At 41.0% G+C, this 72,089-nt stretch overlaps 1 long non-coding RNA gene across 3 annotated transcripts; it reads left to right on the top strand.

The window, feature by feature from the left end:
• Positions 1–22,862: 22,862 nt before the first annotated feature.
• On the top strand, positions 22,863–61,262 carry LOC310677209. Of its 3 annotated transcripts, none has more exons than XR_014510987.1 (4): positions 22,863–23,148; positions 52,131–52,286; positions 55,344–55,404; positions 60,565–61,262. It is a non-coding gene; the product is annotated as an uncharacterized lncRNA (long non-coding RNA). The 3 variants fall into 3 exon arrangements; XR_014510988.1 differs by lacking the exon at positions 22,863–23,148 and adding an exon at positions 50,688–50,793; XR_014510986.1 differs by lacking the exon at positions 52,131–52,286.
• Positions 61,263–72,089: the final 10,827 nt, after the last annotated feature.

Genomic DNA, 72,089 nt, shown 5'->3' with positions numbered 1-72,089 from the left:
GCACATTTGAGACATGTTTGAAAAGCCCTCTAGTAAAGCCAGGAGTGCAAGAGAACTTCCAGGAAGTTGGCTCCTCATTTAACTGGAAAACACACACACAAACACACAACCCCAAACACTATTGCTCTTTGTTCAAAGCATGTGTTTCAGATGCATTTTCCTTTATGGATTATCTCAGAATGCAGTGCTAAAGGTTATACTGTACAAGAATAAAGCATTCTATTTTGTTCTTTAGGCTTTAAAAAAATATCTAGGAATTTTAAACTGCAGAGTTCTCTAGAGTAGAATTGTCAAAATCCGAGCTTTGGACGCTAAAGTCAATATGCACCATTTTCTGCATGGTCACTAAGTGACCATGCTTTTCCCCCAATCCCAAGGATCAAGAAGGGAAATCATTTACTTGTGGTTGACTGAATCAGTAGGAGAAAAGATTCAAACTGAAGTATTATCATCAGCCATCATCATCATCTGTTGCTACTGCTCAGTAGTCTGAGAATAGGTCACCAGTGTGATCATTGCAGGGGCTTGTAGATAGACACCCCTGAGGTCCAGGCCTCCTCTGTAAATCTTTTGGCCTTAATTGAATTGTTCCACGATGCTTTTGGTTTCATCTGGCCAGATACGTTGCTACAAAGCCAAGCAATGACTACTTCCCTTGTCTTGTTCCGTGTGGGAGATACATGAGGGAAAACCATTCTGAAAACGGTTTTTAAAAATACATTGAATTTTCCATAAGGCTCACCATCGCCATCTAGTGTATACAGCACTTAAAACTTTTTATTTGCAGCTGTATACCTGAGTCCATGGTAGGTGAAAGAGCTTTAGAAGGATACTGTTCAACCCAACCCTATGCATATTTCAATGGGGTTTGCTCATAGCCAATGAGTTTATACCCAGTTCCATTTGAGAATATGCACCTTTGAACTCAGCTGGTCTTACTTTTGAGCAGATGTGTATAAAAGCTGCTATGACAGAAGGAATAATGATGATACACCAAAGATTTGATAGCCATTGTGAACAGCTACAAGCATTATTGAGCCTTATCCTGCAGAAGTGTGTGCCTCTCTTAAAAGCAAACCTACAGACATGCAGCTGCATTTTTAATTCCTAAGGCAAAAACCTTGCTATTCTCTTTGGTGCCAGCTTTTGAGTTTCTTAAATTAATTATTGCACATTTGTGGACTTGCAACTTTCTGCTCATACTTGTGGAGGTAGGCAACTTATTTCCATGCTATTGGATAACTGTTTCACAGTGGTTGAAGGCATCGGCTCCAATACTGGTACAAGCAGATGGGAAACCTGAACACTGATAGATAAAATAAAGTATATGGATTTGTAACTGATTCATTCCTATAAGCGTTGATTCAATCTTCTAATTTTGGGGGTGAAAAAATAAAACTGAATGAGACTTCAAGACAATAAAAGGCTGAAGTCTATGGCAACGGGAAACTCCAAGGTACCTGGACAACCATAGCTTTGAATAAATGGTCCAGAGGCTGCAAATGGTAGAAAACAGGGGGGTGCAATGCCCCAAAGGTTTGCCTCCTATCTGTATCTGTGCTTTAAAAGAACAAAATGAAACAAAAACAAAACCCAACCAGCACTGTGAGCCAATCTCATATAACAGAAGATTTAAAAGAATATGACTGGTTGTCAGTTATTATCTGGGCAGGATTCACGGTGCTTATAGAGACATACAAAGCTCTAAACTGCCAGTGGTCCAAATATTTAAAATAATGCCTCCTTCCATATCAGCCTACCCATTCATTAATACAAGCAGTGCCCTGCAACTGAGCGGTGCCTTCTCTGTGGTGGCCCCACACCTTGTAGGGAATGTTTTCTGCAAATGCAATAGTATAATTTGTTTTCTTTGTTCATCCACTGAACAAGTAGTAGATGGTTTTGAATGCAGTAAATAATAAGCCAGTGCTATTGATGTTGCAGTGCTATGCCATAGTAAGTGTTGGGTAGGGAATCAGAGCAGGGAAGACTCTCTGTGACTTCAAATAACAAGGTGTTTTCTGGGAGAGGGAGAATATAAGAAATTGACTGAAGAAAGTAAGCGACATTATTTTCTAGGGTCTGGTTTCAGCATGTAAAGAACATCACATAAACCCACCACCTCAGAGAGTTACACAATGCCAAAGGGAAAATGGTAAGAGGTTTAATTCCCCCTTCCAAACATTCCTTCTGTCTTGAGATCTCCAACAGAAAGGCATGTCAAAGTTTCATAATGTTAAATCTGGCATAAGGTTCAAACCTCAGAAAAATCAGAAACTTGTTGCAGTTTTCTCAATTATTATTAATTCCTTCTTTGAAGTTCAACATATTTTCACCATATGACAAGCATTTCATTTTCCCTGAATTCTTTTCTAAAGGAGACATAGGCTTTTTAAATTCTTATTTCCAAGAAGTATTTCCAAGAACTTGCATTAAAACTGTACTCAAGATGCTCTAAAGTATAAAATATTAATATAATAATCAGTTAAATAATCAGTAATAGCAAAGTGTATGCTGTGGTGGGGTATATTCTGAGTTTAAACCTCGCTTAAAAGTGTGTGTGTGTGTGGAATTCTCTCCCCCAGGGAGGCTCGCCTGGTGCCTTCTTCACATACAGTGGTACCTCGGGTTACATACGCTTCAGCTTACAGACTCCGCTTACCCAGAAATAGTGCTTCAGGTTAAGAACTTTGCTTCAGGATGAGAACAGAAATTGTGCTCCGGTAGCGCGGCAGCAGCAGGAGGCCCCATTAGCTAAAGTGGTGCTTCAAGTTAAGAACAGTTTCAGGTTAAGTACGGACCTCCGGAACGAATTAAGTACTTAACCCGAGGTACCACGGTACCTCTTTAAGCACCAAGCAAAAACATTTCTCTTCACCCAGGCCTTTGGCTGATTAAAGAAATATACAGATATGATGAATTAGTGGTAAATAGTGTGCCAGTAGTGATGTATGGAAGTGAGAGGACCATAAAGAAGGCTGATCGCCGAAGAATTGACGCTTTTGAATTATGGTGCTGGAGGAAACTCTTGAGAGTCCCATGGACTGCAAGAAGATCAAACGCATCCATTCTTAAGGAAATCAGCCCTGAGTGCTCACTGGAAGGACAGATCGTGAAGCTGAGGCTCCAATACTTTGGCCACCTCATGAGAAGAGAAGACTCCCTGGAAAAGACCCTGATGTTGGGAAAGATGGAGGGCACAAGGAGAAGAGGACGACAGAGGACGAGATGGTTAGACAGTGTTCTCGAAGCTACAAACATGAATCTGACCAAACTGCGGGTGGCAGTGGAAGACAGGAGTGCCTGGCGTGCTCTGGTCCATGGGGTCATGAAGAGTCAGACACGACTGAACGACTAAACAACACCAACAAATTTTTGACAAGCTCTGTAGCTCATTGGTGGAGCATCTGCTTCATGTGTGGAAGGTGCCAAATTCCACCCCTGGCATCTCCAGGTAGGGCTGGGAGAGACCAAAAACCCAGGACAGCTGCTGCCAATCAGTGAAGACAATGCTGAGCTAGATGGACCAATGCTCTGACTCCTTATAAGGCAGCCTCCCTCTCCTAGGTCTCCCTCTTCAGCTCTGGAGAGAAAGATCCAATGCTTCTTTTGGTTTGGGGGACATGCTTCTCAGGGACCATCTTGGGGTTGCCAGGATAAATGGATATATTAAATACTTCATTGCTGTTGTGGGGATTTAATGTAAAATATTTATTCTGTAGCCCAAACTCTGAATGAATGGAGTAAAAGAGTTGGACTTTTGTGAGGAAAAGGCACAGCCGTTGTTACAGAATGGCAAAAAGTAATTAAAATAGGGTACACAATGTTCAGCTCTTTAGCCTGTTCATTTTTTTTAGCATACTCACTGAACTGATCTTGTCTGAGGGAATATAAAAAGAAAGGAAATAATGTAATTTAATGACACAGGAAAGGTCCTGCGCCATTGCTTATCTCTATGTTCAACTGACATTCCCTTAAAAAGAGATTATGCCAATACAAGAAGTACATTCTGCAAACTTGCTATTAAACAAAATATTTTCACCCTCTAGCCCAATGGCTAATTCCCAAACTGTAACCTAATAAGTACTTTATCTCAAGAAGAGGTTCAAATTACCTAGAAAGGAACCTTTTTCCACACTGACAAGATAAACGATGCCTCCTGGATATATTTTTAAAATACCACATCTGGCAACATGGTGTTATTTATTTATTTTCTAAATTAGATGTTCTGAATTCCCCAAAGGCTATTTGCATAGGTGCAGTTATTTTGATTTAAGTAAATTACTATGGTAACCCCGTGCTTGTGTAATTGAAAAACTTTGTTATGTTTTTCTTTGCAGAAAACATTCACAACCCTAAATAACAGGTTCCATGACACGCTTAATCCAATGCTCAAATTAAGATTTTTTTAAAAATCTGATGCAATGTGGGCTATCTCTGCAGAAAGATTAAGGGTCTTTATAATTCATCTGGTTAATGCAATTTGATGACCTAGGTCTAGTTAACCGAGGTCATACTCCACACAGTGCATACCCTGCTAGGACTCCTCAGCTTGTGAGCTGTCAAGTTGTGGAAACAACTAAAACCTCTTCACTTCAACAGGATGCCAGCCCCCTGCAGAACAACCAGTACTTGCAATGACACTACTGTACCAGAAGCATCACTCAAATGGTTCAGATGAACTTATACATCCCCACCTTGTCTTTGCTTTGAAATCCATACAGGCTTCATCTTGATCTCATTTCTACTCAATGCATCTATGACACCTTCAGTGCCGGATTTATGTATAAGCTAAACAAACTATAGCTTAGGGCCCCAATAAATAAAAATAAAAAATTAGGGATGGGCTCATTTCTATACATAGGGTCCCTACATTCTGCATGTAGGCTTTAGATACAGTGGTACCTCAGGTTAAGTACTTAATTCGTTCTGGAGGTCCGTAGTTAACCTGAAACTGTTCTTAACCTGAAGCACCACTTTAGCTAATGGGGCCTCCTGCTGCCGCCGCGCCACCGGAGCACAATTTCTGTTCTCATCCTGAAGCAAAGTTCTTAACCTGAAGCACTATTTCTGGGTTAGCGGAGTCTGTAACCTGAAGCGTATGTAACCCGAGGTACCACTGTACTTACTAGGTCCATAAATTACCGTATAGCATATATTCAGCACAAAAAACAGTGACAATTTGTTGTTGACAAAGGACTGCTGGATATATAAAGGGCCCATTTCCTTCAGTAGCTTAGGGCCTCATCAAACCTAAATCCAGCCCTGAACACATCGGCGCAATGTCACAAGGAGGTATGGTATCTGCTAATACTAACAATACAGAGATCTACCACATTTTTGCCCAGTTCTAGTCCAATCTGCATATGTGCTTGTGTGCATTGGAAACCTATTGGGGAGGTGCAAAGATGTGAACTGAAACATCAGCAAACTGTGCATGCACCAATCCCTGAATTACTTTTAGGGAGCAAAATGTGGAGCAGAGCAAACCCGTAGAACAGTAGTGGGATGGAAGAGAAGAAGACATCCACTCATTCCTTGAATTAAATGATGAGTTGCTCTGTGGTCTCTGCTACTGTTATCTGTTAATGGGCCACAGAACAGACCATCTTCTCAGGCTGTTCTTGCAATGTTATATTTTATACCTGCTTGTTGCCATCAGTTTGTCTCTTGACAAACAAATGGAGTGCGCCTCTGAGGGTGAAGTCAAACGCTGTGTTAGCAGCCCTGAGGTGACCTTCTGAGGGTGAAAGCCTGAGTAAGGTGTATGGAGGTCCTGGGCTGCCTAGATGACAAGACCCCCCACCCCACCCTGATTTCAGGATCAGAGCTTTCCTTCTCCTAGATGGGCTACTTTCCCAGGTTGATGAGCCCCACTTGTCCCTCACTTCCCTCTAAAGCACATGCAGAAACCACCTTCTTGATCATTGGACCCACTATTCACCTTGTTCGCTCATTTATTGAATATAAATTTATTTTAAATAAAATGAAATAAAATAAATCTGCCAGAACCTGTCTTCACATGCAGAGGAAGTCCCTAATTCACTGAGGATTTGAGAACTACTTATTGTCTACAGGAACGTTTTACTCTTTGCATCACTGGACTTTTTTTTATTGTTTAGATATACTTTAATTAGCGATCTGATAAATGCGTTCTCTGTGGGAGTGAGAGGTTGAGGAAGTTAGACCCATCTAAGACCTCTGTTTCTAAATTCAAAGCTCAATTATTACCCCTTGCATTTCAACTCTTAAAAAAACAGCACCCCAACAGCTAAAATAATTGCAAGTGTGATTCACATGCTACTTCCCTACTTTGGAAAAGTCTTTGTTCATTATCCCTTCCACCTGCTGCATTGGTCTCCTTTTACCTTCTTGAAGTGGGGGCCAGGAAAGATGCAGGTAGTAAAATATCTCCTATCTCCCCCTGAAGCACTTCTCAGTATTTCCATAAATTGCATATTCCTTGGCACAGTCACAAAAATGTGAGAATATTCTGATAGAGCTGTAATTGACACTACATCCGTTCCTTGGAAGAAAGATTTAATATAAAGATTAGGGAAATGAACAACAGTCTTTTCTTCAGCTTCATTTTTCATGGCCTAATACAAAAAAACAAACAAAAACCTCCTACAACTAAATCCTAATGGGACCATTCTATTTCAAAAATTACATTAATGCAATACCGGTAGGTTCCTTTCCCATCTGTTTGATATATAAATTTACATTTTTTTTAAAAAAAGGTGAAACAATATAATTCAGTGTCTACTCCTTAATGGTGCTATTTTATATTTTAAGATTTTAAGCCAATTTGGTTTTCTTTCCTTAGCATTAATTGTCTGTATATAAAAACAATCAGATGTATAAAAAGCAGGCCAGCTCTTTCAACTACCACAGTGATAAATGATCAACCTGTAGAATATTGTTTGGATTCTTCTTGGACCCTTAATATTATTGAGTTCAAATAACAATCTCTGAGGTAATCATTGTTTTGAAGAAGTTGGTTTAGGGTCCTGTAGTCAGAGAAATGAGGGAGGAAGGGGATGCCTTACAAGGTTGCCATGTCAGTTCCAAAATGTGTCTCTAAGTAGCTTGCCAATAATATGTTATAAATTTATATCCTTTTCTCTACTATTTAAAGATTGAGTAGTGACAGATGTCATTGCTTATACCAGAGTAATATCAACATTATGTAGTTGCAAACCTATATATTTTGAGCAGCTAATTGGCAGCAGAATCCTCCAACTTGAAACACGAGATAATGAAGAATAATGAAGAATCACACTAGTCTAGCATTGATGTCCAAACATAATCCAGGTGCAAAAGGAGCCAATGGGTGGCTGAATAACAGGTATCATTCTACATAATGCACATACAAAATGCAACTGGCCAGTCACAAGGATACCACAGTGCCCTCCAGACCAGGTTTGAGTGTGTTTTCTTGTGTGAGTTTTTAAAAAACCTTTTCCCCCCCCCCATTGTTTTATGGACAGTTTATGAAAATAACATACATCACGGATGTACCCCAAGGTATGAATCCTGAGAAATAAGTGAAAAAAGGATTGGTTGATTTTATAGTATTGGGGAGAAGACAAAGGCATCCATTTCCCTCCCTGTGGTTTTCTGGACAACAATTTAACGAACTGAGGGGCCTGAGTTATCTGAGGCTTTAAAGGCTAATATGAGCACCTTGAACTGGGCCCAGAAACAAACTAGCAACCAGTGCAGCAGCAGCTGCTGCTGTTTTTTTTAAGAGGTTATGTGAGCGAAAAGAAACCCCACCCAGTAATATGGTATAGTTTGGACCAATTGAAGTTTCTGAGTCAAGTTCAAGGCAGTCACATATAGAGCACATTGGAACAATCCAATCTGGAAGTTGCCAAGTCATCTCTGTCCAACATGGGCCATAACTGGCAAACCAGCTGAAGTTGAAAAAAGCAATTCTAGCCACTGAGGCCACCAGTGACAGTGCTGACGCCAGGAGCACCCAAAACTGTAGACTTGCTCCTTTTAAGGGGGAGCCATCCTGTCCAGAGCAGGTCATCTCCCCACCTCATGGACAAGTCTTTTCAGAATTTACCACATCCAAGCCATCACTGCCTCTATGAATTTGCTTAAAAATCAATATATTAGTGAAAATAACATACAAAACGCATAATATTATGGGAGCGTGCTTGCAAAGTGTGCTCATTACTTAAAATTGGCTTGAAAATGTTTTTATTAGGAGAAATCAAAACTAAAATGCTGCAGAATTTTCATGGGGATTTGGAAACATAATTACAAAAAATTAGGATTTGTAAAATGGAGAGAACCAAAACTGACAGGTTCTCCCTTCTACTGGCTCCCTTCTACTTATCAGCCCAGTTCCACATGTGGGGTTTGCAAATGTCTCACAGTCTTTAGTCATATCAGTAGCTGCTCTCATGGGATAATTGATCAAGTAAAGAAACATGTAGAAGTAGAGCTGGAGAATAAATCGGTTTGGTTCACATTTTAATGCGAACCAACCTAATTCGCACTTTATGAACCAATGTGCGAACCAAAACACAAGTGTCATTCAAAATTCATTCTTATCCATCCCTGCTTCGATGCAAAAGTTATTTACATTGACCTGTCCAATTGCAAAAGGCAAGCAACATTAACATCTCCACTTTGATGTCTTCTCCCACCCCACCCCCTTCCCTGGTGTTACTGCTCAAAAGCAGCAAGTTTGCTTTTCCAAGGCTGACCTGCTTTGCTGGAGTTCTCTCCTTGATTTAGAATCAAGACTTCAGGGAGGCCTACTTCAGAATTCCATTAAGCTCTAGTAATATTAACAGTTCTTTGGTTTAGTAAAGTGAAAAGCCTGTGGTGGTTTTGTTTTCTCCCCTGAGAATATTGCACATGGTTTCTTTGGTTTAATTTTAGGTAGGCTAAATGCTTTTGAGTGTACAAAAGGGCCACTTGCTGAAGTGTTAAGGGAATTTATATTAATCTAACCTCGTCATGTCCCAGAGTTTCTCTGTGGCTATTTAATAAATCTACATATTATTCACTGGAAGTTGCATTTAGAATGTGAAGAAAAATCATTCGTATTTGAAAGAACACACTATTCAATAAACCATGCTGATTTAAAATGAGATTTCTGATTACTTGGTATATGTCTGGAGGAAAACACACACTAAAAATTTGGTGTATCTTGTGAAATAGTTGAGGGGAGGAGTTTTCTCTATTTTTACCTTTATATAAAGCCAGGGGATCTGATAGGAAGAACAACAGCCAAACTGGAGACTAGTATTTCTGTCTACTGGGGCTTATATGTGCTTATTTGTAAAGATAGGGCAAAGTATCAGCTTCCTTCCTACCTCAGGGTTTATCCAGATGTCACAAGATGCTGGAGCCATCTCTCTTACTGTGTAAAAAACTAATAACTGGGAACAGAGAGTGTGTCACATGGCTAAGAAAATCCAACATGGTCACATTTGACTTCAAAAAGGGAAACCACCCTCAAATGAGTAAGATGGAAGTTGAAAGGCAAATTTGAGAGGGTCAAATCACTCCAAAATGCTTGGGGTTTGGACAACTGACTAAGCAGGCTCACAGGTCACCTGGTTACACTTCCCCTCACAATGGTGAGATCTACTGAATTCTCTATTTAAATTATAGTAATTCTTTCAGATTTTGAAAGAAAAATTGGTGCAAATCTGCATCTTCTTTTGTACTCTTCTTTGGTGATGCATTTCCTCTTTTTGACGATTTCATAAGTAGCCTAGTTTCTCCATCTCCTCCTCAGATCATTGCTATTATGGAGAGGAGAACTGCCCTTCGCATACTGAGAAAATCTAGATGTTACTAGGAAGTGAATAAATGAGGCAAATGATGATGATGGGGCCACCTATCTCTTGTATTGCCCAGGATTAGTGGTTCTTTCCAGGCATGACCCGCTGCAGCTGCTAAAACTTATTGAATTCTTTTTTTTGATATTATAATGCATGTGGTCCCCACAAATATGCACAAGGAAGGTGGATTGCTAAGTATGTCCAGGCACACTCTGATGTTTCAGAGAGAGAGAGAGAGAGAGAGAGAGAGATATGCAGGCAGAAGGAAAAGGCTGAAATGGATCTGTCTCTGGAAGTGGCCGTGGGGTGAATGGGGTGGAGGGTCTCTATTCCAGCCTTTTTCTTCTGCCTGCATCTGTCTCTGTCCCAAGGCCCTGTCCCTGTCCAAGCTCCACTGGCCACCTTTGGTGGAGAAAGATCTGTGGGGGTGAGGGGCTGCTTTAGTGGCATGTGAGCAAGTAAGAGGAGTCATCCTGCCCTCGGCCCTCCAGATCTGGTCAACACAGGTCTTATTTTCTGCAGGAAAAAACGGTTTTAGCTTCTTGACCTCTCCTATAGTGGTTGTTTTGTTACCTTCTTTCCTCCTTGTCTCTTCATTGTCTTTATTTGTTTGTCTTGTCATTCTCCTCTTTTGTTGAATTAAAACAAAATTCACGGGTGCACAGCCTAATGAAATGTGCTACACACGTCTATGGTGCCCCCTCCCATTGTAGAAGAATATGAACATCCTGTCTAGGAAGCCTTGCCTGGTAGATACTCAAAGCCTTCCCTAATCCTTTGTGGAGCCAGTTATACCACCGGCTGGAAATTTCTGGGAAAGAGTGGCGGATTTCCCTAAGCTTATGAGCACCCTAATAACACAGATCCTGTCCTGGCCCAGAGTAGGGATGACCTAAAGACAATATACGAGTTTGCTTCAAAACCATCTATTTTCTCTTAACTACAGCACGGACACAGGTGAAACGTGATGGCTTTTTAATGTGTCGCTGAGATGTTTGCCTTTTTAAAAAACCAAAGGCAAAGCAAATTGTTCCAGCGTAAAATATTTGCATTGACCTCTGTAAATATTGCCTCTTCGGATTCTGTCTGTACATACCAACCCTCAGCCCTGAGATTAGATGTACTAATTCCGCAGACCGCCAGACAGAAATGCAAAGGTTTAGGAAATTTGAGGATAGATCCTGGAAGCCAGAAAGCTTTCCCTTCTCAGAAGTGATCTCTTTTGGCAACTGCCGCTCTCCCACAAACTTTGCTTGGTCTCTCTGAAGGCAGCTATAATAACAAGGGCAGCAAAAGGAGCAGGAAAATTGAAAGGGGGGTGGCTAAGTATGTTTTTAGTTTTCCGCACAAATTCCCCCCTTTGCTTTCTGTAGCCTCCCAAGTCATGAATTTGCTATTTCTGCTACCAGAAGTGTTTTCCAAGAGGCTTTAGTGTGCTTTCAAAAAAAATGCTCACGAGTCTTTACAGCCCCACATGTGGCCGCAGAACATGTAACAAAAAACATGCAAGTGGTGTCTATACATTGTCAGATATGGTCATCACATATTGGTCTATCGCGTGGTGCATTCATGAAATGGGAAGCTGTAGCAGATGGAGCCTTTGAAATCTATTTGCATGTATTTATTTTTACCGGGCTCTTCAGCCAAACAGGCTCCTAAAGCAGCTTGCGAAATGTCAGTAACTAACAAGTCCCAGACCTGAAACTTACAATCTAACAGACGCTACGCAAAGGAAAAATGGAAGACAAGATAGATTGTATTTAGGCATCATCATGTCATGATGGATATGTAGGGTTGGATTCAACCAACTGGCAAACTTGAGTCTATTAATTGCAATGGGGCTACTCCGAGTTAATTGAATACAACCTGTAATGTGCATGTTATTCTCTAATAGGAAGTGCTACCTAGGTCTGAAATTCTATCATGTTTGAAGCTCCCTTAGCAGTTTCACAAAAGTGTAGCAGAAAGAAACTGGGACATTATCAGAAACCGTGGAATTGAAATATTCTGTAACAGGCCATGTTATAAATAGATGGTTGTGCCTGGATCAGTACACAGACTCACTAATGCTCTTTATGCAGCTGTGTTGGTTTGTTTCATACCTCAGCATAGGTATGAAGCATGTCACTCCATCCCCTCAGGGAAGAAATGCCTTTAGTGATAAATGCAGATAAAAAAAAGTATTCCTTTTATAGCAACAGATTTCTGCAAGTGTTTTAAAGATGAAGAGGGAAGGAGAAGGGAGAGTAATCAAGTGACTAAGGCTACATTGCAATCCTGTACACCCACTTACCTGGGAGTAGGCTCCACTGAACTCTGTGAAACCTCATCATATAGAATTCTGCTGTAAGTGCATCTACTCAAAAAACATTGACTGATAACGAACTGGGAACATGATAATTTCTTAGGTTTTAAAAATCGCACTAGCCAGCAGCAGGATGGGAGGGAGAGAAAGGATTTCGGATATATGAGGCATTGTTCTCTGCAACATCTTGCTTTTTAGTGCTAATCAGCCCACTTGTCACTTTGCCACTTATAATTTCATTGGCACCAACGCTTAATTTCTGGGAAAAGAATCATGTGGTTCAAGTCTGTCTAGAAGTCTCATCCAACTTTCCCAACTGATGTATAAAGTCTCTCTAAAGATACACAGTGATGAGGGGAAATGGACTCAGCACTTGCTCAGGAACATTTGGCCTCAGACTGTATGTATCCTCATAGAATAACAACAACAACAACAACAACAACAACAACAACAACAACAAAACAACATTATTATTATTATCTGGCAACACCATCCTTACTTGATGTCTTTTAGGGATGAGTGCTGGCATTGAAAACAGATGTCCTGGCACAGTTAGAGCCCTTACTGGCATGTCACTAATGCTGGGGAAATAGCACAATGACAAAAAATAGAATTATGTGTGCACAGACAAGCAACATGGGAAGCAGTTCTGCTTTGCCCACAGGAATCACAGAATTGTAGAGTGGGAAGGGACCATGAGGGTCATCTGGTCCCACCTCCTGCAATGCAGGGATCTTTTACCCAACGTAAGGCTCAAACCCACAACACACAAGGCTACCTGAAATTTCAGTATTTTTGACTATTTCCAGTGCATGGAGTCTCAGCCTCTGCCCCAAAATAATTTACACTTTTGAAAATCTGTTTAAAGATGCATTTCAGCACGGCACCATAATAGCCAAACATCTGTCTCCCATTCATGAGCTGGCCGCAACGTCACTGAAAAGCGGGTCCTAAATGCTACACTGCTCCATTCAGTTCCTGTAGTGAAATGCTTGGAAACAGATGAACAGTAACGGCATCCTTAAGTGGTAGAGAGGGGGAAAATATCTTACAAAACAAAGAAAACTGATATTGGCAAACAGGCTGTTATGTATTATTAAGAGGTACATCGGACTGCCTTTTTCTTTTTTTTCTGAATGTGGGAATGTCCGTAATGATCTTCTACATTAAAGGCTATGTTTTTGAAGCCTCTCTCTCTTACTCCTCTAAATTTGGGTTGAAATCCCCCAAAGGCTGCTCTACGCTTTCAGCAGAAGAAGTGAGAGAGAAAGCATAAAGAGGTTTCACATTTTCTCCCCCTTCCAGAGCTCATGCCGAGGATGTCCAGATGTCCTTTTTTAAAAACCTCTTCCCAAAGACAGAGCGGTGTCCTAACTGGTCCTCTACAAATCCCCTATTCTGAATGTTGTGTGCCGTGCCAGTGATGAAGATTTTTGTGTGAATCATTTTTAATTTTTTTTTACTCTGCTCTGTCAAGCTGATGTGGACATGGCAGGGTGGCTCACGTGGTTAATGGTGGCAGAAGCAGCAGCTGCCCACACCGTAGGGGTTGTGGGTGCTGGTTGGAGGAGGATTATGGGTGGGGTGACCCTTTGGATACTTCCATTCATGTAATTCTATGTTCCTAAGATTCCAGGAGGAACAGAAGAGACGGTCAGAAGGAGCAGGTGCCTCCAGGCACACAGAGAAAAATGCAAAGGAGTCGGGAAATAGAATGTCATCTGCAGCTTTTCTCTGCCACATACTGCACAGCAGCAACAATTTCCTTTGATGGGTTTTCTTCACAAAAATCCAGACCGCCGTGTTAAGAAAGGCAGCAGCAATCAGTGAAAGTACAACTAATCCAGGCCTCCTCTCTTGTCACAGGAAACATGAAAGCATGTTATAGGTTCCACGATAAACACATGCACGCTAATGAATCACCCCAGGAAGTGATTTGTGCACACAAATGCAAACCAAATCCTGCCATGTGTGGGTGTTCCATTTTAATTTAATACGCCTATGTAAATGGATGTAAGTGTAGATTGGGGTAAAATGCTGTCATTTCCCCAAACCATTTCAACAGGAGTAGAAGTGGCTTCCACATGACCTGGAAAAACTGTCTGCGGACAAACGTCAGCTCCCTCGGCCAGTAAAGCAAGATAAGTGCCGCAACCCCAGAGTCGTCTGTGACTGGACTTAACTGTCAGGGGTTCTTTAAGTTTATGTTTTATACATCCCTTTATGCCCTCAGTCACCCTCTCCACTGAAGTTACTGGGGAAACAAAACATAAAAGAATTCTGTGTCTGCCTCATAGTGCATAACAGGACTTTGGATGAGGGCAGATGGCATTTAGTAATTGAAACACTGTGGTACAGGATTATTTTGATAGGTTTACTTGGTTAAAAAAACTTCTCCACATTAAAAAGACTTCCCGCATCTGCCACCCTCAGATAAATTTCCCTATTAACCACAATAATAATGACATTGTGTTATTTATTAAATCAAAGCTCCCCCGGTTTTCTTGCTTTGACACAAATGTGCTGAGTGATTCCCGCTTATGTGTGCATTTGAATTGTGGCAGCCAGTGTTGCATCATAGTCTAGCAGAAAGCTTTTAACTTTGTTTGAAATGCTGGTGCCTCTGCAAGCAAGACTATAAACTAGTTGGTTCTTGTCCTGAATCAGGAGATTTATGACATTGAGGGGTGATGTCATGTTTACCAAAAGGGCTAGCTTCACAAAGACTCTTTCAGTCAGTCCTATTTAGGCAGAAAAGAGATTTGACCCCACCTAGGATCCGTAGAAGTCTTACAAAACACCCCACAAACAAGTAGTTTTGATGTTCAAAATAGGTCTGCATTCCTTCTTACATTTCATCAGATGCCCATAAATGATCCCAGAGGCCAAGTAAGAAACTGCAATGATTACTAAACCAAGCAGTGTGTAAGAAACAGCTTATACAGACCTGTAGAATTATGAGAGAGCTCAACAACAGTTTTGATACTAGTCAAATTTCTCAGGGGGCTTTGCCTAGCCATGCCTGTGACGATGGGGAAGAGAGGGCGAGAGTGAGCTTTTATCCCAGTTCCACTTTTTTTTTTTAATTGCTCCTCTTTCCAAAGAATACAAATTACACAATCTTTGTTTTCTGACAGGAACTGCATTTGTGGAAACTTCATCACCATGTTTTTAAGAGGGTTGCACCAGAACATCTTCCCATGCTGGTTGCACATCACAGGCTTAAAACGCAAATCCCCTTTTAACCTGCCTTTTGCCAAAAGAAAACATCACTTTGCTTCTTTCCATGATCATCTCCCCTCGCTTCCAAAGCTATGTTGTGTGTTAGTCATCCTTTCTGCTACTTATTCCTCTTTCTTCAGGGAGAGAAAACGCTGAGGAGATCCAAAGAGATTGTTTTTGGCTGTGCATCTATTTAAAATGCCAGACAACAGGCTGTGAAGAAGGCTGGCAATAAGCAAAAAATGTATATATAGTAAACATAAGATAAGGCAAAGTAGGAACACTGGTTCCTCTTTCCAGGTCTTAGATGTTGCTGCTGTTGCTACTGCATCTGATGTCACTCCTGCAATGGCTGCTCTTTAAATGTGCAATAGTGACCATATAGAGAATACCTGGCAGCCAGGCAGAATTAGATCTTTTGCTTCCAGTGGGTGTGGTGTAGTTAAATGGGCTCTTTATTTGGAGAGTGGCTGAACGAATTGGGGGACAGTGACGAAAAATGCCTACTTCCCACACCCTAAGGTTTCTATGCTTCTATACCTTCTTCTAGTAACTACTTTCATTGACTTCTTGGTTAATGGTCCAAAGAGTGAAAAAGCATATCAGGTGGAAAATGATGCAAAGGCATAGAAGAGATGCACTAATGGGGGCACGTTACAGATTTTTGTCCAGCAATTTCACTTTTTCTTGCTTCCTAGCCCATTCTTCACACATTATCCATATAATCAGATCTCAGAAACACAGGGCGCTTCTTAATTTTTCCCCTCTGAGCTTTCTATTACAGACTGGAAACATTGATACCTATCTTTTCCAATTATCATTAATCACCACATATTTTCATTTTCCTACATGCGGGCTCGGAAATACAACCCACATGTAAGCGCCGTCATGTACATTCCAGATCAATTCGGCTCACATGACTTCTAGGTCGGGGCCACTGAACCATGTTGCACAAAACAAGCAGGAGAATGAAATCATCGAAAGGTAAACAATGAATCAAGCAAACACAGATACACAGATGCCAGCTGTGTTATGAAGCAGATAAACATGACCTTCAGAGGAGAACTACCTAAGGTAGCCCAGTTGAACAACCTATTTGGAATGGGAACAAATATTCAAAACAAACCTTCTTGAATCTAGTGTCTTTGCCCAGTTTGCAGGTCCTTCCGCAACCACAACTACAACCAGTAGGATAACTTTTCCCAAACTTGAGTCCCCAGATATCTTTGAACTACAATTCCCATCATTTCTGACAATTATTTATTCGTTAAATTGCTATACCACAACCATCCAAGGATCACAGGGCATTTTACAACATAGAAACACAAAATTACACAATATGGTAACAAACAAAAACAATAGTCTCCCTCCCCATTTAAAAGGCCATATTGCCCTGATCCCCTGGCCTACCTGGCAGCAAGTCAGTATGCCAAGTCCCCAGTCTAGGGTCCATCCAAGTGTCCGAAGTCCAAAGTGAAGCACAGTCCCTCAGATCCTGGAGTATCATGGGCAGCTGAGCAGACCCAGCACCTCAGCTCTGCTTCCCTGGCCTACTTTGCCTGCTGATTGCAGCAACTGGGCTTGATGAGGCATGTGACCCTCACCTGTTCGAAGCCCACTCCAGCTAAGGAATCACACATCTCCTCACAGAGCTAGCGAGCCCCACCTGGCCAGCTAGGGAGGTGGGCTGTGGGCTCTTGCCTGCCTCAGCTTGGGGAAACAGAAATGTTTTTGTCTGGTGCCTAAATATATGTGGCAAAGGTGCCAGGCAAGCTTCCCTAGAGAGAGCATTCCTCAATTAAGGAGCCACTGCAGAAAAGGCCTGTACTTGTGTTGCCACCCTCAATACATTTCGTGGAGGAGGCACACAAAGGAGGACCTCAAATGATGATTGCAGGGTCTGGGTCAGTTCATATGGAGAGAGGCGGTCCTTGAGGTATCATGGTCCTGAACTGTTTGTGCTATTAGCTATTCTGGCTGGGGGTTGATGGGAATTGTAGTCCAGCAATAGTTCTCATTTAAAATATATCCTGGAACTTGCCTCCTGTTCTGGAGTCAGTGCCTTCCTGTCTGAGGGTAATGACAGACAATGCTAAAGCAAGGATCATCATCATCATCATCATCATCTTTTTTCCTCTCTCTCTCTCTCTTTTACCAAATGTAACTCAAAGTAGCTTACAACAAAAAAGACAAATACAAATAAATCACACACACATTACAACCAGCATAAAACTAACGAGTATAATCTAAAACTCAGCACAGTGACATCTGGGCACAAGGTAAGTTGATTGACATGTCACAGAGGGTAAGGAGGCCCTGCAGGTTGCTGCCAATAGCATCAACACCACTTTTTGGCAAAACCTAGTTCTAACCAATGTAACTTTCATGTTGAGAAACTTTATCAAATATGGTAGAAGGTGTGTTATAAGGTGCAGCTCTTAATGCACCACACAACTGAACAGAAGCAAAAAAGGAGAAGTTTAATGACATAGGGATTAACTTTTAAAGAAGAAGGAAAGCCAAGGCACTCTTAATCTGAATTCTATACTGTGCAAGCAGGCATTTTTGCACACAGATACGATAATGTAGGCTTGTAGATGCCCTGATCACAGGAACATTTATATCTGTTACCAGAGCCATTGTTCTGGTTAACTCCTGGCAGACTCTAATATAAGGTTAGCCAATGTGGTGCCCTCCAGGTGGGACTACAAATCTCATCTCCCTTGACTATTAGCCATGGTTGGGCCTGATGGGAGTTGTAGTCCCAAACATCTGCAGTTGGGGGGGGGAGGGCTTATTGGTTACCTCTACTTTAATACATGATATAGAAGGAAGCTCTATTTGGACACTAATAGGGGGTCAGTCCTTCAGGGTGCGATGAGGGTGAGGACTCTCCCCATGGGTGACTGGTTGAGGATAGACTTGCTCCTAGGTGAGAGGCTGGAGCATCTGCAGGTTGGAGAGTTGGAGATGTGATTTAACCCGGCTCGCTAGCGAGAGATGGAATGCTGGGGAGCCACATCTGTATTAAAAGTAGGAATACAGTTCACAAAGGTATACCCAGTGGTGGGTTTTGGGTGATTTGCTCTTTTATAGTATAGTCTTCTGTTTCTTCCCTTTTTTGCATTAATATTCTGTTTACTATTTGGGGGCCCTTTCCCCCCCCCCCATGGTATATAAATAAACTAGAACAGAACTAGCAGCTTATTGAATGAACACTGTCTACTCTCTACCATTACCTTTGCATCTGTCTGGGAAAGAATGACTCTGACACAGTATATGCTTTTCAAGGTTACAGGGCTCATTATTTACGGGTGTTGCAAACAGATAAATCAGTGGTCAAGCGGTCCAGAGTGATTCATAGAAACCTCTGGGGTTAGATGCCAGGAACCTCCTGGCACCCATTCTATTGGGGCTGACTACGTAGCTTTGTAATTATAGGGAAGAAGTTGATATTTCAAAATGTCTACGTTTACTCTCTTTTCTTTTTCTTTTTCTTTTTTAGTATTTTTTATTTTCCAATGCAGAATCATAACAAAAATTACAAACATTGAGTCCAAAATAATACTATACAAAAAAAAACAACAACAAAAAACCCGGACATACAAAAAAAAAACAGAAAAGAAAAAGGGAAAGAAAACAAAGGAAACAAAACTAAACTAAACAAAAATGAAAAAGCACACATCTACAGAAAAAAAACCATATCATTACATACATAAACACATATTGACTTCCTTCCTTTGTTCTAAGACCTCAAAAAATTTACTATTACTATATTGTTGTGTCTAATTAGATTACTTCCACCTTTGTACTTTCTTTCTTTTTTTTACACCATTTTTCTTTTTATTTAACCCTGTAAAGCATCATTCATTACATACCAATATACTAACTCCAGAACAATGTTTTTTCATATACTCTTTAGCACAACCCCATTCTTTTAATAATTTCTGGTCCGATTGTCCCCTTATAAATGCTGTGAGTCTTGCCAGATTTATGTATTCACAAAATTTAATTTGCCAATCTTTCACTGATGGAATTTTTCTCCCTTTCCAGTTTTTTGCTATAAGCATCCTGACAGCTGTTGTTGCATAAAGGAATATTTTCCTTTGATTGTCGGGAATATCATTTGTAATTAAACCTAAAAGGAATGCCTCTGGTTTTTTACTGAAAGATATTTTAAACATATTTTTAAGTTCCTCATAGATTTCATTGCAAAATTGTTTAATAGGTCGGCATTCCCACCACATGTGAAACATTGTTCCTATTTCTTTTTTACATCTCCAACAGGTATTCGATTTTAATTTGTAACTTTTAGCCAGTTTTACCGGAGTTAAGTACCATTGGTACATCATTTTCATAAAATTTTCTCTTATTGTATAGCATGCAATGAATTTAATATCATATTTCCATAATCTCTCCCATTGTTCCAGCCGAATTACATATCCTATATCACATGCCCATTTAATCATAACTTCTTTTACTTCTTCATCCTTTAATTCCCATTCTAATAATAAATTATACATTTTAGATATATTCTTTTTTGAGTTTTGTAATAATACTTTTTGTAATTTTGATTCTTCTTTTTCAAATCCAATTACTTTATCCTGGTTGAATATTTGTGCAATTTGGTGATATTGTAGCCATGTGGTACTGTATTGGGTCACCTCTTCGTATGGTCTTAGTTTTAATTGGCCCTGTTCTTCCTTTAGGAGCTGCTGGTATGTTGCCATTCTTCCTATAGTATTTTTCTTTTTAACCGATACTACTTCTAACGGTGAGACCCACCATGGGGTTTTTGGTTCTAACAACCTTCTATGTCTCACCCAGACCTTGTATAATGCATTTTCAATTACGTGGCTTAGAAATTCTTTATGTACTGCCACTTTATTATAAATTAGATAGGCATGCCAACCATATCTGTTGTTCCATCCCTCCAAATCCAAAATGTCGCTGTTATCCAATTTGATCCAATCCTTGATCCAAGTAAAGCATGCCGCATCGTAATATAGTCTCAGGTCTGGGAGTCCAAAACCTCCCCACTCTTTTAAGTTGGTTAATAATTTATGTTTGATCCACGGCTTTTTGCCTTGCCATATAAACTTTGTTAGGTCCATTTTCCATTTTTTAAAACAATCATCTTTACCTATTATGGGAATCATTTGAAAAAGGAACAGAAGTTTTGGTAAAATATTCATTTTAATAGCCGAAATTCTACCCCAGAGTGGTAAATTCAATCTTGTCCAAGTTTCCATTTCTCTTTTTGTTTCTTCCCAATTTTTTTTATAATTATCTTCAAACAAATTTATATTTTTCATTGTTATTTGTATTACTAAATATTTCACTTTTTTTAGAATTTGTAATCCCATTTTTTCTACCAGGTCCTTTTTCTCTTGATCTCCCATGTTTTTTACCATTAGTTTCGTTTTTTCTTTATTCAAAGCAAAACCTGATACCCTTCCAAAGTTTCCCATTTTTTCTAGAGCCTTTGCTATGCTTTCCTTTGGATTTTCCACCATTAAGACTAAATCATCAGCAAATGCCCTTATTTTGTATATTTTCTCTCCTAGGGATATTCCATTTATTTCTTGATCCAATCTGATTTCTTGATTTAATATTTCCAAAACCAAAATGAATAATAAAGGTGAGAGTGGGCACCCTTGTCTGGTGCCCTTCTGTATTTTAAAATAATCAGTCGTGTCATTATTTATTATTATATTTGCTTTTTGTTGTTCATAAATTGCTTTTAGCCCTCTTGTAATTTGGTCTCCCATGTCTATCTGGTCTAATAATATTTTTAGAAATTTCCATGATACTTTGTCAAACGCCTTTTCTGCGTCCACAAAAACAAAGGCTACCTTCTTACTCGGTTTCATTTCTAAATACTTGATCATATCAATCACTGTTCTTATATTATCACTCATTTTCCTGCCCGGCAAGAACCCTGCCTGCTCTTTATTTATACAATCCTGCAAAACTGCCTTTAATCTTGTTGCCAATATTTGTGCATAAATCTTGTAATCATCATTTAGTAATGATATTGGTTTATAATTGGTTATAAACTCTTTATTTCGTCCTTGTTTTTGGATTACTATTATGTGAGCCTGTTTCCAGGTGTTGGGAATCTTCCCGTCTTCTAGTATTCTATTTAAGAGTGTCTTCATAGGTGATAATAGTGGTTCCTCTAATTTTTTGTAATGTATTGACGGTTTCCCATAGGAATGCATTGGCGGTTTTTTTAAAAAGGCGCAAGACGTTTTCGTCTTGCGAAGCAAGCCCATAGGGAAATCCGTCTTGTGAAGCAACTCAGAAAATGAAAAACTCTTTTGTCTTGCGAGTTTTTCGTCTTGCGAGGCATTCGTCTTGCGAGGTACCACTGTATGCTAAATCTCGTCAAGCACCATGGCATGTTGCTTGTAATAACCATTGCCCCAACCAGAATCTGGCATTAGTAGGCTTTGGAAAATGTTATTTTCCATGCAGTTTCCAATATGCAGAGCTTTTTTTGTTGAAGAAAAGAGGTGCCATTACCTGAAACTTACTTTGCACACCTGAAGCCTGAAGAAAGCAGGATTGATGATGGGCAGGGAGTTCGATCCTGCTCACTATCTCCCCCACCCCATCCCATGGGTCAACTTTGGCAGGTGGGTGGGACCCTGCCCTCACCTGTGAATCATGTTTCATAGCATCATTATGATGCATTATTGAATTTATTATTCAGTATCAGGTAAGTGATATATTATTAGGTGGCAACTGGCATTGTGCTTTTGCCTCCCAGAGTGATAATCTGTAATGCTTGTGTTTCAAAGCTGCATAATGCAACTCAGTGTCAGAGACTGAATCAGTACAGAGTAAGGCCCTACCTGGGTGGAAGATGGGCAGGGAGAAGCGATGTCGCTGTTTGTCACTGCATAGTTGTAGATGGCGGTGGGCAAACGAGCTGGTTCTAAATCATGCTTAATGCTACCAGAGATATTTTTGTAGCCTGGACATTTTGTTGACTGGGGATTAGCTGTGTCATCTATGTGGTTGGTGGGAATGCTTGAGAGTGCGGTTTGTATAGGGAAGAGTGCTAAGGATGTATATGGGAAAGGTTACAGGGGGAGCAGAGAAGTGTGGGGTGCAGCTTCTATTTCAGTTATTTTGCTGAGCTGCTAATGATGTAATTATACAATTAATCCTCACTATTACTAGTGCAACACACTGACTGGTCCAAATGCACAAATATGTTATTACACCTCTCCATTTGATAATATCAGTGTGGTGCTACCTTTAAGGGAGACATGAGGTGCAAAGTTGTTCTGTTTATTGCTCCAGGCAGCTGTTTCAGTGATTACTTTCATCTGACCCTTATCAGCGTCAAACCAGAAAGTTTACTTAAACTTAGTTAAACTTACAAACATGCGCCCCCACAGCCATAGACATGCTGATACACAGGCAGACAAATAAACATTTCTAAACATTCCTGGGTGGTGGGCGAAAGCTTTTTCTGAGAAACAGATCTTCAGACAGTGAGAACCCATCACACGCACAGGAAGTAGAGAGTCAATCTAAACATTGCAGTTTCCATAAGAACCAGAAAACCATCAACTGTCGTCAGAAAGAGGGCAATGTGCAGTTTAAGATGTCAATAGAGTAAACCTAGCTGTTTGTCTGCTGGCTGAACCTCATCTTTGCCCACAGCTCCAGCTTACTGACATTTGAATTGTTATTGGAATGGGATGGATGTCCTCTTGAGAGTCGCTGCATTTCTGGGAATTCTCTCAATAGTATTACTGGTGGTGAAGTGGCATGCCCCAACAATTGCAGGTTGGCTTTCCAAAGAACTTACTGTTGCAACTTCCTGAGTTCTTGAGATAGCAGGTGTCTAAAAACTAATTTCCATGCAAATAGTTTGCGCTGGCGTTGCCAAATGTTATTGGGTTGTTGCTGTTTTTAAGCTCTAATTGAAATTTTTGAATGCTTTTGGCCAATATGTGTTTATGATGACAATGTTGCATGGCACTTTACAATGTGAAAAAAAGTCAAAAGGGGCTTAAAATCTAAAAATATGTCATGTGGGAAATGGGAGGTGCGAGGCGGGCTAAATAGACAAGGAGTATGCATTTGTTTCAGTTAAATGATGTACGTAGCTTTGTTATAGCATTATGTATGGACTGATATGATGCGCCAAAGTCTTCGTGGCTTTGCAGAGAAATTTGAAGAGATGGCATCACACGGATCTTGTGCATCAGATAAGGCAGCAAGGGGGAAAGCTGGCATTGTTTTCGGTGGAAATGCAACCTTTTTGGACCAGAGGGCACATTTGAAATCTGAGAGTGTGTTGTGGGTGCCAACAGATAGCGGGGAAACCCATGGGAGGTGGAACTCATTTAGCATCCTCCCATCTAAAAGTGGCTTTGCAGGTGAAGGCTGTTGAGAGGTGGTGAATAGGCTTGAATACCAAAACTCTGGAGACACAACTTAATGTCTTCCATAGACAAAACCCAAGTGTCTTTCATAGACTGTTGAATGTATTTGCTTTAATGCAAGCAGATGCTTCTCTTTGAAAGGGAGGTCAGTCTCTTGATTTAAAGGTCCACTAATCAAGCTGAGGTGAAAGGCCTTCCCACCCACCACCTACTTTGGTCTTTGAAGCATTCTTTGCACACCATCACTGGGAACATTAGGAAGGCCTTTGGTGCGCGATGGCATTTCTCTATGTGCCAGAGGCTCTGGCAGATCAAAGGACACATCGTTTCAAATAGTTTGTGGCTTATCAAATGCTTATCCTAGAACTACTGACCTCTCAATCATTTATTAACAAACCTCCATCCAACAACCTTTTGCCTCATGTTGTCTGGGGAGAAACCGCTTACATGGTTCGAACAGTTTATACAAAAAAGGACCCAGATTCTGACCTTCCTGGGTTCACCCAGTTTCCTTGTATTAAAGAAGATTAATTAAAGAAACAAGCCCAGTTTGCCTAAAATGTGTTTAAGATAGGAAAGCCCCAATTAGTATAATGACATAGAGCAAAAGTAATGATGCGGTTACCGGTTATGCATTCCTGGCGTACTGTGAAGAAAACTGTCTCAGAAATCAAACTTAAGTGAAATATCTGACAGGAAGAGAGTAATTCTAGTAGTTATGCTACCAGGACCCATTCAACCCCAGCATGCAGCAACATCTGAGTGTGCTACCGCTGGCCATGGTACTTTCTTTGTTTTCAAATTGAAGAGAGAGACCTTAGCTTGTGAAAAAGCTAAGGTGGAATCTAGACACACTTTAAAGAAAATGTTGTAAAAATGTTTTTTAATTTTTTTTAGAAAAATATATTGAATTTGCCATAGCTCACCATCGCCATCTAGTGTCACATTTGTACAATGCACTTTACAACACACTTAAAATGTTTTATTTGCAGCTGTATAGCTGAGTCCCAAGTTTTTAAAAGTAACTACTTTAGTGTGCTACTTCATAGCTAGTAGCTGAACTGTACAGTTACATGGCTGCATATGTCTTTTTTGTAAACCTTTTGAGTTTGTTTGTTTTTTGCAATCAAGCTGTGAATAAATATTGTGAGATTAAACAAATAAACAAATTATGTGCAAGTCTTCTCCATATGCTTAGGTCTTCTGAAGAGGCGTACTAGCTTTTTGGAACTGTATGCAAGGAGCAGGGACTTATTGGTGGTGGTGCTGTCATTATGGACTTTGCTTTCCAGGGACGGAATCGGTTTATTAGAGGACCACTTTGCTTGTTCTCTGTGGCCTTCAGACTATTGCATTTAGAAAGGCCTCTGGGGATAATGGGCTGAGACGGCTGGTTGATTGTAGTGCTGCCATTTTGACAGCTATGATTTCAGTGTGTTTCTTCTATTGCTTTGTATTGGTTCTTGTGCCTTTAAATGGACTTTAACTGGTTTTGCAGTACATAATTTTTCTCCTGGTCAAAAGTTGAGAAATAAATTGGAAATAAAAATATATTAGATTAAATTTAAAGGGTTCCTCTCATTGATGGTGGTTAAATGTGTATTAAATTAAGCTGTTGCTATAGGCCTGTATATTTTCAATGCAAAGCACTTAATTAGAAATATGCATGGATGGGCATTGGTCTAATCACATAACTAATGACCTAGTCCGCTCAGAATCTCCAGTCTTTGTTCATGTGGTAGAGTCTGTTTTGGATTGGAGCCATCATTTCCATCTCTGGCTTAACTGGATAATTTATATCTCCATATGAAGTAGGCTGCAAAGACAGACATATCATGTTCTATAGTGCCATTCACATTATCGCTTTTAGTGGACTGTCAGTTGTCATTGCCATTAGAAACCCTAATTTTTCATGGCCATATAATTTGATGTTTTGAATTACACGGGGCTTAGGCTCTTTATTTCCCCAAAGCATGACAGTTCCTGAATTAAGCTACCTCATATTAGGAGGACTTTTTTAAAAAAGAAACAAGCCGTGAAATAGGAGGCTTGTTTTTAAAAGATTATTTTAAATAATCTATGGGTTTTCTCCCCCCTTTCTTTTTTACTTGCAGAGTAGCATAAGGAAGCTGAGCAGGGCAAAATGAAGGCAGGGTTCATGCTTGCTAGTAGAGGTTTAAGGGGTTCAAACTATCCTAAACATCTTTGCAGAAGCTTAAGAAAAGCTTGGCCTTTCACTCAATATGAAAAAAACCCCAAAGTGCTGCACCAACAAGCACAAAACAATCCCTCTGCAGTGCCACAAATCCAACTTAATGATGTAACGTTGGAAAGTGTCGGTCAGTTTTCCTACCTGAACTGTTATCTTTCCACAAGGGCAAACACTGATGCTGAAATCCAGCATCGCCTGAGCTCTGCGAGTGCAGCTTTCTCCTGATTGAATCACAGAGTGTTTGAGGACCAGGACATTCTTAGGGAAACCAAAATGCTTGTTTACAAAGCTATTGCACTATAAACTTTGCTGTATGCTTGTGAAATGTGGATCACTTATAAACGCCATATCCTCGAAAGTCTCTGAAAAGTTTTACATATCACTTGGAAAGACAGGGAAACTAATGTCAGTGTACTGGAAGAAGCAAAGAAAACCAGTATCAAAGTAATGATTCTTCAATATCAACTTTGTTGGACTGGTGATGTTGTTCGGATGCCTGATTATCGTCCTCCAAAGCAACTACTCTATTTCCAACTTAAGAATGGAAAGTGAAATGCTGGTGGACAACAAAAGAGGTTTAAAGACACTCTCAAGGTAAATATTAAAAAATGCAGTATAAGCATGCATAATTGGGAAATGCTGGCCTGCGAGCGTGCCAGTTGGATAATAGTCTCTACCAAAGGCATCATGGACTTTGAAGAAGCACGAAAGGGAGAAATGTGCTAAGAGGAAGGCACGTTTGGCAACTCTCACCCAGAAACCTATGTCCCCACTGTGAAAAGATGTATGGATCCAAAACTGGCCTCCACAGTCACTCACAGACACACCGTTAAGACCATATTCATGAAAGACAATCTTGCTCAGCCAGAAGTGATTGCCAAAGAAGAAGGCGACTGGGGTGGGGATTTTGGGGGGCCCAAGGACTGCATTGACCATTGGCCCATACTCCAGAAACCGCATGTCTGCAGTGAGAGTGGCTAACCCATAGTCTTACACATACAACACACATACAAAGACACACAGTGCTCTCTGCTTATCAAAATGATCAATCTGATAACCAGGAAGGGAGTGGCGTGCCTTCCCACCATGGTCTGCATTAAGTAATGGGTTGACAAAGCAGACGGCACAGAGATTTCTCCAAGTGGTTCTTTATAGTAAGCTTGAACTGAGCTGAACTGAACTGGACAGCTCAGCTGGCTTGCTTTTATAGGCAGCCGGCTGTCAACACTGTAACAACAACACCCCAGGGTTTCCCGCCTAAATTAACTGACGTGGACCTGAGTGAAAACTGGCCAGGGTGAGCACTTCAATACATAACGGTCTGGGCTGCCAGGAGAGGTTTAAACATTCCTATACAAATTTAATTAATTATCCCTGTCCACCTCAGCAGTGCCTATTTAAACCCCCTGCCCCTTTGCCATTGCTGTCAAAAAGATCAGTGGGATCTTGCAGGGAGAAGAAGAAAAATCTGGGATTTGCAGGTAAGTAATCCACCCCTTGGATGGATCCATGAGTTGTATCCGAGGCTTTTTCATTTATGTCAACCATTTACGTTCATGTTTTGCTAACCGCTCCTATCCCCTGTGGCCCCTTGCAACACCTCCCCTCCCAAAGCTGCTGCTGAGAGTTGGGGGACCCTCTGTATAGGAAATGATGCAGAGGGCTCCAATATCTAGGATCTCGAGTAGGGGGTCAGAGAAAACTGGGTGTGAGAGAGCAAAGAGGCCATTAAATACAATCCCCTGTTGCTTTAGCAGCTCTGGGGTTGGATATGGGCATCAGTCCCACCAATGGCAGAAAAGGGGAGAGGTCTTCTGCTGATTCTCCCCACCCCAACTGCCAGCAGGATCACTCCAGCAGGGTTTGTGGCTAGACAAAGCCTTTCCGTCAATGGAAGGTGAAGTCCTTTGTGTTTTTAGCCAGTGTGGTGTAGTGGTTAAGAGCGGTAGTCTCGTAATCTGGGGAACCGGGTTCGTGTCTCCGCTCCTCCACATGCAGCTGCTGGGTGACCTTGGGCCAGTCACACTTCTTTGAAGTCTCTCAGCCCCACTCACCTCACAGAGTGTTGTGGGGTAGGAAGGGAAAGGAGAATGTTAGCCGCTTTGAGACTCCTTAAAGGGAGTGAAAGGCGGGATATCAAATCCAAACTCTTCTTCTTCTTCTTCTTTTAGACATTTTTAAATGATTCTAGAGTCACCACAACAAGCATTCCAGTACTCAAAGGCTGAATCCCCTGGCAAGTTCTCATTATGTAAACCCTATGAAATGAATAGGAATGGCACAAGGGTAAAGTAGCAGGTCTTAGCAAGACCCCATTTACCAAAACTCCCTAGTTTTTGCTCTTGGTGTTTAACAACAAGAAGCATCTCCCAAACTTAATTAGCTAACCACCATCTGTTGGCAGAAGAATAGCCAAACTTTCAAAGCTCAGCCTTTTCTTCAGGCATCTTCTGTCTGGGGAAAAACGCAACACCTCAGATTTAATGACCTAAACATACAGAACGGGTAGATTAATTAACAGTGCAAACACTTCACTCATCTTTCAGGTAGATGACATTGTAATGATGTGCAAAGGACTTGTTAAGGTATTATCAAGACTGCAATATTTTCATTGCTTAATGAACCTGGTTACCTATACAGATTCAGGTTTGCATGAATTTAATTAACCACATGCTATCATTTCCGCCTGAAAAAAGCAGTGGTGTGAAGTTTGCAAGATTACATTCACTCAATATTGCAGATAAAGATGGTGAATGATATATAAAAAACCTCTGGGACAGGAACCAGTCTTCTTATAGTGTGCAAAGTGCCATGCACGTTGAAGGCTTTATATAAGTAAAAAAGAACAATCAAGTGGTATATGGTCCATTCCTGGGCCCTGGTACCAGAACAAAGAAACAATCAAGTTGTATATAAATTTAAACAAACAAACAAACAGGGATTCCCAGATGGACCACCATCCAAACACTGGCCAGATCCAAATCTGCTTAGCTTCAACAAAGTGACGCATCATGTGCCTTTAAACCACACTGACATTTTTGTTGACTTTGTTGAAATCTCCAGCAATTGGTAAATTTGAAAATTAAAGACAGAGGCCAGCAGACCTTTCAAAACTATGATTATTATTATGACTATTATTAGATTAAATTAAACTTGTTAGCCGATTGCCACCCAAAGGTGCTTTGTGAGCTGTTGTGCAAACTGCAATGCTATTGATGGTCTACTACATGCTATCAAATTGCAAAGGCCATAGGCATTTTCACCTGCTTGCCTAGCCAAATGCAAAGGTCCTAGCATTCAGGCAGGGGGGAATTCTGGAGAAAGTATATTTATGATGTGTGTTATGCCAATAGGATCTCTCTCTCTTTAGTGTATGCCAGGGGTAGGCAACCTAAGGCCCGGGGGCCGAATGCAGCCCAACTGCCTTCTCAATCCAGCCCACAGATGGTCCGGGAAACAGCATGTTTTTACATGAGTAGAATGTGTGCTTTTATTTAAAATGCATCTCTGGGTTATTTATGGGGCACAGGAATTTGTTCAATTTTTTTTCCAAAATATAGTCCGGCCCACCACATGGTCTGAGGGATGGAAAAGGTTGCTGACCCCTGGTGTATGCTGATCATGATCTAGAGCCATGTGCACACAGTGGCTCCCTGTTTTCTAAGAAGAGAAACAGTGGGAAATAAAATTACAGTGTGCTCATTTTGAGATGATAATAGGAAGCAAGGCAGCATGGGCCTTTTGGCCAGTGACTAGGCTATGACTATAACTAAGCTGCACAACAGTGAACATTTACCTGGGAGTAAGCCCCATTAACGAACGTGGGGCTTACTTCTGAGTAACCACGCATGGGACTGCATTGCAAGTATAAACAGCCCAGCATGTTTCGATGGGGTTCTTTAACTACTTATTAACTAAAATATATTCCCTGTTGCTCATATTTATTAAGCGCTGCATGACAGATGACATCATCCTCCCTTAGAAACCTGTAATTTAGAAAACACAAAACATAACTGCGAGGGAAGAAAAAGAGAACATGGTTGGGGGTAGAAATTGTAGGAAAAGAAAAAAGACTTCAAGGACAGCCAAAGAATATAATACCATGGTGAATTGTTTGTATTTCATTGACTTTTACACCTGGGACATTGTCTTTGCAGAGTCTCAAAGAACTTTGACACTGTTTGTTTTTATTCAATTTGGGGGGGGGGGGAATTGTACACTGCCATGTACAATGTACAAGAAATTGCCATGTAGTTTTCAAGCAAAGCCTTTTCATCCAATGATTTGACTAATCTACTTTTAATGCTTCCCAAATTGGTGGCCATCAAATAAATAAAAGGTTGTGCCAACAGCTTCCATTATGTACAAAAGGAAGCAATCCTTTGCTCAGATCCGCCGGGGTTGGGGACTTACACTGACATACTAGCCGCCCAGCTGAGGTGGGAACTAACCATTTGAACCAGAGATCCAGTGGGGAACCGGGGATCCAGTAGGTCTCCAGTTCAGATGGTTACTTCTCTGCTTCAGCTGGGCTAGTATGGCACGGTAGGTCCCCAGCCCCAGCCCAGCCAGAGATCTTCTACCACAAGTCCACCATCCTTGCTCAGCTGGGTTTCAGCTAGCTGAGCTGAGAGTGGCAGATCATAAGCCATTGTAAGCCCTGAGAAAAGGATGGGGGCGGGATGCAAGATTCGATGGTCATTTGGTCACATCCAGCACGGCTCTCCTTACATTGTTGTTATGAGAAAGTCCAATTGAACAAACCAAAGTTTACTTCTGAGTGGGCATGTATAGAATTGCACTGCAAATGATATACTGCATTCTTTACCATCCAATATGGAAAGCTGTGGCTTTGCACAGGAATGCTAAGAACAAAAAACATGCCAAAGTTCCCCAGGCACATATGGCAAATATGTTGTTCACGTTCATCTGCACTCAGCTCACCTTTAATCTCTGACAACTGCCTGCAGTCAGAGTGACCTTAAAGCATAGTATTCTGAAAGGTGCCTGTTTGCCTGCCTATAAACAACACCTGGAGAGCAGAGAATCCGAGCAGCTGCCTCTGCCTCTTTATAGCTTTATTATCTTTTATAATACTGAAAACATTACTGCAGAGGCCAGTCTGCAATCTCTGGTGGGTTTTGCAGATGGCTAGCAGTTGCATGTGCAACTTTTACAACTGTCATCAGAGCACAAAGAACAAATGCAATCATAGGCACTTGCTTTTTTTTATGTAACTGTGTTTTGGTTCAGGAATTGTTTCCGTGTTACCATTTCAGTATCAGTTGGATTTGCAATAGGCTCGAGAATTGCTCTCTACAGAAACCCCATCAAGTTTTGCTTTATTGTGAACTCTGTCTTGGTGGTTAGATGAAGGATAACCTCTGTAATCCTCAGTAGCTGGTATTCAGAGCATACCTGTACTGTGCTATTATAGCCATCATGGCTAGTAGCCACTGACAAGAGTTACTCTCCATTAATTTGTCCAACCAAGCTTGTGGCCTTTGATATATCCTGTGGTAGCAATTCCATACAGGGCTGTCTTTTCCATTTGGCTGAGTGGCGCCATGCGTCATGGCGCCCGCCCAGCAGGGGCGCCCAGCAGCGGGTCCGCCGCCCTCAGGAGTCTCCTTGGGTCTCCTCAGAGGAGGAGGAGCGACACCGAAAGCCCCACAGAGCAGAGTCTGGCGCTGACCATAGGCAGGGAGAGGATGGGAAGAAGGCAGGCAAGCGGAGGAGGGACGGAAGGAGAGAAGCAAAAGCTCCCTCAACTCAGGATCCAAACCCTGGAACCTACAGTGTTAAAAAAAGTGATCCCTTGTGTGCTCCTGATTTTGTTCCGCCCCCGGTGCTTTGTCCCATTTCTGCCGCAGGAGCCACTGTGAAAGCCGCTATTCCCTGCGTCTATTCCCTGAGTGTAGTGGATTTCAAATTTCAATGTTTGCACCTTGTTTTAATGTCTCCCTTATTAAAGCAACGGATTAAGGTGTTAGGAGAACCTTAGAATGTGAGGGGGGGAAATACCATACAATGTATTATATCAAACTATTTAACATGAATAACGCAGGTATTCTGAATTTAAAAAGGAATCAACATTGTTAAAAACAAGGTGTTACATAATATGATAATTGTTGAAGTGTGGTGGACACATGGCTACCCTGAGATTAATCCCCACTGAGGCATAGATCTTACAAATAACAAGAGTTCAGGCAATAGCACTGCAGACTGCAATGGGTTGGAGGAGGAGAGGAAGAAGAACCTTCACGTGGAAAACTAGCACATAGCGTGTTCTCCCTAAAAGAGAGCACGTGTTGCGGTTGGGGGAACAGGCCACCTTGCCATGACTTGGCAGTTTTGAAAGGAACCCAGCCGGTAAATGGTTAAATTGGGTTGCTGGGGAGTATTGATTGTTGCCAATTTGGAGGAGGGGTCAGAGTCTATAAATACAGGGGACAGACGTTGGCACGGCCTCTTGGCCGTTTTGCAGCGGATCACCCGCCCTCCCTCCCTTTAATAGGGTGGTTTATGATAGCTTGACCTTGCTATGCCTGTCTAGGTGTCGCCCGCCTTGGTGCGGGGGCATGGTAGGAATTTTGCCATCTGGCTGATTGGCTGGTGCCATTTGGTTTTTGCCTACTGCGTAGCAAATCGTCACAACTTGTAAGGTTGGCGGTTAGGCATTGGTTAAATTGGTGCTTGGAGGGGTAAGTGCCTACCCCTCCAAATGATGTGGAAAGGGAATTCCGTTAAAGGAATCCAGGGGCTTGCCATTATTTTCGTCCTTGTCCCTGGCATCGGACTTGGGCCGTGCAAGCCCCACAGGAACATGAGGGTGAGAAGTGAGGGACTGATGCCCAGCTTCATTTTCTCACCCAATAATTGTTTCCCACGCTGGCTTCCGTTGGAGTCCGGAAGACCAGCTCTGTCCCTGAGGGCAAGGACAGATAGTCATAACCAATGCCTAAGCAACCACTCACATTTTTTGTATTTGAATAAAGTTGTGGCCAAAATTATGCCAAAAACCTAAACAAAAAATTGATGTGTGAAGTGTGAATTTTTTGGGGGGTGGCATTGTGGGACTCAACACGCAACAGAGAAGATATTAGGCTGACAAATATATTGAGGGATGGGGACAAATAGAGCAAATTCATGGACATGGGGGATGGGGAAACAAAGAGAAAACTGATTTTGTGCTTTTGCATTTTAAAGATGTAAATGTTTAAACTGTGCTTTAATACCACTGTTGCCTCCTAAGGAAAGTAAGGTGCGTTTGTAACTGCCCTGTCGTCCTGCATTCTCAGAGTGCCGCAGCCAGATGATGGCTCTGGGGACCCAACTGAAATAGCATCACTTCCACTGTTGACAACGTACTAAGTCATTTTAATGGGTAAAATAGGTCTTTCTCCCATGCTGAGGTCTCACTCTCTTCACCTCAGCCTCTGACTGGCACCTGACTTCATCAATTGGCCATTTTTCTTTGCAAACCACGCATGGAATGCTTACTCTGACTGCAGCATAAAACTTCCCAGAACAAAGTGACCAACAGTGTCAGCACGTTTTTTAATGAGCAAAGCCCCAGAGTCCCTTCTTTGAATAGTTTATGAGCAAGTCAGAGTTTCTAATAAATGATTATCCTTTAAAATACAAAAAGCCGCCCTGTGGTGTAGAAGTCAGGTTACACAGAACTACAAACACCTCAAAAATGGAAAATGTTTATTGCTCCAGAATATGTACCAGTGCAAATCTGTCAACAAAACATCTCCAGTTACTCATTTGCCTCAGTACTAACTCTCTCTCTCTCTCTCGACACACACACACACACACACACACACAAAGTGGTACCTCGGGTTACGAACTTAATTCGTTCCGTAGGTCCGTTCTTAACCTGAAACCATTCTTAACCTGAGGTGCACTTTCGCTAACAGGGCTTCCCGCCACCACCGCACAATTTCCATTCTCATCCTGGAGCAAAGTTCACAACCCAAGGTAACTACTTCCGGGTTAGTGGAGTTTGTAACCCGAAGCGTTTGTAACCCGAGGTACCACTGTGTGTGTGTGTGTGTGTGTGTGTGTGTGTGTGTGTGTGTAATATCTCAGCATATTTCAAGAATATCAACATATCAGGGTGGGGAATCAAAATGACAGCCACAAAAATCCACACAACCACAACTAGCTTTGCCACACTTTTTGAGAATTAGAGTTGTGCCATCATGCGGAGTCAGCATCAATCAGCTGATTGGTGCTGATGGCACTCCTTTAAAGGGGTCATTAGTTGACCAGCGCTGAAAACAAGCCCTTTTGGAGTTGTCACCTGATATCATAATGGCATGAGGTGATCAACAGGTAGGCAGCTCCACCCACCCATCAAAGTTGCCCCATGGAGGGGTAAGGATCTGGCATGTTGGCTGCATCCAGTTTCCTGCTCCTGAGGTAGAACGCAGCCATCATGGCTGGTAGTCATTGATAGCCATATGCTCCATAAATATCCTCTTAAATACCCTCCTTTATCTAACCCTCTTAAAAACTATAAGAATTTAAGTCTATATCCATTTTAAAAGTGAAACAAAAGATGTATTTGTTTTACTTCTTGAAAGAAAAATCAAGCATCTACTCAAGACTCCAAATGGGGACCTGCAATCTCAAACTCAAGTAGTTTTCAGGTGCCCATGTTTGGGTACATAGTAGGTAATGATTGCCCCCACTGTTCTACCAGCATACGTCTCCATGCATTGCTTATTGTATCATTAATTTGAGCTGAAGCATTTCTTTTTCCTTTTTCCTTTTGTGCTTTTTTCCCTTTTGAGGATTCCCCCCCCCCTTTCTTGAATAAATTTTCAATAAAAATCAATTAAAACTTTACCAAAACCCCAAAAAGCAAATATTGCACTTATAATACATTAATGCGTATTCATTTCCCCCAGTATTTACATAATGCCATTGCAGCAGAATTTGCTTCTCGTTATCACACTCGAGTGTTTTTGGCACGGACATCCAGCTCTGCCTATAGCTGTCTATCAAGATTTAATTCCCAGCAACTAATACTAATTTGGAGCACAATGAATGTGCCTATAGGTGCAAAGATGGGATATAAATAGACTTATAATAATAATAAAAAACCTAATTAGCTTCTCAAAACAAAAACCAACTATATCCTACACAGCTGAAAGTGGTGCTTTCATAAGTTGGAATTTTGCTTCAACCTGATTCCTGTAGGAACCTGCCTGAACATAAAAATGGATCCCTTTTAATAACTACTTTGTCTAGGTTTCCTGTCTCCTCTGTCATGAAATGACTAATTGCTAATTTCCAAACTTTTGAATGATTCCCAGTGCATCCCACTCACTAACTATGAGGCTGGTACACTACACATATACACTATGGGCTTCCAACAAACTCTTTACTCACTGTAAAAGACACCTGTGTTAGTTGTGGTTTCTCGTAATCCTGCAATTTCTTCTTTACATGTCATAGAACATTTCTTCTGTACAGTGGGACCCTTGTCAAAAAAACGTTTTTTTTAATCTCTAAGTATCTTCCGCTTCTTTATTGTCTACACCTGTACAGTTTGGAGCCCTCAGGAAAGAAATATGGAACCAGTGTAGTGCAGTGGTTAGTGTTGGACTAGACCTGGGTTCAGGGTTCAATTCTCCCCTCAGCCAAGAGCCAGTGCCATCATGAGGCCAACTAGGCAGCCGCCTAGGCTGCAGGCCTTAGAGGCATCTAAGTTGCCTTTAATGATTAGCCTAGGAATACATGACGTAATAATAAAGTGCCTCATATGATGCATAATTCCTTTACAACACCACATTCAAGGCACGAAAATAGGTCTTTGGGTGGATGGGTGGGTGTGTTTTTTTAAAATTGAAACACTTAAAAATATAAGTGTCCTAATCTTCTAGGCAATAAAATAATATCAGCTGGCATGCTTATGTCTGGTAATCAACCATAGGGATTTAACCTGATATTTACTCAAGAGGCAGTACAGATGTGGCATGGCTGTCTATAAAAAACAGCAGTGCAAATCTATAATATTTGTATAGACATTTGAGTCTTAAACTAAATTATCAGAGTGAATCATGCTAATGGCACATTAAGAAAAATAGATAAGTAACAGGACACAGAATGTTCCTTTAACTGTTTTGTTGTTGTTATTGTTTCAAGTGGCACCAAGTCAGGATTAATGAAAAGAAAGTTTAACCTTGTACTGCGCCAAAGGCAAAATGCTGAAGGGTGAAATTGTTCTCCTGTAGGAACTTGTGAGGATGTGGTGGGGGGGGGGGGAGAGAGAATTTCTTAATTTAATATGCAGAGTTTGCAGATGCTCCTGGCTATGCTGGAGAGCGTCAGTCAACCTTCCAAGACAGCTTGCTGTAAATTGTATAAATACCTCAGAACAAGAGGAAAGGTGTCTCCAGTCAGGCAGCGCCGGATGTGTTTATGAAACCCTGATTTCAAGAGACACATGTTTATTTGACCTGTTCAGCAAAATGGAAGAGGCATTGCTGGGACAAAAAGGAGGGAAGTTTCCATTACTATGATTGCTGAAATGTAGTGCAGTTTAGAGAACACATGTGCTTAACAGTGGGGCCTTCACAAATCTGTATAAAAACTGGATGGCGAAAAAAGGAGGCAAGGGAACTAGGAATGGATGAGCAGGACACCAGGATAAACTCTTAGCATATGTACATGACTGTGGTACTCTGAAATGGGAAGGGGAAAGATCTCCAGATGCTGTTCAATTCCCACCAGCCCCAGTTGTTGGCATCCATCTGTCTCAAGAGGCAATGGAGTGCTTCTCGTCCTGTTTGTGGCCTTCCCGGCCACATCACCATAGATCTGTAAAAGAACAAAAGCTAATGGTCCAAACTGTATTCCTGAGGCAAATCGATCTACGTACCAGCTCTGCTGAGTGAGATGCAATCCGGAACCTAGAGCACTGCATGAGGGGTCACAGATACCGTGTTGGGACTGGATACAAGGAGATCTAGAGTAAGGAGCTTGGCCTCAGCTAATGACAAGTGAAGTGAGTCCAGCAACCAACCATAGCCAAGAACCAGGAAAATACTCTGGTTCAAAGGTTTGGAAATGTTGTGTCAAGCTCTGCCTTTGTTGCCTGATGTGCTTGCTAGAGGAAGGTATATAAATATAATTTTCATCTAAAAGGCCACGTAGATTTTCCATACGGGGTCAGGGCTGATACAGCAGCAAGAGTATGGCTTACCTAATCCAATATAAAGCACAGTAAGCTACAGCCTATAAGTATCATGTTCATAATGTTAATAAGTTCACATGTCTCTCACCCCATAACATCCAGCAATAGCATATTTCAAGCAGACAATGGATAATGGAGATTTCCCTTTGAAAGGACTATCTAGCAGATGGATCCAACGGAAATAAGCCAGCTATGAAATCTTTGGCAAATTCCTCCAGACCACCATTTTCGTTTTCTAAAAATCTGAAACAGCTGGCAGTGGCAGCAGATAATATGCATTTGACATTTCATTAAAACTAAATTGGCAATTACAATAAGATAGTGCAGAAACTTGTTTTTCCCCCTCTTCCATGTGATATTTGAGCACTTCAAGTCCTCTGTGTTCCTTCAGTGGTTCTGAGAAACGATCAAGTTAAAGACTGTCTCGAAAAGAAGAGTTGACTTTGCATGAGCAAAGCAAATATCCGAAGCACGAAAGGTTAATATGTTCTTCTTGCGTGCAATGAATATTTATTCATTATCTCCAGAAGGTGTTTATATTCTGTGAGACTTGGTAAGGTGCCTTTATTTGCCATATGTCTCTTAAATGGAATGCTTAACCTGTATGATATTTAACACATTTGTCGGATGAAGGAAAATACACAGCGAGTTGTGTTTTTGAACAAACAACATTGCAGTTTTAAATATATTTTTTTATGTATAGCACAGCAGCTGGAAAATAGCAGCTGTGAGTTAGGGCATATCAACAGCCACTGCTTGCTAACTGTATGCCCTTTTGAGGGGCTCAGTCTCTAACCCTGTCAGAATGATCTATTGGGCTCGTCTAATAGACTCGCCATTTTTCCAGGGGGAGGAGACTTCAGAGACATAAACCACATTATAATTAAAGAATAGTGACATCTAATAATGAACTAATAAACCAACCAGTTTAATAACCTCAAGAGGAAGGAAGGAACTTGAACTAAATAGGAACCATTCATGAGGAATAAATACTTTTACCGGATATATTTTACTAGAAAAAACAGGAGTGTGTGCTTGAGGGAATATTTTAAAGTACATGATGTAAAACTATATTTAATAAAGTTCAGCCTAATCTTACCCAACAAAAAACAAAATCTGAGGTTGATTTCTTCCCACTGCTGGCGTGCATCCTTCAGTATGTGCCAGATTTCTAAAATTGCAAGGTATCTCAGGGAGGTGTCTTCCTATCCTCGTTTAATTTGCATGCTGCCTTTCCATAGTTTAAAACCATGCTCAAGGGAGCTTACAACATGAAAAGACTACATAATTACAAACATAACAAAAGCAGTAATAAACAATAAAACACATCAAAAAGTACACAACCATAATTGAACAGTTTCCACACAAGTCATTATAAGATCTAGAAATAAAGATACAAATAAATGACATCAACAACAACAACGCCCCCCTCCCAACCTCCTTAAAAACACCCCAGCCCAAGTATCTGTTCAGCAGCGTCAGCTTTTGTAGTTGGAGTCAATCAGGGCCCTGCCCTCTCAGGCCAGGTGGGAAAAGACCTCCAAGGCAGGGAGCAGGTCTTCCAGAACTCACAGCCAATCTAGTTTTCTAGGGCAAGAGAAGGGGTACCAGGTTTGGTGAGTGAGGCGAAGTGCACTATCCACCCAGGAGCAAGAGTTGGCCTTGGTATTATAAGTAGCTAAAGAACTAGGAGCAAGGAATGCTAGTGTGGCACTCCAGGCCTCTCTACCAGACCCTTGAGATTCTGACCAGGCCATGGCCCTCACTGGCCTTGTTACACACGCTCCTAGATTACCTTTGTGCAGAAAAATCAGACCTTTATGTGACTGCAATGAAGCCCACTGTAAAAGGACAAGGCTCACATCCATTACTGCCCCCATGTTGCTCTGTGCTCCGACCTCACATACTACTGGCAAGCTAACCATGGAAGAAGAAGAAGAAGAAGAAGAAGAAGAAGAAGAGGAGGAGGAGGAGGAGTTTGGATTTGATATGCCACTTTATCACTTCCTGAAGGAGTCTCAAAGCGGCTAACAATCTCCTTTCCCCTCCTCCCCAACAACAAACACTCTGTGAGGTGAGTGGGGCTGAGAGACTTCAAAGAAGTGTGACTGGCCCAAGGTCACCCAGCAGCTGCATGTGGAGGACCGGAGACGCGAACCCGGTTCCCCAGATTACGAGTCTACCACTCTTAACCACTACACCACACTGGGTCTCACTGGCTCAGTGGAAGATTGTCTATGAGGAAATACAGACTTTGGTTGCATAAATGCATCCCAGTGCTCAGGTATTCCATTTGTCCAGCTTTAGCAAAAGGGATTTTAAAAAGAAAATATATATGTGTTTACAGTGTTTTTTTCTGGGGGGGGTACGCAGGGGTACACATACCCCTAAACATTTTGTGAATCTAAGTTTGGCCTCATTGAGGGGCAGTATTTCAATATGAGTAGGAAAAAGAGTACCCCTAAACATTTTTTTTAGAAGAAAAGCACTATGTATATATCATAACACTGAACTGAACTACAGGCAGTAATATATGTTGAGAGTTTCATGACTACAGGAAGATTAAAGAAGCCAGCACAAATAGACTAGGTTTTCTTTTTTAATAACTGCTCTAGACAGAAGCGCTGTCTTGCCAGCCCCAGCCCAGGAAGAAAACAAACTGCTCGGTCAGCAATGTGGTACAACAACAACAACAACAACAAAAACCAGCGCCATTTTCGGATGTATCAACAGCAGCATCATTTCCTGGAAAATTATATTATTTGCTCTGTCCATCCATCAGGAAAGGACTTTGTCAAGCTGGAAAATTTCAGGGGAGAAAATAAAAAGATTTTCATAGGCCAGAAGACAAATCCCATGAGAACAGGTTGAAGGAACGGATTACACTAAGTGTAAAGAAGATTAATTAGGAGTATATGTTGACAGTTTAAAATATATAAAGTACAGTTACTCCTTTCCAAGAAGTTCCTCCTTAACTACTGTTTTGGTTCTGCTTGCACAACATTTTGTTTTGGAAAAAAATTATAGGAGAAAAAACATTTGGATATACATTTGAAAAACTTAACACGGATTCTTTCCTCTCAATCACTTGCTACCACTTGGAGTAGTTTTAAGACTGCAAGCTAAGCTTTCAGAACGTGAAGATTTGGAGTCTTCAAATATTAATCTGTTATTGCCCCAATGGAAGGATTACTTCAGTATAAATTACCACCTACCCATATGCTGAAGTAAGTTGAAGCTGCAGTTGTTCATTAACCCAAACTACACAACTGAAAAAACGAACAGCTTCACCCCAAACCTACTGCTCCAAACTAGAAGCTCTTGATTGTTTGAGAAAGAAGAATAAAATGGCCATGTTCCTTGTTTTAAACCAAAGAAATTCCATGCAGTCTTTACAAACAAGTTTACAAGAGTTACTGCAGAGAGTCAGATTCCCAGCATAGCCCACAGACTCCAAAAATGTTGTTTCCTCAAGTTGAATTAATCACTGGAAGAAATCCATCAAAACTGGAACAAGACGCACAGCTTCGTCATTCTTCTGAGATCTTGTGTGTGTGTGCGATTAACCTGCCTCACCCACCGTACTAGTTTATTATATTTTCTCTTCAGGAAAAGTCAAGATGAATCTGCAAGTCTATAATTCTTCGTACATATGAAGTCCTGGTGGCTCTGGATATGAGTAATGGGATACAGCAGCTTTCGCCTCTTGAGTCAGTGCCTCAAATGTAGTCTACATTGGTTATGCATGAAAATCATTATTTTTTAAAATGCCCATTCTGAAGTAGTGTGGAGGCCTCTGTTCCACTGCTAGAGTGGGGGTGTGGAAACCTGTGTCTAACTGGCATTGATAGATTTTCCAGAGGTCTGAAGGCATTAGGGAAATAGAATTTTCTCTCCCCCCCCCCAAGAGGGCCAAGGGGTCTTGGAATGGCATATGAGGAGAAACCTCTTACTTCCTACTGACTATTCCTCAGTAACAAACCTTAATCCCTAGGGCTAGGTTATCGTGATACATTTCCAAAAGTAATGTGTTTGGTTCAGAACTTAAGCCCTCACATTTCTGGATTCTCTCCTAGAGAAAAATGAAAAGAAAAGAAACATATTAAAGGCAGCTATGGGCCATTTAGTTCCTCCAAATAACAACCGCTGCTTTATTGGCAAGATTATAAAGCTACGGTGGGCTTCGGATCTCACAAAATTGAACTGTCAGCATCCGTTCAGTGTAAAGTCCACTCTGGCTAGAGCTGCTTTGCACTGACAAACCTTTGATTCTAAGCTCTTGGGGCAGCGAGCTGTTATTTCTGCTCAGGCTGTGTGTATTCACTGTGCTGCATAAATATAATAACTTTAAAATAACAACTGATCTTTCCCAGGCATTCCTGCAACAATCTCAGCTCAGCACCCAGCACTAATTGCTGTGCTTTTTGCTGTGTATTATACTTGTGTTTATTTAATAGGGTTTGTATTTAGGATGTGTTTCACACGCTGCAGTTTAGCGTGCATTCCATGCACTGTGTGTCCTATTTTTGAAAAAAGCACTGTACATATCTCAACCCTGCTTCAGACCCATCACCTCCCCTTCCCCAAGGTTTTAAAGGGCTTTCCCCCCACTTAGCTGTGATTCCTGCATCGCAGGAGCTAGAGTAGATGACTCGTGGGGTCCCTTCCAGCCCTACAATTCTATGAGTCTACAAACTAGTTTCCACGTGGGAAAAAAAGAGAAGTTAAAACTGATTAAACTCACATTTAAGCCCACCTGTGTATAGATGAAGGCAGATGTGAATACACAGTAGCACCTCTCTTTTTTTGCAGGGGTGGTTTCCCATGACAGTGATGTATCAGTGGGTTTGTACAGCAGCAGAACATCCCATTTACTTCTAGAGCTGATCAGTCACCTTCATCTTAAGAGAGCCAGTATGACATAGTGATTAGATTGTCAGACTAGGAATTGGAAGACCAAGGTCCAAATACCCATTTGGCCACGAAGCTCACTGGGCGGCCAATCAGTGCCTCGGAGCCCAACCTGCCTCACAGGGCTGTTGTGGGGAGAGGGAGAACTATGTACATCACTCTGGGCTTCTTGGGCTATCAAGGCAATTAATTAACATTTTCTTCTGCTTTACCAATGTGGAAATGGCAGTCCTTCAGGTTAGCTATAGATTGTGGTGTTTCGTGGAAGTACAGTGGTACCTTGGGTTACAGACGCTTCAGGTTACAGACTCCGCTAACCCAGAAATAGTACCTCGGGTTAAGAACTTTGCTTCAGGATGAGAACAGAAATGGCACGGTGGCATGGCAGCGGCAGGAGGCCCCATTAGCTAAAGTGGTACCTCAGGTTAAGAACAGTTTCAGGTTACCTCCAGAATGAATTAAGTTCTTAACCCAAGGTACCACTGTATCAGGAAGATTCAGGATCAACTGCGTAAAAAGCCACTGTAACACAGAAACCTTTAATTCTGTTAATTTCTGTGAGGGGACTGGAGGGTTTTTTGGTTGTTAACCCCCCCCCCCCCCGATTGTTATCACCTTGCAAGGCTCAGTTTAATCCAGGGTTCTGCCCTCAGACCTGGGACGAAGGAAACAATAATAAAGAGAAGAGAGAGGGTTTGAACATGTACAGAGTGCCTGTATACACCCCAAGTGGGAGCAAAGGGCTTCACAGAAAGAAGAGAAGACTTCAAAGCAGGTTTGGATTCTGCTGTGTCTCATGAGATGTTCAGCTCTGGTGGCATGCAATGGGGAGCGGTGTGATGTTGATATGAATTCAAAAGAGTGCATGGGGGGAGCAGTTTTGCTGTAACTTAAATCCACAGAGAGGGCTGTCCAAGTTTAGTGAGTGATGGTTCCGTGGAAAGAAATGGCTTGTTAGAAAGAATTAATTGGTATGTGTTAACAATTGGCATAGCAGGGAGGGGATGTTAATCGCCAGCCAATACTCATCCGTTTACTTTGGCACCGGGAGCATGTCGCATTTTGCTTCTGCCATTTCTGGAAACAATAACTCCGGGCTCTGTTGCCAAACAGATGAACAAGGCAGAGATTTAAGGTATTACGTTTCGCCACTGTGTGTAGCTGTGTATTAGGTTTTTAGGCATGAGACACCAAAGATAACACGAGACGGTAAGCGCAGCACAAGGCAAACCTCCAGTTGCTTCCGTACCGTCGACTTTAATCCTGTTAGCATATTGTGACATAAACGTTTGCAAGACCCAGCCTGACACCTGGCAACGGGATGCTTTAATTGCTATTCAACTCGATGCTTCCACTGGGATAGCTGTGGTTACTCAGAGCAAACGCACTTCGTAAATCTGATGACTGAATAACAAAGAGAACGTATTCCTCTTCAGCCATAAATTGCAGTCGTTAGGTGGTAAATATATCTGCATTGTTTTTAACATTCTCCCACATAAGAGAAGAAGTCTAGTGTCATTACAAGGGGCTGAGAGGATTTCCGCTGTTCCTTTTCTTTATCATTTCTCTAGCTTGCCTTACCCTGCTTTCTATGCCTCCTGAATTCCTATGTAAATCAGGAGAATTTCTGAAATAATTCCAGAACTGGAGCATGTGCTGTTTCAACAAGCAGCAGGTGGTCTCCTAACACACACATTAGAAGGGGTGACTCATTACAATGTTTAAAAAATTACTTCTTTTCGCATAAGATTTAAGGAGACTCTTTGTTGTACTCCATGTATAGGAGCCTTAAAGGTAAAGGACCCCTGACAGTTAAGTCCAGTCGCAGATGACTCTGGGGTTGTGGCGCTCATCTTGCTTTACAGGCCAAGGGAGCTGGCATTTGTCTGCAGACAGTTTTTTCAGGTCATGTGGCCAGCATGACTAAGCCGCTTCTGGTGCAATGGAACACCGAAACCAGAGCAGTGCATGGAAACACCGTTTACCTTCCTGCTGGAGCGGTACCCATTTATCTACTAGCACTTTTTGGCATGCTTTTGAAATGCTAGGTTGGCAGGAGCTAGCACCGAGCAACGGGAGCTCACCCCGTCACGGGGATTCAAACTGCCAACCTTCTGATCGGCAAGCCCAAGAGGCTCAGTGGTTTAGATCACAGCGCTACCCACATCCTAATAAGAGCCTTAAAGGTAAAGGTACCCCTGCCCATACGGGCCAGTCTTGACAGACTCTAGGGTTGTGCGCCCATCTCACTCAAGAGGCTGGGGGCCAGCGCTGTCCGGAGACACTTCCGGGTCACATGGCCAGCGTGACATCACTGCTCTGGCGAGCCAGAGCCGCACACAGAAACGCCGTTTACCTTCCCGCTAGTAAGCGGTCCCTATTTATCTACTTGCACCCGAGGGTGCTTTCGAACTGCTAGGTTGGCAGGCGCTGGGACCGAACAACGGGAGCGCACCCTGCCGTGGGGATTCGAACCGCTGACCTTTCGATCGGCAAGCCCTAGGCGCTGAGGCTTTTACCCACAGCGCCACCCGCGTCCCAAATAGGAGCCTTATGTATGCACAAAAGACATGGTCTCTTTTGGTGATGGCACCCTAATCAAGGAATCCCCTCCCCCCCCCAAAAAAAAGCAATATTTGGGGCAGACACTATTTTTTCAGCACCCAGTCAAAACCTGGGTGTTTTAGATTATAATAATTATTTTATTATTTATACCCTGCCCATCTGGCTGGCTTGCCCCAGATTGTACTATTTTCAACTGGTTAAGGGGTTTTGTTCCTCTTCATTTTATTGCATTGTTGTTTTGTATTTAGAATGCGTTTGTAATTTTGAACTCATTCGTATTCAGCCCTGAGATCTATTTGTAAAGGTTGGTTTATACAGTTAAATAAAGAGGGTTCATTAAAAAATATCAAGAGTATAAAGATGTCTTAATCTGGTGCTTAAAACAACAACAGTGCAGGCATCAGATGAATTTCCCTGGGGAGGCAATTCTCTAAATATTGAAAAAGCTCATTTGATGTCCTCCTGTACACTGGCAAAGTACCACACAAAAAGAATCCTGTTGCGAGTGAAGATTTGATCCCATTTATTGCTTTTCTTCTGTGTGCCTGCCAATGCACATATGCTCATTGATAGCACAGACATATAAAATTTTCCCAGAATGCACATAGAACTTCACTTGCTTCATATAAATAATAAATAGAAGCAATTGCTGAGAGATAAGAATTGGTAAGTAGCTTCTGCTCATCTAAATCTGATGAACCTCAGTAGTCTAGCACTGTAGTGTAGAAACTAGAATTATTGTTGCCAATATTAGTTTATACAATGCTTTGATAGCCTAGTCCCAAGCAGGCTTCCTTGCCTCCATGTTGCTGTGCAGCCTGGATGTACAGTGGGCTTGCTTGCGTGTTAGTTAGCTTTTCCCTTCCCAGTAATGCATCCACTGCTGAAATCATGGCCAACATTCACCCCTTCTCGTCTCATTAGAAACAATCATGTGCTAGCTTAGAGTGAAACACCTATTTGGTAATGTTAAGGATAATGTTCTTCAGTACAGAAAAGAGTGGCTATGCCAGCAGTAAGCATCTTGTTTTGGCCTTTGCCAAACCCATGCTTACTCCAGAACCTGCAATTTACAGGAAAAGTCCCACTAAGGACTCTTTATATCATAAAAGGCATGATAGTGGTCCAAAACTCTACACTTCACATTGGTATTTATTCCAATCATGGCTTTCATGTGTTGTAGCTGTTCTGCTTTTATAAGGATTAATTAACTAGTCTGGTATTTTTATAAGGGGCTGATATCACAGACGTACATGTGTTTGGTAAAAGGAAGCTTCAGTGTCTTCAAACTATGGAAGTACTATGGGATCCTAAACCATTGTTGCGAAGCAGCTTGCTCCAACTTCTTTGGGATTTTTCCACGTGAGCCTGAATGTTAAGACGCCCATGGAGAACTGGCTGTACCTTCTCCTTTTTATTTCCCCCCCTGGAACTGTGGTTTCGACATTTTCTACAACAGCCATTCGGTGTTTACTGCTGTTCCACTGGCCATGGCTGGAGGAGTTATGAGACAGGGTGATGTCATCAAGTAAAATGTGGCAAAGGAGGAGGCCAAAATATCGCCTAATCAACATGTATTGTTGTAATGTTTAACTGGTCTGAACAGCTCCTACCTTATGCCAATGTTTCACACCCACTTTCCTTTACAAGGAGCCTGTGAAAAGTGATGTGAAGGGAAGAGAAAGATTATGAGAGGCCCTTAGGTGCAGCAGGGTTTTTTTGGAGTTAAGAGGAAAAGCCTCCACCAGAAATGGTGCAAATAAAGAAAACTTTCTTTTTGTGGCAACTTGTGGGAGGCTTGTCTTATTAATTAGCTCTGACCAACGGAGAGTTAACTCATCCAGTCTTAAGACAGATGTAGGAGAAGAAAGTAGAGGTCCAAGCACAATGTCTCAATGCATATTGGGATTTAATGACAAGAAACATAAATTGCCCAGAATGAAGAGTGCAGAGACAAACGCTTCTATAAAGGTTTCATTTAAATATAACTTGAGGATCTGTGTCAATATCACAACTACCAAGTGTGCAGGTGTAACCTATGCACACAGTGAGAAAATGTGTCGTGTCCGCTGCCAAGGACCAAACAACCTCAGGTGTGTATTTTGTGGTTTGAAAATAAAATCATACAAATGCCCCTTTTTTGAAGGTGAAATATGCATGTCTGGACCCTAATGAGTGTTTCCATTTCCAGATGCATGATGTGGCCAACATTGCCCTCTGCAAGACCTGTGAGGACACTATCATGTTGCAAAACACAAATCGGCCACAGTTCAATAGCACTTATGTCTCAGTAGACACATAAAGGATTTGCACTGACTGCCATATATGAACTCGGAGACATATGGAATTGTAGTAATTTGAGAACTCTGCTGGATTAAACCGGAGGTTTATCTAATCCAGCATTCTGTGGCACTCTGGCTCCCCATGGGAAGCCTACAGGTAGGACATGAGTTCAATAGCAACCTCCTGTTTGTGAACCCCAGCAACTAGTATTCCAAGTCATACCACCTCTGAGAGCCAGTGTGGTGTAGTGGTTTGAATGCTGGACTAGGACCTGGGAGACCAGAGTTCAAATCCCACTAAACTCAATGAGTGACTTGAGCCAGACATAGTCTCTCACTGAGCAGCTAAAAGTCTTTGCAATAGAAGATCCGTTTAGTTGGGTACCAACCCATCACTACAATTTACGCTAGCGAATTCCATAGTTTAGCTATGTATGTACAGTAGAAGTATTGTATTGCCTAGCTTTATTGGATGACCTCAGATTCCAGTATTATGAGCTAGGGCTCTTAAGAGCTATTTTATATTTTCCTTCATGGAACTCACATTGATGTAGGAAATGGCACGAAAGCTGTGTGTGGATTGCCATGTTCCTTCATGAAATTCATTGTATGTACCCAAAGTATGTACACCATTGCATGTACACTGTCAAACAACCTCTCCCACTCAACTTACACAATCAAAATGGCACACGTTAAGTTTTCAAACCATTTTTGACCACTATACTTCCAAAGCGAATTTTCGAAGATTCAGGATTCTGAAACCTCCTGAGTCATCCAGTTTTCTACTTCAGAAGGAATGCCTTTCTACATCTGTTCTAACAACATGGCTCTCCAATTTGAGCTGCTTCCATTTTGTTTAATTTCTCCCCCGTCTTGCTTAGTAATCCCAGTTTTTCTGCATCTGACTCCCCTTTATGCCATAACAGCACACCAGGTACTTTCTTTCATAATGAGTTAAAATAACCATTACCTCTGGTCAGGTTGATACAAGCATAAAGACTATGGCTATGACCTAGTCATTTACACTACCCCAATTACTGGTGCTTATGTGAGCCAACAATATGCATTTATAGGGTGCTAACATGTTGGTTAGATTTGATTGTGCAAGAGTGTTTTGTTCTCCACTAGCATGCGTTTTGGTTTTTGAAAAACAAACGAGAACATGGACATGATATACTAAAACTATAAAACTCTTATTTTAAAAGACAGATGAGAAATAATGGTTGTTTGTTATAACTTATATAGTGCTTGAGAAGTATTGCTGTATTGGCGTAGATTAGCCAGAGGTCTGAGTCTAACATAGTGAAATGTTCTCATTTTTATGCATAGCTCAATCATACAAGCTTTGGATTTTAAAGAACCACAGTTGTGAGCTCATGCAGTTTGGGAGATGTGTCTGAACCAAGTGCATTTTGATTTCCTCCACGTTCCTGTGGCTGCTTTTATACCAATCCACCTGGTCTAGTGCTAGAAACAAGAGTTTGAATTATTTACCTTTTTCTCAACTGCCTAACCATACTGATGTTAAGTATGCATCGAATTATAGTTATAGAGGCAGGTGCATTGCCAGCAACTGAACAGTGAGGCTTCTCTTCAATAGAGCAGACTGTAAAGAAGAGAGGCAAGAAATATCAATTTTATTCTGTTCTGCTTTAAGAGAAATGCATCGCCTTTGAGAAGTCAATCCTGTAGCATTTGGCATTGCCTGCTCTACCACCTGCCTTTCTGTTTGTTTCTCTCTCTCGCTCACTCACTCTCTCTGTGTGCAACCAGAACATTAAACAAGAACCAGCTTGCTTGACCTAATTAGGCTTATAAAATGGAAGGACGCCATTCTGCATCTCATTATAGCCTTCATAGTACAGAAGATAAAAGACAGATGAAGGAAACTTTCTTAAACATATTGTTTATGTTCTCAAAAAAGTGTAGATAACTTCTATCTGGAGGGATTTCAAGGCCCCAAGAGGCTATGAAAATGAATTGTTTTCAACATAAGCAACGCACATCTTTGCGGGCCCATGCTCAGCAGGCTGGGGGGCACTGGGGGGGTGTAGAAGCAGCAAAATGGCTTGGAATCAAAATGGCCACAGCTTTATTGATTACAGATATAATCAATCTGTAATCAATTTGGCATAGGCATTGGATATGTATCCTGAATGAGCCAACCTGGTTGCTGGCTGATAACACCTTTAGGGTTGATCCTAGGTTAGGCAAATCAAATCGGGCGATCCCTCCAGGTTACCATTTTGGGGTGTTCTCTGGCCTGTTAGACCCAGTCTTACCAAATGCATCAGTTCCATTTTGGAGACTTGGCAAGGTAATCTGGAATGCCAATTCTGTGAGGCCATTCAGGTAAGATTTTCAGAAGCATCCCTGGTGACATAACATCCCAGCTCACAGGACTGAATATCAAAGTTCCACTATGAGGGCACATTCATAATGGTTCGAAGCCACAGTAATGGACTGGGCCTTTTTACACAATGAAAGAGAGATTATCCATGTCATGACATGATAAGAACACAGGAAGCTTCTTTACACTGAGCCAGAGCACTAGTCCTTCCAGCTCAATATTATTTACACTGATGGCTCTCCAGGGTTTCAGATAGGAGACATTTGCATCCAACATGCAAGGCAGATGCTCTACCACTGAGCTACAGACCTCCCTGTGTTTTTGCATAGCAGAAGAACATCCAGCCAGAAAGCAGCAACAACAATAATAACAGTGGCGACCATATTCAGGATCACTGAAGAAGCATTTGTTTGTTTCATTCTTTATAATCTGAAAATTATGAGTGAGTTTATTTTAATATATTTTAAACAATTATATAAAAGGCATTCAGATCCATCTCGGCTGCAATTAGAAATGCAAACAGAAACCAGAAAATCTTCATCAGGAAATCATGGGATGTTGGCAAAATCTTATGCCTTTTAAGGCATAAAGAAAAATTGTATGCAGTATTTAACAATAAAAAGCAATGCATATGTTATACCCACACACAATATTATAATGTTTGCTGCAACAGTATCATCATCATCTGTGATCTGTGCTGTATTATACCACTTTGAATTATAGAACTGATCTTAACAGGCTGGAAAGCTTTATATTGTATGTTGTAATTGATTTCGGCTACTTAAATGAATCTTCAATGCACATGGTATCCTAACTATATAGATGTCCTAATATTTCTTTGATAAATGCATTCACCACTACCTGAGAAACTAGTGAACTATGAATAAATGTCACAGTTTCCACAGCTGCCCCTCGCCCCTTTTTTAATTGGACCACATATTGGAGGTCAACACATTCCGCATAATTAGCTCTCAAATAAATGATTTGGAGGTTTTCCTCTGAAGAAATTTGCCGTATGTCCTCCTTAATTTAGCTTTTGACAGGCAGGTGAAGAAACAGTGTTTTGTGCATAATTTCAGGGGTACAGGACCACACTCCTTACATTTCCATCCATAAACATCTTACCTCATTTCTGGTGTGTGATGACACAAGTCTATACCAAATGTTATGCGGTGCTGTGTGGCTACCCGTTCAGGCAAATGAAAGGTGCCCTTCATAACCAAAAGCTCTGGACTTTATAGTGGTCCATTCGCTCACCTTTTAAGAGATTTCAGAGAGAACACTCAAGTCATTGTTCAGACGTATTTGCAGAAGGAGAAGGAAAAAAAGAGACCAGGTTAAAGTTGGATTGGTTTTCCCCCTAAAGTTTGAAGGACTGCTGCAGATTTGCAAGACAGCTTAACGGTGGCAATTAAACACTTTCTGGGGGCACCTGTTTTTCCACATGGGTGTGTGGTCAGCGCCCACCACCTTCGTTTGCATGCCAAAAATGGGTCAAAGAAGTTTGCAAGGTAATGCAATTAATTAATTTATGTCTCATTTTCATGTCCAGCCATATGGCAGAATTATCCCTCAGAGTGACTTACCATATACAGTATATTGCAAGTTGCTCTGAGGGATCATTTTGGTTCATATATATGAACCATATATATAATCATTGCTTTAAAAAAGAACTATAGGAAAATCAGAATAAAACATAAACTAGTAAAGTTTGTGGTCAGAAGAGAAAATAATACGAATTTATAATGGATATACTGACTCATTATACTACCGACTGACTTATTTTGTATGATATTTTGCCTAATATAAGCATTTTTGCAAGCAATGTTCCTGAACGGAATGCATTTTTATACTTTATTTTCAGGCACATAGACATTTTTGTATTCTTTGATGGGAGAACAGTATTGCAAAATTCAGAGAAGTACAGATTTCAGGGGGGAGTTTGTTTCACTTTGTGTATTGCTTCAGAACATGTGGATCTGGAAGGTTTGGATTAAAATACAAGCCAAACCAATTTCTCATCCATTCCTGGTAGCAGGCACCTATTAATAAGAATAACTTTAAAATATAGGGTAAATGGAAACTCTGTGAGACACAGTGCATTGTGATTTGCACTCATGGCCTTGTGTTGTTGTTGTTACTGAAACAATAATCAATAATTGGTTAAATCAGTTGTTGCTTTAAGATCACAACAAAAGACTTTTTATGAAGGCAGATAATAACTTCAGCATACATTGGTTCTATTTGTTCTTGTTGCTGGACAAGTCATTCAGAACCTGGTTTACTGGGGGATGACAAGTCTTACACAAAAGTTCTTTTCAGTCAGTGCAATGAAAATAGACTAAAGCTGTCCACAAAAGGCATGCTGATTGACACAGCAATGAAGGCCTACTGTAAGGAACAAGCCTTGAAAGATGCAGCTTCAGATTCTACAAATGGCCACCCAACTCCAGCTACACCTTGAAGACACACACATTGTTTATTTTTGTCTGGGATTTGCACTATGATTGATGCATGCTCAGAACAGAAGGTCTGTATTATTGACTGAGCAAAGAAAACAGTGCAAAGCATTAAGAACATCTGAAGCTGAAAGCAAGGATTAGTTAGCTAACTAACAAGGAAGGCCTATCTTCTGAATACATTTTCAGACCAGGCTCGAAAAAAATTCAGGCGGCCTATGGATGGCCCAAACCTGAGACCTCAGTCAAATGACTGCATTTGTTTTTCCAGCTTGGGTATGGGCAATCCTCAAATCCTTTGTATCGTTTTTGTGTGTGACAGCACACAATGTATGATATTATTTATATGGAGGGGTACTTCCTAATCCACCTCTCATCATTCTCATCAGCTTGGGGGTTGGAGAGAGAAGCATCCCTTGTGATTCCAGACACTGGACAGCGGTGGAGGCATGCAGCTAACGACAGCTCCCTTGGCACACCTCCAGGTGCCCAGATGAAAAAAAGCATGTATCAGTTACTATTCCAATCAGTCGATTAAAGCCAGGGTGAGTTCACCCTCAGGGGAAACTGGGAAATATACTCCCTTTTGTCTGAACTTCTTATGATACCTGCCCAGATTGATTTTACCAATCCTGTTTGTTGCAGTTCCTTGAGTTTGGTAATTTAATAAAGCTCTGGCTTTTCATGTCTTCCTTCCTGGGTGTGGGGCAATCTGATACTCCCTGCTCTAAACAACAGAGCTGTTTAGAATGCTGAAACTTACGACAAAAAGGGTGGGGAAATTGTGACGTACTCTGTAGAGAAACACTTGGGAAAGTGCAGGAAATTTATGAAGAATTTAGAAGGGAAAATGGAATCTGGGAAGCCACTGTAATTAATGCACAGAATAATTTTGGAATTGACTTGGAAGATGCTGACTTGTCTGAATCAGCCCAACCCTTACTATGAATATTATGCCATACATGATGCATGCATGTTTACAAAAGAATGAGAACTTTTCCAAAGCTATTTACTGAATTTCTGGAATTGTTGAGATGTTCAGTGGAAGCACATGCATACACACAAACAATGGCATATGGGACTAGTTTTGACAGCAAATCCCCTTAGCTTTTGCTGATGACCAATATTTGATATTTACTAATGATACTATGGAATTAGAGAGTGAAAAGGAATAGCCAGAGCAAAATCATGTGAAATTAGACAGGAAATGAGTATCTCAAAAATGAAATGGATGTATAATTAAGAATCCCCAGGATGCTCTGTAAAAAAATCAGTGAAGAAATGGAAGAATCTGAGGGTACACATACATTAATCAACAAATGACTAAACCAACATTTTATGATGTGAATGCAGTGTAAGTAGGCCAACTTTAGCAGGATAAAATTATCATTAGTTGAGGGATTGCTATTAAAGAGTAGAAGATGACTCACCACTTATCCAATATGGCTACTGTTATCCACATCAAATAATATGATGGGCAACCTGTGGCCTATTCGATGTTGTTGGAAGGGAGCCTGTGAGCCTGCATGGGATGATATTTGTAGATCTGAAAGGCCACAAGTTCCCCATCACCGGTGCAAAGTGCTGGCCAACAACATTATGCATGCATGCACTTAGCCACTACACTACTGCAGGTTGAAACTGCTCAGGCCACTGGAAACAGGAATGCTTTTTATATGGGAATGGGGCTAGTCAGAAATTCTTGAGATCCAGACCATGACTCTGAATGAAGATGAAATTCCAGTACCCATGATCCAAAGGCCAAGGGCTCCATTAAATGTAATCTAGCCCATATTTTAACCAAGGCCAATCTCTAGATATAGATTCAAAACAAAACACTCTCTCCCTGCATTGTGCTGCTCTACACCTTTTGCCTCAAGGCAATGAGTTATCTAGTCTGACTTTCGTAATATTTTGGCATTGTCCTCCCACAAGCTGATTTAGTACTTGGAGACGTTAATAATTAAACTGTTGGTTCTATATTAACTGAGGCCCTTGGCTTGGTCTTTCGGCTTTATTAAATGCCTCCTTCTTTGAACAGCCACATAAAAGTGATATATGGCCTCTCTTTACAAGCCAGCCACCTAGTAGCATTATGCTTTATATTACTTTGGCAACGCAAAACCCTCCCTGGTTAAATATAGAAGCATAACACAGATAAGACTAAGTAAGATGGCTTCTATGAAATCACCCAGCCTGGACTCTGTTAAGATAAGCAGGCTGAGGGAATAAGGGGGAAAGAATGTCGTGCCAAACAGTTCTGTCTTCCCCACCTTATGAAGAACAGAATAGGAAACATGAAAACAAATGGAGCTGAGGCCAAAGATATAAGTGGTCAGGTCTAGTCATGATAACACAACGAGAAGCTGTTGGCATTCGCTGGAGAAGTTTAATGGGGCTGTGAACTGTTACCTTGGCATGGGCTGTACTTTTAAAGACTCTTCTGTCAAGAAATGAAGCAATTGCGCTCTCTCTGTCTCTCTCACTTTTATAATGTATCCCTGGAAGATTCTTTTCAAAGAAAACTAGCTGGAAATTTGCATGATGGCTTTGGGAAGCTATCATATATTTCCAGTATATGTGTGTGTTGCATGAAATAAATGTTTAAAGTTAGTTGGAGATTGGGGCGGGAAATAATATCTCAGTGCCATTATTACTATATCTTATGGTGAAATCTTATGGTGAAGAGCAGATAAAAATGAATATACAGCATATACAAAAACATAATAAAACATCAAACATAAAAAAAAAACTTCCCTCTACATCTTCATCATCTTGGGGAAACGTATGGGCTTTTTTGCAAACTCAATTTGGTACAGCCATATATCATGGGACTCAGTAAACTAGAGATGTGCCAGTGTTTGTATGAGCAAAGTTAAATAAAAAGCAGCCTTTTAAAATATTTTTTATCAACAGTTTTCAGTTCCTTTTTTCTTTCTTCATTTTTCAAGTGATTATCAATCGGGAAGATGTCCTATAGATTTCATGGATCCTCTTCCTGCCAATAGCATTTTACAGGACATTTTAGCCACCACATCATATTGTTGCTGGCCTGCTTTAATTCAGCCGGTATAAAAGAATCACAAATTTCCCCATTGAAAAATAATGCTATTTAGCCAATTATGTCAGCATGAATTGTACAGAAAGGACAAAAGATTATGTCTGACTTTCTCTAAGAAGTCTCTTCTATTGAACATTGTAGCCACCAAGTGAAAAAAGCCAGCTCAAAGGCTGAGTGATAAGAATTCAGTGTTTAGAAAGAGAGAGATATTGACCCCTCCCTTTCCTGTGGCATTTTGACATTACCTAAGATTAAAACATTAAGTACTTCTTTAACTAATATAACTCTGAGATGTTGTGAAACAATACTCAAGGTCTGGGGTGATATAAGAACTGTGAGGATCCATATAAAATGAAGAGAATACACCAGCATTTGTGAATCAGGTGAGTGTTTTTACAATTGTGTGATACTTGAGCACAATTTGATAATCATAATGTGGTCTGTGTATAAGGGAAATGATGCTGCTGTTGAAAAGTTATTGCACAGTTCTTTAAACATCTAACACACATTCTACCAATCCAATCCTCTACTTTGCACCTAGATGCCCACCTACAATTCCATCCCACCCTCAATGGACTCATGGTACAACCATTTTCCATTCTGTAAGTTTTTGAACTATTTGAAAACGCAGTACCTGCTTTCCCTATTTGAACTGTGTTTCGTACAGCCCTACTTGACTTCTAATGCCTTAACAATCTTTTTTTATTTCTCAACATTATTGCACTCTAAGCAAGTTCTTATTAGTGCTTCATTGAGCCAGAACCATTGTTTCCCAGATTTTACATACGTTTCTGCGAGGACAACCTAAAGATTGCCTTAATTCCTTTTGTCCTGCAATACCACATCACCGGTTTTCTCTATAACTCCTGAATATTACCGGTGGCAGTGTTTCCTGCCATTTATTCTACAGGAGGAGGGTGACACCACTGCCCAATTACATTCATGATATGTTCTTGAGTTCTCCGTTGTTTTGAGGCTGTTCTTATTTCTTCTGTAAACATTTTTTCTGTAAAGACATCTGAAGGCAGCCCTGTTTAGGCAAGTTTTTTAATATTTAATGCTGTATTGTTTTTACCAATTGATTGGAAGCCGCCCAGAGTGGCTGGGGAAACTCAGCCAGATGGGCGGGGTATAAATAAGAAATTATTATTATTATTATTATTAAATAAAAAGGTAAAGGGACCCCTGACCATTAGGTCCAGTCGTGGCCGACTCTGGGGTTGTGGCGCTCATCTCGCTTTACTGGCTGAGGGAGCCGGCGTACAGCTTCCAAGTCATGTGGCCAGCATGACTAAGCTGCTTCTGGCAAACCAGAGCAGCGCACGGAAATGCTGTTTACCTTCCCGCTTGAGCGGTACATATTTATCTACTTGCACTTTGATGTGCTTTAGAACTACTAGGTTGGCAGGAGCTGGGACCGAGCAACGGGAGCTCACCCTGTTGCGGGGATTCGAACCACCGACGTTCTGATCAGCAAGTCCTAGGCTCTGTGGTTTAACCCACAGCGCCACCCGTGTCCCTTCATTGGCAAATACTGTTCATTATATTGTCAAAATAACATATCTGAAAAGCTATGAACATTATGTATTGATCAGTGGTTCGAGACCAGTTGCCCATTTGATCTTCTATTAGGATCTAGAACACATTAGCAGTTCCAAGTTATTTGATCCCCTGCTGCAGGGAATTTCAGGGATTTTTAAAATGGAAAATGTGTTTATTTGACTAGAGAAGTTAAGGTTCAACAAATAATAATTACACCTCCTTTTTTTTTTACTTACTAAGAAAAAAAATTCACACAGCTTCCCCAAAGGTAAAAAAGAGACTATTTCATAGCTAATTAATAAGCAAACCACGCTGTGAGTCTTCTTAATTTCATAATTATAAATTGTGACCTCCATGATTGCTTCTGCGTTTCTGTATGTATTTGGGGAGGAGAATGGGGGAAAGGAGATCTGAGTTTTATCATAAATGGTTGTAATGGGATTCAAACTGAATGCATTCTTGGGAAAGAAAATCTATTTATAAAATCTATAAACCAGGTCACATTCCTGAAATGGATCATAATGATTCAAAATAAGTAGTTCACCCTTGGCATATTTTTTTTCACTTCTTTGAAATGCTTCAACAATTCTTCAAAGTGAAAAATTATTAACTGCAACCCAAAATAAATGTTCATCTGTTAAGATCATCCCTGAATCTGTGATGTATTTGACATAAAATATGTTCATACGAGTCCAATATACACATACAAAAAGCAGCAAGATAATATTAGAAACAACTCACTGTTAGGATAATGATTTACCAAATAGAATCCTTGCTGTCCATCAATATTAAAATAAATAGCTCTGAATTGTTCTTGGCTTCAGAACAATACAGGATCGAATAGTGGCAAACATATTTCTGTCACCACTGGAGACAGGAAATGGAGTGCCTTTAGAAACCTCCAGAAAAGTTTTACAAACAAATTCAGAGCAGGCAACCACCATTGTTCTGAATGAGTAAGGACCAGTCGGCACATGGAATAAATCTTCCATACATCGATCCCTTCATAATTAGGTTCCATATGTACAAAAGGATGAAACACATGCACAGTTCATTTGCCACGATGGGACTACATGTGTGACACTGATTGAAATGATAGACAGAGTTATCAGGTCTGACAGCACCAACCATCGCTATCAGCATATGTCTGGCAGGTGAGAACTCACAGATTCTCGCCCTCTGCTGTGCTCAAAGATCTTTGGATCAGAGCCTAGGAATTTAAGAACTCACTGTACAAAGGCAAGGCACACAACATCGTTCAAAGCCTTTAGGAATAAAGCGTGTTCTCCTTCATGGAGAGCACGTGTTGCAGTGGGGGCCGACAGGACACTCCAAAGTTGTGTGGCGGGCTAAATGATCGTTGGCTACTGATGCGATTGGGCTTCCCTTGTCGTTGGGAAGAAGTTAATGTTGCCATTTGTTGATTGACAGCCAGAAATGCTAAAACTCCTTGCACGAGGCTAGGGCTTCCTCTCTTTGCCCGTGCATCGGATTGCCTGTCTCTCCCCCCCCCCCCCATATTTAGGGTTGTTCACTTTGACCTTGCTATGCCTGTCATGGGGTTGTCTGTTCTTGGGGCAGGGGCCCAGTAGGAATTTTGTCCATCTGGCTGATTGGCTGGGGCCATTTGGTTTTTGCCTACTGCATAGCAAATCATCACAACTTGTAAGGTTGTGGTGGCCCTGGGGACCTTGACATGCAACCAGTCCATATTGCAATGATCACTTCAATCAGTCAAAGACCTTAATTTCAGACCACAGTGCAATCAAAGAACTTGTAAGGAACAAGAGCCTTCTCCATACAAACTGAACCTAACAAGCTTTATGTAGAAGCATAATCTGTAGAATTTTCCTAGAAAGCACGTTTCGCTACAGTTTGGGTAAAATGTGAGTTTTGGTTCTGCTTTATAAATAAAAGAGCAGTCTTCCTATGAGGTCAGGAAGTTTGAGCACTAAGTCTCACTATTTCCAAAATGTACCTGCCTGTGATTCATATCAATCTGATTTCAACCTCAAGTACAAGAATTGATCCAAACCTGTTCAGGTGCAAAGAAATGGAAGAATGCAAAGACCCAACAGAAATAATTGTTTAGGTTCCTCAAAGGAATAAAATCCAAGGGACATGCATGGGACTCAATCACTCATTTGAAAACACCCAAATCTCTTAGACTTTTAGGGATAAGACTTTGACATGTGAAATTTGCTTAGACAGGATGTGTATGCTGTGGCATTCAAAGAAGTGATTCTAGGCATGCATTTCTGCAACCCAGGCAATGTCATGTACCCTGCTGAAACTTTTGATAATAGCATATTGGAGGAAGGCAATATAGGAAGTTGCATTACAGTGATCTAACCTTGACTTACACTGTTTCTTCCAGCAGGCATTCCTAGAAGCTCCAGTACTCTGGCTGGCTTCCATAGAACTAACAAACTCAGCAGGGTCTTATATTTCCAAATTACAGCAAGCACCGAGGTCAACATCAAGCAAACAAAACTTGATATTTTAAAACTCCTAGAACTGCAGTTCCCACTTAGTTGCTTGCTATTTCATTTATATGTATGATAACAAGTGCGGCCCTTGCTGGGATTTGATACTTTTGAACAGACCACCAACCCGTTTGAAGAATCTTGCACTTAGGGAGATAGAAACTTAGGTGAACATCACTTTGAAAAATAATAGATCCACTTCCCAGGGTACCAGCATACAAATCGCAATGCAAATGCAATAATATGAAAAGTCCCAACTACACAATGAGCTAGAAAGTTGGCTTTTCTAGGTAGCTCCGCTGTCAGATCCCTGTTCCTACATAAATGTACTTTGGCTTGATAATGGGAACTGATTTTGCAATATGTGAATGATTTATTTATTTATTTATTTATTTATTAAATGTGAATGGCCCGTGTGAGATTAGAGTTGCTTTTCAAATAATTAACCGTCTTGCAGAATGTAACCAACATCTGATTATGTGTTTCTCAGATACTTATAGCCCAATATGAAGCATACAAGGCTCATCTATTCATTCAGGCATTTGCTGGCTATTAATACCAAGCATTTGTGGTAACTTGAGATATATGCTGATGCATTTTACTGTGTTCCATTTTAAAGTGTAGATTTTACTGATTATTTCAGTAATTTTACATACATTGTGAACCAACTTGGTACCTTTAATGAACGGCACCAAGCTGTTTCAAATCAATAAATACACATGCCATCATCTTCCCCACTCCTGCTGAACCCAATGCAATACTTTGGGGGAGAACTGTTCTGTTACCAGTGCTTTCAAATTTCAGTGGCACCCTGTGTAATGCCAAAATTCAGTGCCACTGCCACCCCGCTTCTCAGTCAATAGTCTGCAGCAAGGTCGCTGCAACTTCCATTCAGCAAAAGGCAAATGATGGTTTGGCTAGAGATGGTGGTAGAAGGCAAATGACAAGATAAAAAATTCAGTTTTGATTGTCAGATCCCAGCAGGAAAAATACGTCAAAATGTTCTTCCAAGTACAAGTTTCCGTGTGCTCTTTTGGTTTAACTCAAATGCCCACCTGTATCTTCATTATATTATTATTATTATTATTATTATTATTATTATTATTATTATTCCCACTTCACTGCAGCCTAAAGGAAGCTTCACCTTCCTTTACATCCTTTTGCCATATGAAATCCCTGAGAAGTAACATGGGCCGCTGGAAATTAAAATGGTCCAGTGCTACGGTGTAAGTCTTGCAAAGGATGCTTCTGTTTTCCTCACATTAGCCCAAGCTTCTGAGTGATTTAAACATTTGTTAGAATTTTTTCCTGGAATCCTAAAGTTTAATTTGGAAGACTGTCATGGAGAAAGGATAGCAATGAGCGCATAACACAAAAATTACAGTAGCTAAGGAGAGAAAGAACGAGAGAGAGGGAGACAGATTTACTAGCGGGCAATGATGGCAAATTCCACGTCTGCATAAAAATAAAAATGCATTTGTTTCACATTTCCACTTGCTTTGGATTCAGATTCTAGATTTCAAGTGAGTAGCATCAGGGCAAAACAAAATGTCTCTTCATGTACTTTGCCAAGTATCAGAAAAGAGGTTCGCCTCTCAAGTGAACCAAACACAATGTCATAACTTGGATACACATGCTCTAAGTTTGTTTTTATTATGCAAGTAAATTGCATTTGTCTATTATTTTCTGCCAGTCATTTCTGTCTTCACTTTTTTGTGCTACTTGTCTTAAAAGAACACGAATCAACAGCAAAGAACACCATAAATCTTGCTTCCCTGGCAGATTTGCACCTACGAAGAAAGGCACAAAACAGAGCAGAGTCGGACATCAGACATCTCCAACCAAGTTACTATGATAGCACTATGAGGAGCAACATGGAAAAGCATTTATCCATGCCTGGATGGTTCTTTTGTTAGCATATATATTTGGTATCAAATGGTGTCTGGTAGCTGTGCAAGCCACAATAATGTTGATTTCTGAGAGTTGTTCCAGTCAGAAGTGTCAGCTGAACTATGTTATAGATCTAACAGAAATCAAAATGGACATCATAAGGAATTAAGCAGTAGTCTGAAAAAGTTGTACCTGATCATAATAAGTTAGGAGAGTCAAATAGCATGGAAAGAAGAGAACAAGTATCAAATGTGTGGGGTTCAGTAATTGTTTTTGTTATTTTGGTGGTTTCACCCCCTTGAGATTAAAAAGTGTTTGTTGTTTCATTCTCTTAGCAAACGCCCCAGGAATGTTGAGTTCTAGTCCATTTCTCTCTATCAGAAACAAAAACCTGCAGCAGCCTATAAACTGACAAAGCTTTTTTTCTAAATTATAATGAGCCTTGTGGCACTTCAAAGTCAAACAATCCTCATTTTATTTCTTTTAAACTTGTGTCCTGTCTTTTGAGAATATTGTACTCAGGGTGGTTTACACTACATACTAATGGCAAAATGTATGCCAAAAATCACATAGCTGTAATAACAATTCAAAATATAAGAAATACATTAATAATAATAGTAATAGTAATAATAGTAGTAATAATAATGCAGTTCAGGGATCTATTTCACATATTGTCATGAACTGGCAGGGCTACAGGGAGAAGGAAGAAGATCCTGGTGAGGGGTGTAGCTAGGACAGGGACACACCAGGGCAAGCTGGGGGTGGAGAAGGAGAGGTTGGTATAGGAAGTACTCACAGAGTGATGGAAGATGACATGGAGATGAGGGTCGGTACACAGAAAGCAGCAGGACCCACCACCAGAGCCAGAGGGGCCCCTGTCCACGAACACAGCAGGCTCTGAGGCATTGTGAGCAGCAGTCCAGTCGGGGTGCTCCAGGAGGCTGAGGCAGGCAAGGGCCCACAGCCCAGTTCCCTGGCTGGCCAGGTGGATCTCGCTAGCCCTGGGGTGTGACTCCTTAGCTGGAGTGGGCTTGGAACAGGTGAGGGTCATATGCCTCATCAAGCCCATATGCTGCAGTCAACATGCAGAGTACAAAAGGGCAGCAGAGCTGAGGTGCTGGGTCTACTCAACTGCCCATATTTATGGACCTCATCTTGGATGCTTTAGGGCTGTGCTTCAGTTTGGACTTTGGATGAATCCTGGGCTGGGGACTTCACATACTAACTTGCTGCTAGGTAGGCCAAGGGGTCGGGACCATAGCTGTCAACTTTTCCCTTTTCTTGTGAGGAATCCTATTTGGAATAAGGGAACTTCCCTTTAAAAAAAAGGGAAATGTTGACAGCTGTGGTCGGGACACATATAGCATCATGCCATAATAACAAAATTATTAGCAAGCCATAAAATGAATCTACCCCTATCAATTACACATTATTGTGTGCACACATAATTGGGGTAGGGTGAAAAGAATGTATGAAGAGCCCCGCTGGCTCATCTAGTTCAGCAACCTGTTCTTAAAGCGGCCAACTAGCTGCCTAAGGGAAGCCTATAAGCATCTGATTTTAAATAGTCACTACTGAAGTGTTACAATAATCATTTAATTCAAAGATAGAAAAACCTATGTTGCTCCAGATGTTGTTGGACTACAGCACCCATCATCCCTGCCAACTGGCCATGGCTGATGAAAGTTGGAGTCCAAGAACCTCTGGAGGGTCACAGGAGATTATCCAATCCCTCCATGGAGATGCTAATAGAGGGCCATAGTTCAGTGGTACAGCATCAGTTCCGGATACAGAAAGTCCCAGGTAGAGCATTTCCAGGTAGGGCTTGGAGGGTCCCCTGCCTGAAACCCTGGAGAGCTGCTACCTGTACGTGATGATGTTTATGATAATTTATTATTTGTACCCTGCCCATCTGGCTGTGTTTCCCCAGCCACTCTAGATCTAGATGGATCAATAATTTGACCCTGTATAAGGCAGCTTCCTATGTTCCTACTGTTGAAACTTGAACCTTTTTTATGCAATGCTCCACTACTAAACTGCAGCCATTCATGTGTGGTTATGTCACTTATGCATAGACCCAAGACACGTGGGGGTGCATTAGAGAAAAGGCAGCTTGTACGTAACTAGGGGCACTTGAGTTGTCAGCTGACTGCATGTATTAAAAGAATTAACACATACATAACCGCATTCCCTTCCCGTGCCTCAGCAAGAGATATTAGAATTATTTTCTTATTATCATCATAAACAGCTTTGCGATCTCTACAGGGAAAGAAATCTGTTGCACTCAAGTTTTGGCCTCAATGAAAATACTACAAATTCCCAGGGGAGAAAGGCAGGAAGCATTGTAGCAGAGAAGCAGTTTGCACTATAATTAAGGATTCGTTGGGTCCTAGCTGTAGTAGTTCATAAAATGAGCAACAACAAATATTACACCACGCCAGGTGGGTTGGGAGTTCTGGAAGGACAAAGTCGGATTGTATACTGGAATGATGTCATGTAGAGGCTACAGAGTCTGAGGACACCAGGCCGAGAAAGGAAGTCTGTATGCTCCCGGGACTCTACAATTTCTAATAGCATAAGTCAACTCTTTCTTTAGCTCTCCCCCCACCCCCAAGGTATATAAGATCTTAAAACTGTCACTGGCCGCAATGCTTAGTTTGGCATTTGACCAGGACTGGCGATAACAAGTCTTAATAGAGAATAGTTTTTTGGTTCATGCTGCAGCCATCATTCATAAATACCTCTTCTATTTTGTATTACGTGGGGGAATGGCTAAAAATGTTTTAAAATAGAAAACAGCTACAGTTTGAAAGCATTCCTAGATTTTGTTCAATAACAATAAAAGAAAAAAAGGGGAAAGTACCTTTGGGGAGTTGGGGAATGCCCAATTAATACAAAATGATTTGAAACACTTTCTCCTGAAAGATACAAAGCCAAGTTGACAAACTGTGAATGGACAGGATATGTTTGAACAGCTGATTCAACAGTAAGGCAAATGCCATAGCCAGATCCTAGAATGTAAGTATGGTGACAGGGCATGATCAAGAGTTAAGGGGATTCACAGCAAAGTGCTGTTCTATAGACTTCCTTCTATAGGCACCTCTTCCAGCGTCTGATTCCTTTAAAACAAATTTCCAGTGTTCTGCAGCTAAGTAGCTTCCAACCACCATCTTGGATTTCCTTGAAATGCCTTGGAAGTTAAAGCAGTGGGACAGTGAAGGTGAGGGAAGAATATGGCTGCCATCTGTGGCCAATATGTTTTTGTGGGGGTAGTAACTATAGCTTTCCCCATGCAATGCACTGATAAACATTATTCATTAATGAACATACTATTAAACATGATTTGATAATGAACACAACTTCAGCTGGTGTACCCCCTTATTTGTACTGCTTCTCATTCTACTACAAATAGTGTGATTTTCCCATCCTCATTCAATGACTAGGACAAACGATTTTTCTACTTTGAAGTTATGTTAAATGTATACCAAAGTGGCGAATTTAGCAGATGAGCAATGAAAATGTTTTTGAAAGATGTGAAATACAGTACCCATAAAATAATAGCAGGAGTCTTGTACTAACCTTTTAAATATATATATCTATATAAGTGAGGGAAAATATTAAACATAGACAAAAACTGTACTGGTATTGAGTGTGAGAGAGGGGAGGGGAATTGTGTTTCTGATCTAGTGCTATATTATAAATGCTAATACATAGATGCTCATGATATTTACAGAGCCACATTTTGAAATGGGATTGCAAACAGACTGGGTGTATGTGTTGGGGTGAGACTTTATATTTCCCAGCAAATTTATTTGCATGGACACTACACTATCAGGGAAGCCTCAGAGGTAAAAAAAAAAAAAAGGGGGGGGGGAGAACATAGCTTCCCTTCCCCACACATGAAAATATCTGTATATAGAAGAAAGGTTTATAGCGAGGTTTCTTAATAGCTGTTCCACAAGTGAAGAATAGCCTTTCCCTGAAGACTGAAAAAAGTACAAACTTGTGGCCCAAGCAGAAATTGCATACAATAATTTTCTTTTAGATGGCATTTAGTGGCCAAGAATAAATCATTGGGCAAGTTTAGATAGTATATTTCATGCTTTATGATCTACATTAACTCTTATAGCTTGCTCTGATGCCTTTGGGTAACATATGCTGCAAAGTGCTGTAAAGAAAGTAGCAAATAAAATGAACTGATGGCAATACATATGAGAGGGGAATAAAAGGTTTTAGGTTTTCTTAAAAAAAAAAACATTCAATGCTGTTCAGTTACAAGTTAATGATGGATGGAAAAATCACGCACTTAATGACTTTCAGTCATATTATATGCATGGACATCACAAGGGTGGCCTATAGCATGCAGAGACAGTGAGGCAATTAAGCACATCTTTCTCGGATCAACTGTTCCCTAGTCCCTTGGTGGAACTACTAATTTCCTGAAGAGATTTTCATTCCTTGGGATTCAGTTTACAAATGCAGGAACATAAATACTAGCATGTTTGCATATTTATGTCTCTAGGTCAGTCTACCCCAACCTAGTGCACTCCATATTGTTGTTGGACTACAACTGATATCCTCAGTCCAACATTTGGAGGAGCACAGATCTGGGGAAAGCTGCTGTAGGGCATCTAAACAACCTGGGGCCATTTGACCAGAATGGGCTACAGCCTGTCACAATCGCACCCTGCCGGTGCCCATCAGTCTCAATTATGTGGCATACACTGGTGAAATGTTCTGTTTATACAAACCTCCATGATCAAGCTAAGCTGTATCCCAGGTCACATGGACAGAGAGGATTTTCTGAGATGGACATCTAAAAAAACCCTATAGCTATATAGCATACTACTCAAGCAATGCTCTGAAACACTGCCATCTTGTGTCATTTTAAGATTTTTAGGGGAGATTATTTAATGCCCAAACAGATATTTAAAAGATAAGGACATGACCCAAAAAGTTACTTGACCTGGAACAGGGGGTTGTTTATATTACAGCTGTATAAATATTAGCACAGCCTTGTATTTTGATACCACTTCCACGCGTACTGTCTTTCTCAGCTAACAAAACCATTTATCCATGTGCTCATATTAACTCTCAAAGTGATCCCTTCAATGTGTGGTCCCACCACTAACTTAGGGGCACCCTCCTCCTCTCTCTTCTTTTGCACCAGAAAGTAGAATGAGTTGCCATTTTACATTGTCTATGATCCTTATGCGTTTTTACTTTTTATCTTGTTGCTCTGTACAGCTACACTCTGATGGAGTGTAAACGCAAATGAATCTGATGCCTTTAGAGTATAAAGAACCCAGGAAGCTGTTTTATAACAGCTCAAGCCATTTATCAATCAAACCCAATGTAGTCTACTGTCTATACTCAAAGGACTGATTCCAGCCAGGCAAAAATATGAGGGTGCAAAGCGGGACCAGTGTGGGGTATAGCCTGGGGAGGACTCCAAGGACCACATAGAGAAGCATGAAGGGATTGAGGTTTCCCATTCCTGATCTAGTCTGCAGTGCCAGACCTTAGGGTCTCAAATTTCAGCAGCACCCCGTGTGACGTCAAAAATCGGCACCCCCTCCTATCGTACTCCATTCTACAAAATAGTTGTGGACCGCTGCAGCACCCCTGAGGCTCTGCACCAAGTGTGATCGAACTGGTCACATGCCCCTAATTCTGCCTCTGTCGTTTGGTTAATGCCAGTACAGTGGTACCTCGAGTTACAGACGCTTCAGGTTACAGACTCCGCTAACCCAGAAATAGTACCTCAGGTAAGAACTTTGCTTCAGGATGAGAAGAGAAATTGTGCGGCAGCAGTGGGAGGCCCCATTACCTAAAATGGTACCTTGGGTTAAGAACAGTTTCAGGTTAAGAACGGACCTCCAGAACGAATTAAGTTCTTAACCCGAGGTACCACTGTACTCTGTAGCTGACATCAGGCGAGTGCAGATCTGAGCTTTCATCTCCCCTGTTTAAAGCCAGTTCTATTCACCTAATAGGGTCGCCGTATTTTGAAGAGCAAAAAAGAGGACACGTTTGCTGACTTCTATTTTTAACTATGGATCGATATGACTACTCTCACTTTACCTACCCATGAAAAAGAGGATGCGTCCTGGGAAAAGAGGACACATGTCAACCATTGGAAGGAAGATTTCCCAGTCCTCCTCCTGCTGCAGTAGAAAGTGAATGCATTAGCTCAGCTCTCACTCAAGACGTGGCTCCTCGTGTACAAGCATGCATTGGCAAAAAGCTGGTGGCACAGTCTTTAGTTAGTGACTAGATTTATGTATTGGCAAAATAATCTTTTAAAAAAAGTTATTAGCAGTGCTAGGACAGTTTTCTGAAGTGTGTGTGTGTGTGTGTGAGAGAGAGAGAGAGAGAGAGAGAGAGAGAGAGAGAGACTGCAGCTGCCTTCCCCAACCTGGTGCTCTCAGCTGTTTTGCACTTTAGTTCCCATCAGCTGACTACACAGGCTGAGTGAGGATTTGAACTCAGGTTGTCCGTGGCCATGCTGGCTGGGGTTGGTGGGCCTTGTAATCTGCATCATCTGAAGGGCCTTCTATTGAAGGAGGCTGCTCTAGACTGTTTGAAGACAAATAATGAAATAGTCACAATGTTCAACTTTCTCTTTTCGGCTGTCATGTTCCCTATGTCATATGTTTCCTATTTTAGTTCACACTGTCAGTGGCTGGGCTTCGAAAATGTGCTTTTGATTGTGAAATTTCCAAAGCAATATTGGAGATTTTTTCTTCTTCTTCATCCCGATGATGTGGCTTTCTCCCAGTTGGTTCTCGTTTAAGAGAAACACAGAGAGCTCAAATGACACACAGAGAGAAGCATAATGCAAACTGTAAGAGAAATGTGGTCCCCTAATGACTTTACGGTGGAATGCTTTAAGGTGCTGCTGCCTAGTAGCACTCCTAAATGAGCTTCTCTGCATCCTGTTATGGCTTCAGAACAATCTTACTCCAGGCCTTAAATAATACACTGTATGCTGAAATGGACAGGAAGAAAAGGACAGCCCCAGCATTTTGAATTTCTCCTAAAAATGAATTTCCGCAGCCAAGGCAGCATTCTTAACAGGTGATGTAAGGGCTGGCAAAGTTAAAGCAACCTGGCTGTTGAAATGATGATTTATTGAACAAATATATCTCCCAGCAGTAACCGGTCTCTTTCACCTGAGGTCACTTAGGCTCTTACCTTGTCATAGCTTATTGAAAAGGTTTAAATCTGTAAAATCAGTCTCTGGAGCAACAATTCACCAGAAGTTGAGAGGGGGAAAGAACACACAAACATGTACGAGCAAGTTTGTTGATCTGTGTCTTTCAAAACTCTGACACGCCAAGTCTTTCCTGTCATAAATTTTTCATGCCCTCCTTTCTTCTGTCAGTAAGATATGTAAACTGATCTAAGTAACACACATTTCAAGTTCTAGATAGGTTCTTCAAGCCTAGGTCAGATGATTTTTTTAAAGTAGTTTGCTTTTCAATTTGGAATCAAGAAACCTCTGTTTGTTCACTACTTTTGAACCAAATGCCTTCATCATCTATGCTTTTAACATCTCTGTCCTCAGAATTTTGACAGGATGTTACTGAGGTCTCATGGAAAACCAAATGTTCTCCAATAATCCATCAGTTCACATTAAACTACTTTAATCATTTCATTCTGAATTATTTCCACAGTTTTAAGAAAAAGTAGTCTCCGGTTTCTCTTGGCAGAGCAATAGGATTTTTACCTTTCAAGACAGTTAAACACAAAAGCAGAATTTTCAAGAAAATATTTTATCAAGTGATAGGGGGCAGAACATTTTCTACTGCTATATTTTTCAAAATATTTCCCTCCTGATTTCATAAGTTCTTTAATATCAATGAATGGTTTCCAACTGCAAACACAATATTAGGCAAAATTGACAGTTTCAAACATTTTAGCTTTGTTTACTAAATACAAAGAAAAACAAACAAGTTAATTAATTATTCTAGGGCACCAGCAATTTTTCTGATGCAAACTAAATTTTTCCAAATGCAAATTGCCCTATGCATATTATTCTAATTTTAAATAGTATTTTTTCCACAAAAAGCCACAACACTGCAGCTATTCTGCTAAATTGTAATATTGGGGCTGCCATATCATTAAGCACACTTTTAGATGAAAATAACTACTGAGCTTGTTTCTGTTCCCCACAACAATCACTATTCCCTGATATAATGAAGTATTCCATATTATGATTCCCTGATCTCTGCTGCACTCTGCTGGATTAAATATGTAAGAATGTCTGTGACTGTCTTTACTAAAGGAGCTATGGTTATCATTTACAGGTTAGTGCATTTCACTGAAAGCAACTATTTTGAACAGTAAATATCATATGCACATTTATTCCAAAGAAGAGTCAGTCAAAGATCGGACTACATTGTGCTAGGTGTCAGACGGTAATGGAACAGTACCATCTTTCCTAATGATACTATAATTATGTAATCTAAAATATAACGTAACACACTTCTTTTATTTACGGATAACATTCCTTCTGCTACAAAGTAGGGCACAAGACAGGTCACACATGTAAGTAAATATTGGGACAAGATTGCTACATTGTTTTCTTCATTTTTGTCTTAAAATGGTCAATTCATACCTGCAAAATAAAAGCACAACCGAATAGGGAAGCAATCATCAAAGGTAATAGAATAATATAATAATAATAATAATTTATTATTTATACCCCACCCATCTGGCTGGGTTTCCCCAGCCACTCTGGGCAGCTCCCAACAGAATATAAACTTCCCTAAACAGAGCTGCCTTCAGGTATCTTCTAAAAGTCAGATAGTTGTTTATTTCCTTGACATCTGGTGGGAGGGCGTTCGGGGGGGGGGTGCCACTACCGAGAAGGCCCTCTGCCTGGTTCCCTGTTACCTTACTTCTTGCAGTGAGGGGACTGCCAGCAGATCCTCGGAGCTGGACCTCAGTGTCCGGGCTGAACGGTGGGGGTGGAGATGCTCCTTCGGGTACTGTATACTGGACCAAGGCCATTTAGAGAGAAAAGTTTTAACTTCTATCCCAGGAAGTGAAAGAGCTGGATCATTGTTTTGCCTCAGTAATGGACTGGATGACATTCAATATAATGAAGCTCAATCTAGATAAGACTTAAGCATTGTTAGTGGGTGGTTCCCTAGACCAGATGGATTGGAGGTTGCCTGCTCTTCATGGGATTTACACTCCCTCTGAAGGATCAGGTACACAGCTTGGGGGATACTTGGTGCTGACTAAGTTACCCCTAAACAAGGGGAAGCCAGCACAAGTCACCACCCTTTCTACTTGTGCAGCCCTTTCAGGGCTGTGATGTACAAATAAGAATTCAGACTATTAGCTATGCAGGAAAAAATGTGGTTTCATGGTATTTCTAAATCTTGCACATGGAGAGTTATTGTTTAGCAAAAGTCTTCTATGGAACTGAAGCAAGCATATCAAGCGTACAATTCCAGCCTCAGAACAATGCATTCCAGTGAAGTGAGTGACACGTGTGTCAAGCTATCTGGACACAGGAATAATTTATGGATTGATTCCTTAACTGGAAAAGGCAGCATCTCAATTGCTGCCGTACTGAGGGTGGAGAGGAGGAGAAGAGGTGTGCATTTGAACGGTTCTGCCAAGTGCAGGAGAAAAGCAATTGAAAATGGGCATTTTGTGGGGCTCAACTTGGTCTTAGAAGGAAACGAACGAAAATAAAAAGGATAGCTCTAAACCAGAAATCACATAGTCAAAGGATTCCTGATGGGCACAGGGTCCCTGATGATGCACATGCTTAAGCTACCTCATGAGAAAAGCTTTCCCATTTGTTTGAATGGGGACACAGCTCTGTTAGTTTACACGTTCTTGCCTTGAGCAGCAGCTCTGGGTGTGGATCGCAGCATAAATTGGCCTGGGGCTTTGGGCATTGACTGCTGTACAGCATAAGATGTGTGAGAGAAGAATGGGAGGCAGGTCAAATTAGTAAAGTATACCCACCATATTTTTGGAAGCCTTTGTAGCTCACTTCCTGGGTTTTATGCCTTGCGGGTTCATATCTTTACATTATGTAGTCTGCCTTGGCCAAGTTCCAGGTCAGGGAACCCAGTCTAAGTGAGTCAAACAAGAGCAAGTTTGTTTAGTGCCCGTGTCTCATGTTTGGGATAAGAAGTACCTGAGAGGAAAGGTGGGCGGGGGGCAAAGCCATGAAAACAAGAGCAAAAGAACAATAATCTGGCAAATTACTTCCTCCGAGTCTGGAAGGCTCTGTAAAAAAGAAAAAAGAAAAGAATAAAACAAAGGATAAAATGAGCCCTGCTGATGAAATGCCTGCTGGATGTTGTCATGAACGGCTTAGATTGTTCCTTAAGAAGGATGCTTGTGGTTTTGCAAAGTAGGAACAACAACGTTTAAGAACACCCATTGCAATTAATTTGACTATAATGAGATAATGAGAGGTCTGAATGGAAGACAAGCTGGTAGCAGGAAATAATTCAGAGGAAACATGAGGGGCGGCTCTTCCAGAACAGCTCTTTCCGCATCACTAGTGCTCAGATTTCATCAACCAAAGTTGAGTCACTCTTGCTTTTTTTGTTCCAGACAACAACTTAAAACTGGTTGTTATTTTAATAAGTTAAGTTCTCCACCTCCTGAGGAAGTCTGTTCCACTGTCTAACAGCTCTGTCAGAAAAGGTCTCCTGAGACTCACCTCTGCCACAGTGAAAGAGTGTAATGCCCCCCCATCTTTTAGGAACTTTTTCTTTCAGCTACATATTAATCCAATTTTGGGGGGACGACTTACACTTCTCCACCATGCACTCTGAGGCCTCTAAAATGAAAGCTGACATTTATCATTGCTACTAAGGGTACCGAATGCAAGTATTCCTACAGCTCTCATTATCTCAATACAATGGGAACCAGAGTTTCATTTGTAAGGTTTAAGTGAGTGCTGTCACCAGGTCCCATTAAGTTCAGTAACATGCTATACATTTTGCTGTTCCCAACATTTCTACATTAAGAGAAATATTAATATGTTGCTATATGGAGGGCACAAGGAGAAGGGGACGACAGAGGACAAGATGGTTGAACAGTGTTCTCAAAGCTACCAACATGAGTTTGACCAAACTGCGGGAGGCAGTGGAAGACAGGAGTGCCTGGCGTGCTCTGGTCCATGGGGTCACGAAGAGTCGGACACGACTAAACAACAACAACAACAAATATCATAAAAATCAAAATTTATAGTCTCTAAGTATTTTTTAAAGTAAAAAATTAAAATTAGAGACCATTAACTATTGCCTGCATACGCCTGGCACAGACATTTTCAGCATGTGTTTACAGTTGAAATAGAAGGCAACTGCTGAATCTCTTGGTAGAGC

The sequence above is a fragment of the Podarcis tiliguerta genome (genome assembly GCF_965153285.1).
Source record: "Podarcis tiliguerta genome assembly, chromosome: 5".
Classification (NCBI taxonomy): domain Eukaryota; kingdom Metazoa; phylum Chordata; class Lepidosauria; order Squamata; family Lacertidae; genus Podarcis; species Podarcis tiliguerta.
Note: the sequence above shows the minus strand (reverse complement) of the source record. Positions and strands in the feature narration are given on the sequence as shown.